Source organism: Phaenicophaeus curvirostris, chromosome 2 (genome assembly GCF_032191515.1).
Source record: "Phaenicophaeus curvirostris isolate KB17595 chromosome 2, BPBGC_Pcur_1.0, whole genome shotgun sequence".
Classification (NCBI taxonomy): Eukaryota; Metazoa; Chordata; class Aves; order Cuculiformes; family Cuculidae; genus Phaenicophaeus; species Phaenicophaeus curvirostris.
Genome location: NC_091393.1, coordinates 10,474,834 through 10,546,922, shown reverse-complemented (window position 1 = coordinate 10,546,922; position 72,089 = coordinate 10,474,834). Strand labels below are relative to the sequence as shown.

Below are 72,089 nucleotides of genomic sequence, written 5' to 3'. Positions count from 1 at the left end.
TAATTGTAATTTCCATTCATTCTTGGGTTCCTATTTATACCTTTTCAGTAAAGTTCTGTAGCATCCAAAATGTGCAATGCTCTTTGGAACATTTCCATGTATAACAGTCTTGGAAGAGGAGCTTGATTTGACTACTTGGTTTGCTTGCTTTTTTATTATTTTTTGCTTTACACAGAACTTCTAGGACTGGGGCTGTGTTTCAAGCTTCTGACAACATGACCTGAAATTTCAGAAAGCCACCTTCTTAAATATACTAGGCTGCCTGTCACATTGTTTATTGTGTCTTCTAATTATGATAAATTTTTATTCTAGTCAATTGGTACCTTGCTGTCTAGCTGAAATTAGCCCACAGATGGGAATAAGTTATCACCACAAAAAATTATTGCATTGTACTGAAACAAACTCTCCTGTTTACAATCCAACATCTAGTTTGCTGTAGTTATCATCCAGGTGGTATGGATAGGAACAGTGATGAAGAAATAAATTTCAACATTTTATACTGAGAATGCCTTGTAGACTTGTTTTAGCATGGCTGGCACGGTCTGAAGAGTCTTCTTGGCATAACTTAATTGCTGTTAATTAATTGAGAGAAAACTTGACACAATCAACAGCAGTGAGAAGGGGAGACCTCCCTTAAGAAATGAGTTTGCAAACAAGGAAGCTGAAGGAGGGAAGTGGCCTATTAGACAAGTTCATGCTTTCTAAATTCTGATTTCCCCTGGAACCTTAGCATCATAAAGAGAGCTATGGAGAGCTAAGACAAAGCAAAGCACTGAGGCTGTCTTGTGAGCTAAGGACTACCCTGAATATCATAAAATATCTCCATCCAGACTGCATTTCACTCATCAGTATCATATTCCGATACCATCCTTTGTGAATGGATCTTCAGACAGTTGACTTCTGGTGGCCTTTAGGGCTTCTCTCTCTCACATCTTGGAAAGAGAGCTTTTAAGGTATGCTGTGTGTATGAAGGATGAGAGGAGTAGCAACTGTCTTACCCCTTGTTTTTAAGCTATTGACTGAAGGGGACCCAATAGATCTCAATGACTGAATGACTTCTGTATGCACTATTCAAACTTCATACTGTTGGAGTCAGATCTGCAAATCAATTCATGATCAAATAGGTAGCCCATCCCATTTACCAATCTGAACGCAAAATGGTACTTCTGTAGTAACTAATGTATCTACACAAAGTATTTATATTGAGTTCTATAGATAATAGCTTAGACTCAGATAGACAGATTTCATGGTATTTGTTAGTGCTTTCATCTCAAGAACATGGTCCCTTGACACAGCTCAAGTAAGCAAGGTGAGATCATGGATGCTCCATGGGATTTGGCGGTGAGTGAACTGACAAAACTTGTGGACTCTCCCAGATCAGCTCACACCTTACACATTGCTTCATTCTGTTGCAAATAAAACCCATGATGCACACTATCCCAAATAGATTTTGTATATTCTGATCAGTTTGGGCAGCAGATCTGCCTCAGTTCTCACTCGTAAAGAGGTGATAGAAGCCTGCATTCCCTCTGCATCAGAATAGTTGACTCCACATGGAAAACAGACTCCCCCATCTCCCTCAGCAACATAAGCCAGAAACTAACCTGATGAGAAGCAAAGATATATCTAAGGTGCACTGGAAGTATATTTTGTTTGCTGCACAGACTAGAGTTGCTCAAAACATTAGCAAAAATCCAGTTGTGGAAAACTTGCTACGTTCATTTTTCATCATAAATTTCCAGGCCAGGTCTGTAAGATTTACTTATATGTGAAAGTTTTCAGGCCAATCCATTCGGCATAGTTATATGTAACTGAAAAAACAAGTGGGTTTGAGCTTTTTTAACATAAGGCAATATTAAACTCATTTACAACAGTGAAATCTTACTTTTCAGCTGAAAGCAAAGCCTGGTGAAAACTGGTGCATAAGTAAGCCAAACAAGGTGTTTAAACACATCTAAATAGTAAAACCAATAAATTCTATGCATATCTAGACTGTATCAACTTGAATATTCACTTTGGTAAGGACAACATAAACTGTTTTGATAAACCTAGTTGATTTCTCTGGGTTTGATTTGTTTGTTGTTGAAACCATGTTAATCTGATTTATTACCACAGAAGAAGGTGACTCTGTATTTGGGAGAGGTCCTTACATACTTCAGAGGTTTTTGGAAGTGTCATGTGAGTGACGTAAACTGCTGCCTCAGAGTTTGTCAAAAGTCAGAAAACAAATGCAATAAAATAAAGCAATACAAAAGAAAACCCTACAGAAAGGGGGCTTGGAACACACCTCTTTGAAACTTTGCAAGTATAGTGAAATAGTTTAAGAAGGTACACTAGCTGAAGAAAAAAAGAACAGTGAAATTAGCTATTAGGGCTGCAACAATCGCTCGTATTTCCCTTTGGCATTTTCAAGATCATGAATCTATCTATGGCATGGAGAACGTCTGGCCTTGAAATATGTCTTGTTTTTCTGTGTCTAGTCCATGCTTTTTGCCCGAAAATTATGCATTGTCTTTGTAAGTGTGGAGTAGCAATGGAAAGACAAATCAGAGGGAGGTAAAATGGCAAATGAGAGTTATGGGAGGTTTTGTTGGTGGGATTTTTTTTTTAAATTACCGCTTGTTTTTCTACCAAGTCTCACTGACTTGTTAACTGCTTAGGTTGCCTCAAGGGTGTCATCAATTAATTGAACTCTGGCCTTCAGGAATTTGATTGATAGTCAGGTGATTGAAACACAGACTGTCTCACCATTAATGGCCCTTCCTAGAAAGCTGGCATTAGTCAGTGCCCCAGAAAAACTGCAGTGATGATAGAAGGGTGGGTTTGATGTCTGGAGGTGTTGGTGTCATGCTTCCACTATGCTCTGAAAGCTTTATATTTAAGAACTTTGGGAAGAGTAGTAAGTCACACAGAAGGTTCTCTTAGAAGAGAGTCTGTCTCTCCCTGAAGAGACAGCAGCTGCGTAGCTTATAAGAGCCTGGATGCAGAGTTACTAAAAGACACTGTGAAAAGTACAGGTTCCTCAGAACCCACCTTTCTATCATCTAACTAAACTACCTGAAATTGTATTGTCAAATATTTTGTCACCTCTGGAGACAGAGCAAAATATCTTAAGTCAAGTAGAAACTTTTTATGAGTAACAGTTGTACATAAAATTAATTCTTTATCATCTCATATTTTCCTCAATAGCTTTACAAGCCATAAAAAAAGGTTGACTAGTGAAGCAGAAAGAGCTGAAGAAAAGAAAGAGAACAGAAAGAGCTGTTCTTTCTTTAGTTAGTCATGGTTTCTTTGGAAATTTAGTATCTATGGCTTTAAAAAAGCCATCTCCAGTAAATATTTGTACTTTGCATTACTTCATGTTACCTACAAATGCCAAGTGGCCTGCTGTGGAAGGTCAAACTCTACACAGCTCTGCAAGCCCTGGGGATCCTGAGCAAGAAAATACTGTTCCACCCACTTCCAGCTGTGGCTGTTCCTGTTACTCTCCGTATACCAATCACTTGCCTTACCTGTCATGCACCTCAAGAAGATTATGGAGATGCATATAAAACAAATTTTCCTTTTCTTCAGTGTGCATGCAACTTTCTCTACATCTATACTCATAAATTAGATATCCATTGATTAGCTATTAAAATAAATACAATAGATTCCATAGTCTATATTTTAAAGGGTTAGAATGGTCCTCGGCATGGCTTCAGCCTGTGCTCTGCAGCCGTGGGAGTCAGCATAAGCCAGAAGTCATTCCCAGTAAGATGTTAACAACGTGGCTGAAGGTGCTTTGTGCCAACTGGCCTCACAGTCAGGGAATGGTCTCAGGCACATTTAAGCTGCTAGTGTAGCCACAGCCAGTGAGGGTAGTTTTGACACAAGGCCCACCATGACCAGAGGTGGGTGGGGCAGAATGTATTACTCTAAAAAAATATGGTTTTTTCTAACCAAGAAAACCATGAAGATGCCTATGTGTAATCCCATCTAAATAAGCCCTTTCCTGCCCTATACACCGCTGTGCATTGGCAGGCTTTACCACTCCTGTTCTTCCTGTTCTAGTCCTGGACAAACAGCAGGTATGCAAAATTATTTTAAAATGGGAATATTGTGACATAGCATATTTCTTTAAAAAACAAAGGTTTTCGTTACTTCAGGCATTTTTATGGTTGGCTGTATGGGACTAAGAAGACTGTAAAGTCGCATTACTTCTTAACTCCCTACACTTTATTAATATAATTCTTCACATCCAGAATCCATCGCTTTGATTCCTGTGGACACAGTGGGGCTATTATCACATTGCTGTTCTTAAATCAGGACTGGATGATGGTACCGCAAAAGTACTTTTCTGCTTTCTATTTTTTTGTTTTCTGCTCCAAGAAGTAAAGCATTACATACTCTAAAACAACAAAAGCAAAAAAATGTTACTTGTAAGCATTAGACCTGTGGTTTTAATGATTTAAGTATCTAGTCATGAGCCAAAAGCAACCAGGAAGAATGTTTTTTCCCCTACAAGAAAGCATTTTTATAACCGATAAACACTGCCTTGAGCTCAAATTTTCACACACTGAGCAGTAAATTGAATTGTATTGTGCTAGAGAGCTGACTGGATTTCTTAATTATTTCCAGACTTGCTAAGTTGGGAAAAAATAGGAGAAAGAGAAGAGTGTATGGGGAAGTAGCGGGGCAGGTCATTCCTGGGGAATAGTAGAAGGGGCCCACACATACACATAACGTTGTTGAATTTCCCAGAGAAAGATAACATACATTTTTTGCTACTGCTACTGTAACCATGAACTAAAGGGTTAAGGCCCTTGATTTCTCACTATTCCTGGGCTACAACAAATTACACAACCTGCCTTTCTGAAGGGCAGAAAATAAGTTGCCTGTTTTCTTACCTATTTGGAACAATTCTGGAAGAAAATCTATTTTCTTCTTTCCTTTCTCTTTCCCTAATTTTTACTGAGAGGACTATTTATAATAGCATCAAATCACAAATCCCCAAAACTGAAAGGGATGTTGACAGTCAAACTCCTTATCTCCTAGACAGGAAAAATGCTTTTCTCATTATAGATTCACCACATAAGGAAACTTCTAACTTGCAAAAATTACTGATACCAACCTTTGATTTTATGGTTGAGTGTTCTTGATGTGAATGAAAGGTCAGCAGTCTTCTCCCCCTCATTGTTTTTTCTGTATACAAGGCCTTTCTGAAGGTTTATGATGTCACCTTTAACCCAAGTTATAAATACACAATACTAAGATCATAGGACACATTAATTTTCTGCTTTGACACTACACATTTTTAAAAATCTGGGTAAGACATAAACATATAAACTAAAATTCATCACCAATTTAAAACCATTTTCTTCTGAGTTAGTCCTACTGTGCTAGCAAACACAGAACATTTATTATAAATTAACACAGTAAAACTGGGAGTCAATGTTCATGTAAAATTCTCCTCTTAATATCCATGCCACTATTCACAACCAAAAGGATGCTAAATTCTCAATATAGGTTACAACACACATGCAAAGGCTGCATACTGCAAAGACCTGGCATTTTTTAGGTAGGAACAGCCCCACTGAATTCAAGTAAACTGTCTGTATATGCAAAGTTAGGCCCAAGGACTGGAGGAAAAAAAACATTCAGGGTAACCCAGAACATGTGGCTTTGGTCATCCCAAGTCTGTTTGAGAAGTTTGGGTGGGGAATGTTGAATAACTTTTAAAGTGATAATATTTTTCCTGGCTTGAATTTTGTAGAAAAGAAAGAGATAATAGTTTTTCTGAATTTTACCCAATTTGTTTCATATAGTTTACTTGCTTCCAATAGCTTACTTGCACGTACCTGAGATTTTGTTTGGTTTAAACTAAAAGTTTTATTCGGGGTGGGGGGGAGTGGGGTGTGTGTTCAGCTTCTCTTCGAGGAGGAAGGATTAAATAATAGCAAAGGTATAATTTTCCATTTGTTTACACAACCCTAATCATCACATCCTAAGTGCTTGCCAGATTGGAGCCCACCTAAGTGAATTAAATGATCCAAGTGTCATTAGGTTTTGAGTTCGCACTTCCCACTGAGGGTGCCCAGCAGGTCTGAGAGTCTCTTGAATGTTCATATGTTCTGAGACTGAGAAAGAGTAGTCTTCGTCCAAATTTTACACTAATGACAGTTTCCTGAATACAATTAAGAAGCTTTGTACTTTCTGAAAACCAGCCCTAGAAATTATGTGCTTTAAGGATACCCATATCTGCTCCAGATGCAAAGTTTAAGACAGTCTGTTTTCTTTTCCTGCTCTGAAATTCTTCCTGCTTACAAAATTACTTTACAAAATATGAAAGATACACAGTCACTACTAAATTCTCAGCTTGTTTTTTACCTTTCCATATTTTACAGTTTCCTTGTCTCCTTACCTGCTTTTCTAGTCCGTGCATATTTTTCTCATCTTGAGAGATTGTTGAGCCTGATTTAAAACACAAAATAGAAATGGACTTTGATTTTTGTTACGTATTCACTCCTTAGCCTGTCAGCAATCTCCTCTGACCTAAGAGCTTTATTTTGCATCAGTAACCACTTCATGCTGGTGATGAACATCTTGTAGCGGCAACAGAGAACTTGTGAGATACCAAGAGAGCAGATTGTCAAGTATATTTAAAGGTAAGAAGTCATGTAAAGCAGTCCTAAGTTTAGTCTTCTGTTTTGAAGATAATGTCTTACATTAGATTGATTACATACAGCCAGAAAAGCATGGCTCATGCACCCACTCTTGCTGTGTGCTGAAAGATAAAAATCCCATTTGCTCTATTTTATATTGGTGGTCTTTGACACTAGTAATGCAGATCTGTATGTTCCTTGTAAATCACAGATATAATGACTGCCAGATAACAACTCACTTAACTGCAGAATGAAGTGTTTCTTAGCTGTAAACTGAGCAATGCCACGTTCATGGTCTAGTGACTTAAAACACAGACCATTGGGTGTGTCACCCATTTGTATCCCTATTAAAACACACACATGCAAAACTCTGTAGTATGATGTTGTAGTCATGAGCCAACATGACTTGTTAGCCGACCCTCTGTCCTGTACTTTAGCTGAATTTGGTGGTTTGTTCGTTCATATTCCTCTATTACTATCCTCAGCATGGTATCCAAGTATGCTATGTACAACCAAGACAAGTGGTAGTCCCTGCCTGGAACTCTGAGAACAGCACAAGATCCCTTTCACTCGCAAAGTTTCCCATGCAGCAGGTAGGGTTGCTATCAAAGCAAAAGTACAGTCACTTCTGACCCCACAGTTGTTACAACTCATCCTTGTAGGTCATCCTACAGCAGTAACAGGGCTACCAGGGTTTGTCTAAAACACCTCCTCCTGCCAGCTTCCCTCTGCCCTCCTTTATAAACCCTTTTGATATCTAAAGACTCTATAAGACCTAAATATTGCCATCAGGTATGTCTGTACCAGTGACAAACACCTTCACAATACTCAGAATTTTTCTTTCTGAGGTATGATTTATTAATTATTTTGATCAAGAGACACTCAATCCTGCCACTTCTGCAGTGCTTACACCAAAGCACTTTGCTGAAGCCCGCACACCACTCTTGCTGGTCAGGGAGCTGGTATTCCCTGGTGGATAGATAGCTCTTGTTACGCAGGTTGCTGCATCTGACTTTCCAGGCGAACATGTGAAGCAATACTGATTTTCTGTCCTTCCCTAGAGAGCTCCATATCCCTTTCACAGTAGACAAGGAGTGCCCCTCAAGAAAATCCCCATTCCTGCACTGCCATCCTCTTTTCCCTCCGGTTGCCCTGGGGGCCCATTCCTTCACCAAGTCATATCACAGCCACACATGGCTTCTCCTCAGCTTCTCCACAAACCAGCTAGTCCCAGGAAGAGGTCTAAACACATCCAACTTCTCAGTGACCCACATACGGACATCTCCTCATAGAGTCTCGCAGGCAGCTATATCCCTAGGTGGCTCAAATCACAGAATCACAGAATCATAGGTTGGAAAAGACCCACTGGACCATCAAGTCCAAGATGTGGCTGTTGTGGCAGCAAGACCCACGTGTGGCCACCTCCTCAGGGAGGCTCATACAAAACTGCCTCCCCAGGGAGACCTGGGGTGGCTTTGCAGCTGTGCTCTCGGGGTAGGGCACAGCAACCATCTGGCAAAATTTACAGCCAGACCCAAATCTGCAAGCGTGCACATTTCGTGAGCTTGTTTGAAACTTTGCTTAAAGCGACACACATGGAAGAGCACAGGACTTGGCAGTGGCAGGTTATGTAATACACAGCCATCCATCTGCTGCCTCCTCGAAAAGCACTTACTCAGATGTCTGCTGGGTGGCGAGTGGAGGCTGCACTACCCAGAGACTGGCTATTAAAAACAGAGCTGTTACTTATTGACAATGACAACAAACCAGTAAATCCTTTGCAAAACTCCTTTTTTTTTCTGGCTGTCAAGCCTATCGCGATCAAGGGGAGGACAGCGCGCCAGATGATGTCGGTAATAAAGCCTGTCTAAATGGGTTTCTTTGCACCCCTTCATCTGCCTACAGTGTTGCTCAACATGAAAGCAGGACCCCGAGCACACCAAGCCTGTCCATGACCACTCACAAAGTGGATTCCAAACAGGAGCTCTCATCTGAGGTTCTAGGGAACAGCTCTCCCGAATGGCACGGCCACATCGAGAGAGGCTGTGGCAGGTTGGGGCAGTTGGCTCTACCCTTTGCTGCTCCTCTCTGCTCCCCATCTCACCCGGCCCCTTACACAAAATGGACAAATATTTATTTGCCTTAGATCCTAAAGGGAGAGCGTTTAGGCCAAGAAGGTGACAGACGTGCAAGTTTGTTTTTTAAAACACCGAGACGTTTACAGAACAAATACAGCTCCTTATCTTAAGCTGAATATTTTTAAACTTAGTTGTCATAATGTCACGTTTGCCAGTGTTTTACTGGGGAAGCCGCACTGGGGAAAATGCCTATATCACTATCCCAATAATGGGAACAGCCTAAAGTAAACAGAGTTTTTCATCAGTGCTACACCAAGAACTGGAATAATAAATAGAGATAGGAGGTAGCCCCACACTTCAAATAATTTGTGGAAACCTACTTCCACAAACTCAGCCCATTTCGTATTTGTGCAGTTGCTGACCATAAGGATGGCCATAACCCTTGCTGTGTCTTGGACAAGTGCCGTGATAATCACTCCTCACATCATCTCCAGCCTCAGAAACTGAGATCACTTGACACTGCAAAAATGTCCAAACTGTAATGAATTTCCTCAGCTTTCAGGGCAGTGTGTTCAGTTGGACTGGAAGGCCAGCACAGCAAACGTCTGCCTGGGTGGCAAGAAGAACTGTTTTTCTATACCTTCTGGGAGTACCACCTCCTGGAGAAAACAAGATCATTTAAGATTTCTATGTAAAAATAAAATGCAATAAAATACACCAAACTGGAGCTCTGCTCAGCAGAATTTAAAGATGACAAGCTTCACAGTTGACAATGGATATCTAAAGAACAGAAAATCAACAGTTCTTCAAAAAACAGGCTCTTGCTGCTAAAATTACTAATATTTTCTTCTGAAGATGTCTGATTACCAATTTAATTTCTTATCTTGGCAATAGGAGTCAGCATTCACTCTAAAATTACAAGTATGACTGTGATGGTTAAAAAAAAACAAACCCACAAGCAGCAGTGCTTTCTGTAGAAAGAATCTACATTTTCAGCAGATTTTCTCTACCTCTATTTCTTTATGATTTCCACCTTGGGTATCGTTTCACAAGGTTGTATGCGAATTTCCTTTCCACATAACTGCCATTCTTGAAAATACCATAAGCCCAATTAATTCCTGGTGAAATTTGGCTTACTTTAATTGCAGCTGGGAAAAGCTGCTTTGGTAGCTTTGGCGTCAGTCACTGACTAAATTAAAGTTATGTTGCAAAATCCACAGGAAGGATTTTTTCCGAGTCCTCACTCCAAGAGGATTTCCTTGTTAAGATTTCTTGTCTTTGACAAGGGTAATGCATTTATTCTCTGCTTTTCCTGCCCAGAAAAGTATGCAAAAGCAAGCCAGGTTTCAAGGATTTCTTGTAAGGTCACATCCATACACATGAAGTTCATGTGTGGCTTTGCAACAACCCACATCCCTGTATCCACTTCTCATTCCTGGCAATGCCATCCACACTGCCAAAAATACTAACTCTCAGAGTCTCCTCTTGTTTCACAGTGAATCTAGGCAGCAAAGCCCAGATTTATTTTACAAGGAAACTACATAACTTATAACTATATAAGTTATTTACAAAGAATAAAAAAGATGTGATGAACGGTCACAGCCCAGAAGGCCAACTGCATCCTTGGCTGTGTCAAAAGAAGAGTAGCCAGCAGGCTGGGGGAGGGGATTCTGCTCTTGTGAGACCCCCACGCGGAGTATTGTGTCTAGTTCTGGAATCCTCGACATAAGAAGTATATGGAGCTGTTGGAATGGGTCTAGAGGGTGGCTACAAAGATGAACAGAGGGCTGGAGCATCTCCCATGCAAGGACAAGCTGAGAGAGTTGAGGTTGTTCAACCTGGAGGAAACTCCAAGGAGACCTTATAGTGACCTTCCAGTACCTGCAAGGGGTGCACAAGAAAGCCTGGGAGGGACTTTTTACAAAGACCTGTAGTGACAGGACTAGGGCAAATGGCTATAAATTGGAGAGGGAAGATTTAGACTAGACAGTAGGAGGAAATCCTTCACAGTGAGGGTGATGAGGCACTGGCACAGGTTGCCCAGGGAAGCTGTGGCTGCCCCATCCCTGGAGGGGTTCAAGGCCAGGTTGGATGGGCCTTGGGCAGTTGGGTCTGGTGGGAGGTATCCCTGCCCATTCTTTGATTTTATAATGATTCTGTGATGTTCTCCAAGGTGTGCATTTACTTCTGACCCCACATCCACCTGCTTTTCCCCTACTTCTATTATGTGCTAAAGACCTGTTTAAACAGTGGCAATAAGTAGCAGTATCTAATAGAAACAATAGTGACTAACAAGCTTTTGGCACATCCCCGAGACAGTCTCAAAGGCCTGGGGAATGCAAACCCATTTGAGCCCCAAGCCCAGGCACAAAAACTCTTGGAAGGTAATATTATCTTGCCATGTGTCACTTAGGAACTAAAAATGAATATCCCAAGGATTTTGATTCCTGGCACTCAGGGATGGTAAATATTATTATTATTTTAAAGCCAATGTTATTATTGGAAACACTTTAATAATTTGAAAATAAGATTAGCATTGAAAAGACTTCTTTGGTTTTGGCTTTTTGTAACCTTTAAATCTGTGTGGACTATTCCTGGACAAACTGGAATTTTATTTTCATTTTTCCTCTGTTTACACTGTGATCTATTCCAGTATACACAGTGCAGCATTGACTTTGCCTTGGGATATCATTTACATTTTTTTTAAATTTAAAGGATTTCAAGGAAAGAAATTTAAATACTTCTACCAGAGAAATACACTAGGCTCTTACACTATTCCTTGAGAAGCTCTCACGTTTTCCAGTGGCTGCAGCCATCATATCCAAGAAAACTATGAAGCAGGTATAATAAATACATGGATAATTCTATCGACTACTCTTTGTTTCTTGGAAGTAAATATTTTAAAAACCTTATTTACCTTTTCTTCTAGAGTGAGTTTAAGATACTATTTCAACACTCCATAGAAATATCCCCATGCAACTTTATAATTAGCTCCTAGTCCCTTACTTGAGAAGTGGCTAATTCTTGATGAACTGCACAAATAACAATCAACTACACAGAAATAAGAACTAATTTGAGTGTTTTTCATTAGCTTTCCTCTTCACACAATAATCTATTATATGTAACATATCCCAGATCTGCATGGTAAAAATAGATCAGATACCTGCATTGCTACCGAAAAAAAAAAATATTAGAACAAAACCAAGCAGACACATACACACATATACATACATACACACAGATTTACATATTTTAGAACACCAGTGTAAGGGATATTAAATGAGATAAAAATAAAAAGGAATGTAATCCTGAGACCAGTGCATTTAAATCAGGTGCACTATTTACTCATCCAAATAAAGATTTTTGTATCTTCTTATGAAGTGTGAAGAGAAACACAGCAAATAAAGCCACAGGGGTAGATATCACAAATGAAACTTCAGAAAAGAAATGTCTATGTCAAAGATTTATAAATACAATTTAATATTATTTTTTGGAATTTTTTTCCTTTGATTTCTAAGAGAGACTTACAATAGGAAAGAAAATTGGAGGTACACATTTGTGTCTTACAGACTTCAGAGAATAATGTCCTTGAGAGGTGTAAACAGCAATTCTATTTTTCTCTCCTCTTCTAGATAGATAGTAGTCCCTGCTAACTGGAAAGCCTCCAGGTCTGTAAATCTCTTCTGGCACAAACAAGTAGATCAGAAATTAGAAGTGTTCTTGCTAGAAGTTCTTGCATCTTTTTCAAAATGTCACAGGTATGCTTTCAGCAATTGATCTAAGCACACAATAGAAAACATTTTTTTGTGTGATAAGTTCACAAGGGAGACCAGGAAGAGATCATTAATAGTCTTTTATATTACGAACACTCAGAGCTGTGTCTCGAAACATTTTCAGTACACAGAAAATCAATATGTCTAACACACATATTGATAGATAGAATTGGCAGAATCTTAGTGAAAAGAGCTCACTGAAATAAATAAGCATATGTATTTTCTTAATTAGAGATGGTTCGCATTACTTTAAAATGAGTTTGTTGAAGAAAGGAAAGGGTTTGTGCCATCATCAAGGAATTTCAGAAGGAACTGAACTTGTGAAGCCGTTTTTGAAGTAACTTCCCACAAAAAGTGTCATTAACCAGAGGTAGTGATCCCTTTAGTTCCAGCATTAGGGAGATGGGAGCAGATAAATTCTCTGCTGAAGTTTCACAGACTTGAAGTCATGTAGCAAGTGTCTTTAGTGGACTGGCCACCCTCCTAGCTATTGAAATGTGGAAGGAGGGATTTGGGCAGGAGGCGGTAACTCCGCTGTGTACCATCCACCAGCAGTCCCCACAGCCTGCTTGGCAACCTCAGAAGTGCATCGCTCTTAACAACAACCTTTTTCCATTACTGACTTATAATAACATATTTGGCTTGCATCAGGCCTATAATATGCTGGATAAGTTCTAAAAATAGGATCACATGGGCCATGCCCAAGCGGCTCAATATCTAAGATGTCAACCACTAGATTAAGGGAGGGGAAGAGGGATAAAACCTTTTAAAAAATAGTGTCAGCTACTTTGACGTGTTATCTAACTACTATTATCTGGGAATTTCTTGCTCAGAGGCATGTTCAGTGTGAGAGAGAGCCAAGCTCCAAGCACCCAGAGGACAGTGTAATCGTAGTTTGAACAGCTGCACAATCTACTGCTAGCGGCAATTCATTCTGACATCTCACAGGGACAGAATTTTGTGGGAGGGCCCTAAAGAGTCGCATCGTCTTTCCTTCCTGCTCCAGTCTGGCTCCAGATACTCAAGCAGATCACCCACATATGGCCAGCGATGTGCACAGGTCCTTGATGGCTAGGGACTTTCTCCCCCTCTCCCTCAATGATATATGGATCACGGCCAGAGTCAAGCAGATTAAAGTTCAAAATCTCCATTCCTTTCACTCAGAAGCTGTTCACATTTACATGGCACCTCCCTGTTTGTGATTAGGGTGCTTTCCTGGGAGATGGAAATTTGAGCTCATGAAGACTCAGCAGGGCACATTAAATTTTCTACTTCGCATACAAGGGCTATAACACTTGAATGCTGCTGAAAGAGGGGCAGGGCTGGCAGATGATGCCTGTTTTTTTCAGGTGTTAGATTTGAGGAACTGTCTTTGTGAGAGGATGCGAGGTATGCAGGTGACTCCTCGCATCTCCCAGCCTGGCACCTACTTTCTGAAGGGAGGGAATTGTAACTACTGAGCATTGCACACCACTCTCCCACTGGATAATATCAGAAACATCTTTACTTCACTATGGGGACTTGATTCCTCTCTAAAGTCTGCCACTTGATTTATAAGCACCTAAATATTTTATCATACCTAGACCTTAATTAGAAGCCTTTCAGATCTGACTGAAGTAACTGGAAATTGCACGCACATGTTGCAGGAAAAAAAATCATTCTATTTATCCCTTGAGTATATTCAGGACTACTTTTTCTTCACCTGTGCTACTTCCAGAAAGTTTTCCTGTTTTCCTTTAGCAAACTATATCTTCTAGAATGTGTCTCTCAGATGTTGTTCCTAACAATGTCTCAGAGTGGAAGACACTAGTGTGCCTGTAACAAGTGGCCAGTGGTGAGTCTTGGTGAATAACACCCACTCAGGTTGGGTACCTGGAATTGCAAACTGAAAGCACATGTTCCTGCCAGTGCGCCAAAGTATCAACCATACAATCACAAGTTTAAGAGGCATGGATGACATTGTGCAAAACCAGAAAAGTTCTGAGGCACCTACAGGAAGTAGGAAACTTCATACCTTAATTCTGAATATATCTAACTCATCTTCAGATATGTCTTAATGGGCAAATCTTACTTTACACTATAGGTCGTGCTGCTATTTTTAAGGCTAGCCATTTCCAGCTTTTCAATCTGAAGCATATGGGGAACATTTTGAGGTTTTAAAAGTTATTTTTCTCAGGAACCCAATGAAAAATTGTCTTTTCAACAAGATTACATGGAAATGATCTGACAGTAGCTAGGGTTGGTTTTGTTATTACAATTATTATTACTGAAAATCTGAGCAAATAAAGAAAATGAAAATGAGGTTGTGCTTAGTAACTTGCAATGGTTTCTGGAGAAAGCTATAATATGTACCTATACTCCAAGTTTTCAAATTTCTGGAATCCTCTTTTCTTCAGAAATAGCAAATGAACTTGAAGTATAAAACTATGGAGTTTTCAGAAGAATGAATAAAACTACAAAATGATGCCTCATAAATAAGCCATTAGATTAATTCTGTCAGTCTTTGAGTATATTTTTTCTTTTGCTTGGCCGGTAGCATGAATGTCAATGAAATGCATTGTAAATTGACGGTCTATAGATTTAGTTGGTAGGCATGCCTGGGTCATTTTTTCTTACCCTTTCCTCAGTTTCCATTCTCATGGGCATAGGTGTTAAACGTTTCAGATGTTATGAATTTTTACACAGACTGATGTTTAATGTGCTCTGGAAGTTGTGAAGCTGAACAGTGGTGTGTTCCTAGATTCTCTTAGAAGTCTCATTTACCTCCTACAGTCAGTGATGTTGTGGAAGGGACTTGAAGAAAAACAATATGAGTTCTGATATGTGCTACTTAAAAAGAGTGTGTCCATACCAGCATATTAACATGCAAATTCTGTGTGGACTTGCCAAAAATTATAAGCCTTCCATCCAAAACATATAAATACAGCCTACTTCTCTGAAGAAGCATCATTTTAATCAAATGTACATTTTGAGCACTGCTTACTAAGAATTTATATTCATCTTCTCGGTGTTTATATTAATATGAAACAGATCGCCAAGTTTTAATGAAAAGGCAGTTATCTTCTTCTGCTAATGGATTAAACATAGGCCACTTTATTCCAGTGCTGCATCCAAGAGTATAGGTGGCCCAAGTATATTTTGTCCTATTTCAATGTCTAGTTATGACATCATATAGATAGAAACTATAAATAAAGCAGCTGGTGTTCACAGACGGGATCAGAAGGATGTAAGGAGTTTGTCAACTTCTGTCTACATTGCAACGTGGCATCTCTTCAGAGTACCTCTAAAGGAATAAATCTACCTCTCAGAAAAGATAGTTCCTTATGACTTCAGGGAGGTCTGAGGGGTTCGCAGTAAGGCAAAATGTAACTTGAGGCTAGTTTTTATCAAATTTGTATTTTGATTGACACAAAACTAATTTTGTAATTGAATGTCTCTACTTTTCTAACTGGGATTCATAGAAGAGGTGATATGATTCAATTATTTTTTTGCTTTTAGCATCCTAATTTATCCATGCAGTTTGCTTTGCTGACTAAAGAAACCACATGGCCCTGTGTGAGGTGGAATACTGACATGTGGAAAAAATCTGAGATAAGTATGATGAGTGGATCTTAGCATTGTCTTCATGTTAGGATTTGTGCAGATTTAAGAGTCTTACCCAAATCTACTGTAAGAGTTTCAAGAGAAGGCTTCTGTTGTGCTGTTGGTACTTGTTCTTTTTTATTTAGCATCGGAGAATTGGTGAAACTTCATTAGATGCAGAAAAGGAAAAAAACATCTAGGAGTAAGAATCAGAACAAACTGGGATTCTGGCTGCTCCATGGACTAGCTGATTTCAAATAGCCCCCTGCATCTATTGTCTTGCCTTTTATTGGTACTCTTTTGGAGTTTAAGTGACAAAGCACTGCCCTACTACCTCAGGATGTGCCCAGTTAAAGGGCAAAAACTGAAATCTTCCTTCATGTGATCTGAGAAGCTTGCTTTCTCACTCTCAGCTTTTCCAAGCCTAGTACAAACCAGTACATACTGGAAAAGATGCATGACCCGCCTTAAAGGTGTTGGACCTGCCAGCTGAGCTGACATGAATGAACCACCATTCATCAGAGAGGGTTGTTGGGGAAAGCTTAGCTCCCTGCTGATGCACAAGAAAGCCCATATTGTTTAATGGTTTAAATAGCTGTTTAACACATTCTAGCTTGGTTTTGCTGTTGTTATTGTGATTTGTGTGTTCTCTTCAAGAAAGCTAGGGATAAATTCGGACCTGTTGTAAGCAGATACAACTTTATTTACTTGTGAAGAGTTGCAGTGAAACCCAGCAGGACTGCATTCAGTCTGTATTTGGAAGCATGTTCAGGCAGTTTTCCTTGATGGGGGGACCATGCTGTACTTTGAAAACAATTCTTTGCATGCATGTGAAAGAGTATTTATTTGTATCAAAGGGGTTTATGACATGGAGCAAACTGAATCACTTGAAATGGGAACCTGACGGCAATTCCTGCTTGTATTTCTTTTTGAAAAGCTGAAAATTGGCGAATGAACTAAAAACATGCTTAGACAGTAATGAGGGAACTGTAGCAAATAACTACATGTGAAAAAGATCCCCAGTCATGCAGTGTGTACACAAAATGAAAGCTGGGATTTATGTATATATGTAGCCATTACATGACAAAACTCTAAGTGCTGTGGAATTGTAATGCCAGTTATTAAATTATTTGAATGTCTGGTAGCAAAAGGCGAAGTAAGTGCTACTGTATTTCACAACATTTTAGGATAAGAGCTGATGACCTCAAGAGGATAAAACCTGAATGGCATACAGGCTCAAACATTATATCCACAAAGTTAGCTGTAAAAAGTAGATTTTTATCATCCAACCTTTGAATTTCCTTCTTAGGAAGCAAGACTGATTCTGAGACTAGGCCCATACCCAGAAGCAATTTTAGCAAACGAAGCCACTAAAGAGATGCAAATAAGTTCAGGCTGTTTCAGTCATTTTCCTTTATTCACCAGCAGATACTTACAGAGGACTCCTGGCCCTATCCATCCTCTGATACATGGTGCTCTCAGGCCAGTCTGAGCTGCTTTTCTCTCTATTCATCAATAGATGTCAATAGCAAGCTTCCTACTCCCAGAGACTTCAGCCATTTCAGGGCTCACACCAGAACAGTAAGGAGGAAATAGTGACTCCCTTCCCAGCAAGAGTTTGGCTTGTTCTGTTCTTTCAGTTTGTCCTTAGAAGCTTGTTCCCAGTATGATTAGGCATACTTCTGTATTTCATGTTCTGAGACACTGAAACTCAGCCAATGTTTGTGAGCTTCAGTCACCTTATGACACATAAAATCCCCAAATTTGACTCAGATTCGGTGAATTCAAGAGCGTTTTGTGAATTTGTAGGAACATGACTCAAAGTCTCCTCTTCATCTTGATGAGTGCTAAAGAAAAGACAAGCAATGAGCTGGTCAGATTATGTGTTAAGTTCTTTTTGTGTTTCTTCTGGCTTTCGTTGGTTTTGGTTTTTGATTTCCATGCATGCAAAGTTCTGGCCAATGATGGAGATTACATGCAAAATAACGTTGCTGATAATTAATTACAAGATTCTCCAGTTATATATACTGAATGGGAATGATACATAAATACACTTTGCTTATACATTAGCGTAACAGTGCAGAGAATCAGACCTGGATCTGAAAAGTAATATTTGGTGACATTGCTTCTAATATCCTCTGTGTTTTCTTCATTTCTCACATTACAAGATAGCAATTCACAGGTGATATTGAGCATGACAAACTTCAAGAACAGTCTGGCAGCAAGCTATATGTGAAGCCGCTGGGCAACTTGCTTTGCCACTTTACTTTCCGTCCCAGCTAAAAATAAATAACTAAGAAGGTGGTGGTATCCACAGCCAAGAGAGGAGAAATGGTGATACATGGGATCTCTTATATCAGCCAGGGATTTGGATTGCCAGGACAGGCGCCCACCCGCTAAGTGCCTGCATTCGCCTGCCATTCACCTGCCCAAAGAGCAGATCACAAATCATGCCAGTTGTTCGCAGAGGCATCAGCAAATGTCAGCGTGCTTTAAATGCAACAGTCAGCAGCCCTGCTGAAGCTAGCACATAGTTGTGATGGTAGGAAGCCTGCCTCATAACCTTCTTCTAAACAGATTTTTCTTATCATTCATTTTTTTTTTAATGGGAAGTGGAAAAGTGAACTCCTCAGAGTTATGACGGATTCAACTGCAGATAAATGCTGAAGTAAAGAGTTGTCTGGAAATCCAAAGAGCTCACATCACAAGATGTGCCCTCTCCCAGTGCCCTCTTCAGACGAATATGCTTTAAATGCTTTGGTTTTCAAGGCAAGAATTTTGCAATATATTCTTGATTTCCCTACCTTCAGGACTTCTTTAAAGAGAGGCAGGGAGATGAGATATCTAAAACCACTTGTGGCAGTTTATTTTAATGAGGTATTCTTCTAGTACAGAACAGACCATAACTTAGTAAATTCACTTTGCACAGGTCACTGAACAAAACAGACACAATTTAAGACTATATTTTAGCTACCATTATTCCATTTTTGGTCTTGCAATGCAGAATTTGGAATTTTCATTGCAAACGTATTACTGTTATTCCCTGATGTTGCTAGTGGCCAAAGTATGTTCTTGGAAATAGTAAATCAGAGGCTGTCAGCGAGGGCAGGGAGAGGAGGACAGGACACGACACTACTACAGGGACATTGTCATTTCTCTGCTAGAATAAAGAGAAGCCTTCAAGGAGAACAGACTCAGACTTGTTACCAGTCCTATCTCATCTGCCTGATTGTCTGAAGGAGGTCCTGTCTTTTGCAAGGAGGATCAGAAGTCACATTTCCTGTGTTTTCAGAAAGCTCTTCATTTCAGTTTGATTGAGTTGATATGTAGATGTGCACAGAAGGTTGCCCTTGTGGTTTCTGAAAAAGACTAGACCAAGTATTACCAAAGTGAGCTGTTCTTGAAAGAGAAAGGATTAGCCCCAAGCTTAAGCTCCTTATTTGGAACTAGATTTGTGGCTTGACAAGCACTCAGTCCACCACCAAGGGAGTTTGAAAATGTGGGCTTCAGATCGCTTTTTGCACTGCTTCAGATGCCGAGCACTAACTCAAGATAGGGCCTTCCCAAAATCTCATCTGACAGCTGATTCTGCCAGGCTGGGTGCTTATTCTCAGTCACAAGTGTGACTCATTTTAGGGGTTCTGCTTTTCTCTACCTGTAAAAGGAACACATTGCTTTTCAGGTCCTCAATGATGCAGGACTTCCCTGACTTTCAGTTCTTGATTGAAGCTCAAGAGCTTGCATTGAATCAAATGTGTGTTCTAGGTAAACACTCAGCCTTGGCTTAAAATTCCTGGAAGAAAACCTTCCTTATATAGGTTATTTCAATGGCCAATTAGGTTTCTGTCTTACACATTGTTTTTCTGAAGTTTCCAGCCATTGAAGGATGTTCTGTATATGTACCTTCCTCTTACCAGATTTATGCTCCCTATAAATTGTAAGTGACCCTATAATTTCTTTCTGATAAGCTAGAGAGACAGAACTCTACGGGAATCCCGCAGTTAACACGTTTTCTAGGTTGTTGGAACTGAGAAGGAAGTAGTTGCTGGTGGTAGAGTCTTTTTTTTCCTTCTCTCACTCTCTCTTCCTTTATTATGTTGAAAGATACAGAGATCTTCGAATTACTTTCTCATTTTAAGACAGAAGGAAAAAGTGAAATACCCTATTTTTTTCTCCAAGAACAACACAAAGAAAATGGTATTGGATTATGTTTAGCTTCAATAAAAGGCATTTGCAACTGAAAAAATAGCTAAGTGTGAATGTCTCCCATTGATGAGAGTGGAATTCAAACCAGTGGAGTGGAGCTTCATAACCCAGGATTTCTTAACAATTTCTGAGTTTTTCTATGACTGATGACACAGTTAGCATAAACATGAAACATCATAAATGTCAGGAAAGGATTCCGCTGCCGTAGACAACTTTAGCTAGCAAAAATTCAAGTACAGACTTCACAGTGGCACAAGGCAGTGTTACTTCCAAAAATTTCCGTCCTTGATGATGTTTTCTGCCACATGAATTTTATCTGTCACTCCTGCTTTGCATCACACTATTCCTTTGCGTGCATTTTGGCTAACAGGCATCCCCTGACTTAAAGATGTTCTGCAGGGATGCGTTCTGTCTGCCTGCCAGCTGAGAACCCCTTATCATCACAGCCTGTCAAAAATCCCCTTGTGTTTAGCAACAGTTGCTCTTGCTGCTCTTTCTGGTTGGTAGTGCTGTTATCTCTTCTTCAAGAACAGTGTTCATGTCTGTCATTTCAACCACTCTGAATTTCTTATTTTTGTCAGGATTAATGGCAGTGCTGCTATTCCTGTTTGTTGTACACTCTCCAGGACTGAGTCATTCCTGTGTGCTCTGAGATTGCCAGGTCAAGTTCTTTTCATACAAAGGAGAGGCCTGGATAAGGAACGTTGCCCAACTAATGCCTTAATGTAGCTTTCTATGATGTGACTAAACAGTGCCTCTCAAACTAGTTTGACATGTAAGATTATTTTATTTTAGTAAAAATGCAAATGGAATGAAACAAAGGCTTTTACAGAGATCCATAGGAGTATTCCTGTGGCTTTTCCAAGAGAGGGATTAAAAACACTGAAGCGATTTGATGAAGCAGAGAAATATGAAAGTGAGTTTACTGAGCACGGAGAGGAGTCACAGCAGTTATCTTTGTTTTTCTATGTAAAATTTAAATGCTCAAGGAAACAACTGTAACCATTGAAGTATTTTCTGATTGTAAATCATAACTTAGCTGAACTTCTACAAGAATTACACCAGAAACACTTGCTGGATTTTTTTTTGGTTTGGGGAGGGGCAGATATTTTTTACTTTTACTAGTTAAAGGTTCGCTTGTCCACTGAGGTGTGACCAAGATAACATAGATCATGAGCTGTGAATGCAAATGTGTAAGCTACATCAGAGGTCTATACAGCTGAGAGTCAGTAGCAGACATCTAGTGAAGGCAGCAAGAACTGGGCAAATCTGCAGATATATTTTCCCAAAATATAATCTAAATCCCCAGTTATTTTTAGTTTAGGGACTACTCTAGTCTAGAACTGCTTTTTTTTTTTTTTGGTGTTTATATGCCTTCGGTAGGTTTTTGTTTCTTTTCTTTTTTTCCACTAAGTTTTTTTTCAACTGCGGTGACTGTTTACCATTGATTTATGAAGGGAAGATCATCTCTGTTTCTTTCACACTTGCCACGCGTTAGTTTCATAGAAGGTCTCATTGTTCTGTTTTGACTGGCTTTGTGTTAGAAGAGACAGTGGGTCCCTATTTCCTGTTTGCCTTGTAGGAGGAGGAGGATTTTAGAGAGCAGTAGCCTATCTCATCAGGTGTCTCCTGCCAACCTTAGTCACTCCCCACAGAAACTGTGCTCTGCATTGACAGCTCTTCTTCACCAGAATTTTCCTGCTCTGATACATCCTTGTAGTGACAGAGGCCAAAACTGCATGCACTATTTCAGACACCACCAGTGCAGGCTGTATGACGGCATGGGCTGAGTCCAATGGCATGAGGTTTAACAAGGCCAAATGCCGGGTCCTGCACTTGGGGCACAACAACCCTGTGCAGCTACAGACTAGGAGAAGTCTGTCTAGAAAGCTGCCTGGAGGAGAGGGACCTGGGGGTGTTGGTTGACAGCGACTGAACATGAGCCAGCAGTGTGCCCAGGTGGCCAAGAAGGCCAATGGCATCTTGGCTTGGATCAGAAACAGCGTGACCAGCAGGTCGAGGGAGGTTATCCTCCCTCTGTACTCGGCACCGGTGAGACCGCTACTCGAATCCTGTGTTCAGTTATGGGCCCCTCACCACAAGAAGGATGTTGAGGCTCTGGAGCGAGTCCAGAGAAGAGCAACAAAGCTGGTGAAGGGGCTGGAGAAGAGGCCTTATGAGGAACGGCTGAGAGAGCTGGGGTTGTTTAGCTTGGAGAAGAGGAGGCTGAGGGGAGACCTCATTGCTCTCTACAGCTACCTGAAAGGAGGTTGTAGAAAGGAGGGTGCTGGCCTCTTCTCCCAAGTGACAGGGGACAGGACAAGAGGGAATGGCCTCAAGCTCCACCAGGGGAGATTTAGGCTGGACATTAGGAAAAAATTTTTCACAGAAAGGGTCATTGGGCACTGGAACAGGCTGCCCAGGGAGGTGGTTGATTCACCTTCCCTGGAGGTGTTTAAGGCACGGGTGGACGAGGTGCTGAGGGGCATGGTTTAGTGTTTGATAGGAACGGTTGGACTCGATGATCTGGTGGGTCTCTTCCAACCTGGTTATTCTATGATTCTATGATTCTATGATTCTATGATAATCATATATACTTTTTGTCCTCTGTTTCCAACCAGTGTTTCCAATCAGTGCTTAACATCTGATTCATTTTGTTCTCTGCTTCTGCTCATTGAGATGGTGTCTCCATGGAAGTGCATATTGTAGCACCAAGGTCTGATTCATGAAAGATAATGGCAACAGACCTTGGGGCCACCGCTAAGTAGATAATTGTTTTTTTTCTTTTATGTGTTATTTTAAATTAGCCTCTTCATTTACATAAAGTATCTTTCATTTGCTCAGTTACTTAATTTTGTCAGGTCCTTCTTCAACCTTGAAGAGGCCCTTGTACTTACCACCCTAAATAACTTGCTATCATCAGTGTACCTTGTCACCTCATTACTCACTCCATTATCCATATCACTTATGAACATGTTGAACAGCACAGGCCAGAACACAGATCCTGCAGGATTTCATTCGTGGCTTCCCTCCACCTTTCATTCCTGAACCATTCTTTCCTATCTTTTAATCAGTTATTCAGTCATGTCAGAGTTTTGGTTCTCATCCTGTGGTAGCTTAGTTCTTCTAGCATTGGCAAGGAAACATTGCTGAGAACCTTCTGGATTTTCAAGGACAAAACTGTTGAACTTTCCTGATCTGTGTGCTTTAAAGAACTAATATGGAGGCTCATATCTATAATCACTGCATATATTAAACAACATAAAGAAATATTTTTTAAAAATAGAGATCATTTCACATGTAATTCTCCTTCCAGCAATCAGCTCTGCCATGTCTACTTAGCCGACAGTAATCAGTGATACTTACACAGCTTCAGCAATATCCTTTCTGCTAATTTAAATGTTATCACAAGCTTGACTGTTGTTTTAAGCTGTGACTCTCTTTTGCTCCAGAGTTTGATTTTGTATAAAGCAATTGATAGCAATTGTCCTGAGGCCAAGAAGTGTGCGGTTTGGTTGCTTGAATGATACATCTTGGCAAATAATCATCTTTTCTGCTTGTTATTTTGGCCATAAAACACACCCTGCATAAAAATCCTCACTGAATTTGGCTTCGAAAATACACATACCACGTTGTAAACATGTACAAGGCTAAAATATTTTTGACATGTATATCCATGCAGAAAGTTATTAAGAAATATTCAACTTGATATTATTTGAAATGAGGAAAACACTGAAGTATGAATATCAGGAGTTTTAATCAAAACTCCGTGGGGATTTCAATTTGGGATTGAAACTATACAAAATATTTGCATCTGAAGCAAAATCCACAAATATTTGGATTTTCATCAGTTCTGCTTGGATGAAAAACTGTCAGACACTGCAGTTTTGGCAGTGAAAAATTGCTTTTCCTAAATGTTAACTGCGCTTCCCACCCATTGGAAAAATTGCAGAAAACCCAGGGGGGCTTCTAACTTGTATAAAGCCAAGTGCCAAAGAAAAGAACTTCTCCAGGGGTTCTTTGTTTCTCCTCAGGGGTAGTCTGTCACCTCCAAACCTATGCTTCATTTTCACGGAGGAATAATTCCTTATGGCAACTTTCCATGATTCTGCCTTGGAACAGGGCAATTCCCAGCAGCTATGGATGCTGCAGTCTTACAACTTTGTTTAAACATCTGCTTAGATTAAGAAAATATTAGCACAACACTGGACACAATAATCTTTCCATAAAAGGACTTTAAAAAGTCTCTGCTCATGAGGTATTGTTTTCCTCGGCACATAGGGGAGAGAACTGATGACAGGTGTAAAATTTCAATGTGTTTATATATTTTTCAAAAGTAAGGTAAGGTATTTTTCGAAAGTGAGGTAAATGTCACAGGTTTGTCTGTCCTGTGTAATAGATTCAGAGATGTAAGATTCCTCTTGATGAATGTTTTGAAACCTTATTACATGAGATACTGACTCATTCTACCTTCTCCATTTTTCTCATATATAAGATCTATCAGCAAAGTCATCAACTTTTACATAGCTTTATTAGCTTGATGCACCTTTTTTATAACAGTAAATTGTGTAATGAAGACTGTTAAACAATCATCACAAGAAACCCACCTGCTTTTGCTCTGTCTGTTTTTCACCTTTCCAAGACCTACTTTGTTTATACCCACTTTATGTTTCTAGATATCTAGGAAATACATCCCACTTACAAATAAAGTTTAGAAATTAATTTGTTATTCAGAGTTGATCCCTTCAGCAAATGATTGGGTAAATGTACACTGGTTGTGAGATTTGCTCATATTAACTGTGTGCTGTGACTACTATTTTTTCTCTTCATTCACACCTTATGCCAAGTGGCTGGATAGATTAGGAAGCATTTGTGTCTCCTGCCTGAGGAGATGGGTCCTGAAGCTGTGGAGGTGTTTGCAAGATGATTATTCAGGAACTTGGTGCACCTGTGTGTGCATTGACATCCTTTCTTCTCTGGAAACCTCATTGGCACAAAGGCACTCACATGGGAAAGGAAGGAGGATGCTGAATCTAACCACACCAACAGCTGTATCTGGAGAAATACTTGTGGCTAGTGCATGGATGAGCTATTTCACACCCACCTTTTCCCCTGCAATGTCACTAGAAGAACAAGATAGTGGTATTGTGCAGTGAAAGAAATAATATGAAGAAGCAAACATATAGATCCTTTCCATATACACAGCAGATCAAGGCAAATCCGAAGCTGTTGCACTGAACTTAGCAATGTTACAGTCTAAACACACCTTATTCTTTATTTTGTTTTGTTTTGTTTTCTTGTATTTTAATTACAAGACCATCCTTCCTGCTAAAAATAAATTGATCCTGGCCTGAGCAAAGTGTTGGACTGAGTTCTGTGTTAGTAATGAAACCTTACAGCCAGTAAAGTTTTAAGTTTCATTGTGAATGTTTCACTGTTCTAACTTTATAATTTCTTGAAAGCCCAGTGCTGAAGTATTATTCTTTATCAGTGTATATGTTTGTGTATGTGTTTGTGTATGTATGTATAAATGTGTATGTATATTTATATAAAATAATAACAAGTTATATATGTAAAGGCTATATATATAACATGAAGACAAGATTCTATGGATATAGTTCTGAAGTAGAAATGACTATATTCCTCAGCACTGATTAAATCAGGGATGCTTTTCTCAAATGAGTGCAAATATGATGTTTCAACCAAGCAAAGTTTTTATGAGATTATTATAATCAGATGTAAAAAAAGGGAGTTGTAATGGGAAGTTTTACTTCAGTCATAACTATAACAGTCACAACTTCTGCAATGTGTTTATTTCAGCGTGGATAAGTAAATATACGAGGCTGATTTACTACTAATGAATGAAGTGCCAAGTGAAATAACAACTTTCCACTTAATGTTAACTATCATGATATTGATAACAACCCAACTTTGTGCCAGTATGGAGAACTGGCCTGTGCTTAATTCTTAGTTATAGTAAAGGTTTTTTGAGGTCTGACAAAGGAAAAGGATTTTAACTTTGTTGAAATTATGGATCTCCTCTGCTCTCAGGTCTGTAGAAAGGTGTGGAGTATCAGCAAGAGTCAAGGCTTGTTTTAAAAACAGAAGCAGCTAAGTTGTGTTGTCAGTATTATTTTACTGTGCCGGAAGAATTAGATCTCAGCTGATGTTCAAAACACTGAGGTTTTAGATTTCTGAACAGAGAGTTTTTGCCTCTAGCACTGAGAACAATACATTCCTAAGTATCCTTTCAGGATGAGAAATAGAAAGGGTTTCTGTTCAGTCCAGACAGTTGTAGAAGGTGTTCCAGGTACAGGTATAAATGTCACTGTCTGAAGGATAGCCTTGTGAAGCCATTGTAGAAAAGCACTTCCTTTTCCAAAGAAACCACGGGGCTGGAAGGAGCAGATCTTGGACAAATGACAAGCAGTTACAGCATACAAGGGCTGCCAAGTGTTGGATACGATGACTGTGCATATCCAAGGAGATCCAGGAGAGGTCAGAATCATTAGCACAGTGATTTTAGGTAAGATTCATCCCACCTAATTAGAGACATCTTACTAACATCTGAGCTAGGTTCCCTAGGCACCCTTTGTAATTGAAGTAGAGTTAGCAGTGCTTGTAGAAAGTAATGTATTTGACCAGATAGACCAGAAAGTAATGTATTTGGCCTTCTTTGGGAAAAAGATGAATGGAAACTCAGAAGTCTCAATTTTCTGCCATTAACTATAAATTAGTAACTAGATAACCAGCTCATGAGTTGTAGATGTCTATGAGAAATATCTATAAAGCCTGTGCACACGCACAGACTTCACTCTTTGACTATTGGTGGCTGCTCAATTAGTGGTTCCCAGGCTGCCTTCTTGGTCAAACTTCTGTCATACAAAATGACAGGACCAAGTCCTGTTATATTCATGCATGCGCAACATATTCACAGTTTACTCTGTTTCTACATTGTTCCGTCCTCATTCCTGCTTTCTCCTCCCAGAATCCTGCCCCTGGTAGTATTGTAGAAGGTGCTGGAAAGATAAAAACAGTGGAGCAGCTAAGCCTTAGCCTTTGTTGTTCAGAGAATCACTTCTGCGTGGCACTTTGATCTCCAGTTTAGGCATCTAGTTAATTAAAAAGGGCAGAAGCAGGAGCAGGAGCAAAGGTGGTTTCTGCTCAAGAATTTTACATGAGAAAAACGTTCCTTTCTACCTCTATTTTTCCATTAAAGTTTGCCTCTTATATCACTTTCTAGTTAAACATGGGATCCTGAATATATGGTTTTGAACTTTAAATCTGTACTTCTGCAAGCATCGTAATAGACAATCACATCCTTATGCAAAATTCAGCGTGGTTCTAATTAATTTCTTCAAACATCAATAATTCAAGGCCTCAAAATATTTCTCTTTAGCAATATTAATGAACAAAATAAGAAAAACCCTCTGTGATCACCGAAGCCTAATTGTTTGCAAGGATTGTAGATCACTACCAGTTTGAAATTTGTCTGTGAGTAGGGTTTTTTGAAATTCCTTTGTTTCCTTTTTTTGCCACTTTTTATTTGTGGGGGGAGGTATATGGAAGTAATGAACAGCATGTTAAAGTAAAAAAAAGATACAAGGCTGACAGTTTTTTGGGCAAGTTTCAGTTCAACGGGATTTCAAGTGGCCAAGATTTAGAAACCCTCCCAAATCAGGGGTGACAGGGGAGAGGCAAACCAGTATCTGCCGAGAAGCATTAACTCTCCTATGTCCTAGATGTTTCACATTGCAAAAGATTGCAAAGTGCAGTGCTGTGCAAAAAATTTCCATTTTACCTCTCTAGGGTAAGAAAGCATCACTGCTGGCTAAAAATATACCACATCAAATATACCTTTTTAATGTGAAACTCCTGTAACATAACTTGGTCTTAACACCTGGTGCATAGAAACAGCAAACTCAGGAACAACAAGATCTTAAGAACATGTGGACAAAATCTGCTCATGTGCTGGCATTTTAATTATGTTTGCCCTGACCCTTTTCCCATGTTCTATAAAACAGACTAACAGTATAGAGGGGGTGAAAAAAAGCTGCACCTCAGTAGCACCACCTCAGCTAAACCAGATGAGTGTCATGCTCAGGATACTATTACCAAATTAAAATCAAAACAAAACCAAAATACACTGGAAATTAAAAAGGAAGCTGAAGCTGGTACTTAAAATAATAGTGCAAAGAGCTGTCACATAGTTCCTCTTAATAGCTTCAAGGACACCTTCCTCTGGCTTTTAAACAGGGTCACCGGCACCGTTACGTGCTTTTATGGAGTCAGACCTTTCCTCCTCCCACCCTCCATACAAAAGGCAAGCGAGGTGAAATGGATTACAGGGATTACAGATGCTTGTGATCGAACACACTGCTGAATCGGGGAGAAGCAGCCTCCAAGGCGATGAATTCCAGCCTCTAAATTCAAACCTGAAAACAACCCAGGTGGAATTATTGCACATGGAGCTTGAGTGAAAGAGCCAATGTTCAGTGTAGTCTTGGCTCTGAAGATGGCCAGGGCACCTCCCCAGGCATGAGCACTATGCGAAGAACCCTGCTAGTAACATGGCATCATATTTTTGATGAGGAAATTGTACTCTATGCAAAATGATACTGCATTGCAGATTCTCTGAGGAGCCAGACAAAGTTGCCAGAATGATGGTGCTTTTGTCTTAGTGTTCGAGTACTTTAACAGCCAAAGCTTAACCTTATCACTGATAGCACTGCTGTCTTCTGTTGGCAATATTTATTTTCAAGAACCAATTAAAACAAGCTGGTGGTAAGTCCACCTGAGTCCTATCATTTAACATCTGAATGAGGTTATACAGATTGCATCTATGAATATGAAAATCAAGAATCAAACCAACAGCGCAGGGAAGGCTTGTTTCCTCTGATGGTAACGTTTGAACTAGACACAATGAAGGGGCTGAGCAGAGCACGGATTTGCTGCTTTGAGAGTCCCAACAGCAAGAGAAGGTTAGCTGCACTCCATGACACCTTGTTCATTGCACCAGAGACAAAGTGGGTAAATGCCTAAGCAGGGCTGGGAGGTGTTTTGGGTATCTGTAGGCTCCTCAAGGACCTAACTCTCTTCCACAAGGACAGGCTCTTGCAGACCGCTATAATAACCATTTGCTCCCAGGTGGATATTACTACAATATCCATGCTCTTTCTGCTCCCTACCCTATGTCAGAAGCAACACCTCATGGTCTGATCCTCAGAGAAAGCGGTTACCTGCCCTCACCACTCTGCTGCACCTCGCCCAGAACATGAAGCCACAGCTGCTCCAGTATTAACATAAAACACATAAGCCTGGAAGGAGGAAGGAAGCTGAAGTGGCAGGGACTATGACAGATGTTGCGAAATGTTGACTTATTCATAACAGAAAGTCAGGCAAACCTTTTGAAAGCTTTTCTTTTTTCCTCCCCCCCACCCCCTTTTTTTTTTTTAATGTGCAGACTTCAAAGCAATGAATTGTGGCATCTGTAACAGCTACCAAACCATGCCAGCTGAAGCCAGTGGAGCACAGTCTACAGTGATAGAATGCAAGTCATGCAATTATTCTAGTTTGCAGTCCTGGTTTTTGAAACAACATATGGTCTGCAGCAAGGAAGCCAGGATATTTTAAAAGAGCTCCTACAGGGTTTCAAACTTTGATTTTACAGAGGTGTGGGAAAAGAAGCAGACTCCATACAGGCTCTGATATTTAAATACATGTGTTGTCGTTTTGCTTATTGAAGAGAGCTGTGCTGGGCTTTTACATATGCAGAGTGTATTCTGGATTTCTAAGAAGCAGGCGGTAACATGTAGGTATTTCACACACTTCCTCCTGTTTGTTGGCATTTAGGGAAACAAGGTGCAGCACTGGACCCTTAGTGACAGCAAGTGGCCTGAACAGTTTTAAAAAGATCTAACATATCAGTATGAGAAAATTCCTGTTAATTGTTGCAATGAAACTGTCCATCAGAGTATTCTCAGCCACCGATTATTTTACACTGAAACACTGTTGTCGTACAAAGTGAGGATCTATGAGGTCCCACTAGGACCTAGGGGCATAAATCCCTATAGCACCTGTAGGTGTGAAACACTCTGGTTGAAAAGGTCAAAATAGATGATGAGGACCTGTGCTATGTCCTTAGCTGTTCACTCTGCACTAAGGGCAGCCACAGACAACAGTCAAGCCTAGCACAGTTGTGATACCATAAGTTTCACTTTGCACATATCAGTGATACATATGTGTAAATGTCCCTTTGGTCTACTTATTCCCTCTCAGCCATGAAGGCTTCTTAGCCCGAAGCCCACCTTTTAAAAGATGTGGGTATCCAAATCAAGCTTCCGTGTCACTATTTCTCTCCAGGACTCTGTCTTTCTCAGGTTTGGTAGCTATGTTTGCTTTAATGAAAAGAAATCTAGTAGCTGTTCTGTGCCTTTATCTTGCGGCTAGCTACCTACATCACTTCAAAAGCTCTTATCACTGCCTGGATGTTGAAAAGCTAATCCAGAACATAAAGTAAGCTTTAGAGAAAGCATAAAAAAATCAACACTAGGCACAACCACAATTATGGTATAGGATGTTTCAGTTTATTAGATGAATTATAACTCAGTTTCCAATGTAAGTTTTATATTGTCTGCCTTTTAAATCTATTTTCTTCAGTATATACTGTCCAAGGCTAAGCTCCCAGGAAGTGTGGGATGCCTTCCCTAGCTTTCAACACCAGAAAGTATCCCTGTCACATCTGGTTTGAGCCTACACCTGACACAAATCAGAGCTCTGACTAGAAACTCCTGCAACAGGTCCAGGTTATTTGGTTAAGCTGCAGCTGCAGCAAAGCCCTTTGACCTCAGATACAATGAAATATATTAAATCTATTCTGAAAAGTTGTCTGGGTTAGCTTCAGAGTGTGAGATCTTAAGAATATATTCTTCACGAAGAAGAAAGAATCATCAGTCAGCTCCAAAAACTGGATTTCTTCTCATCAGTAACCACACATTATGCTTTATGTGGCTATCTAAACTCTTTATCCCGAAGTTGTGTAGGCTTTCATCAAGACTCCCTACTTGCTACTCTCCATCTCCACACAGTCAGTCTCCTCTTACATGTGTCACGTTGGTCTCTGAACATGCTTCAATTCAGCAGAAGTCATCTTCCATGAAGCTTGAGCAATCTTCTACACCACACCCACAGTTTGAATAATCCAGAAAGAGTCATGCAAGAAGAGAGGAGCAAGCAGAGCAGTTTTCTCTACAGCTCTTCTTTTGAGAGGCTGAGAGGGCCCAGCCACTCTGCTTTCTGTTACATCCTTACTCAGAGATTCAGATGCTGTCTCAGCTTTTCTTCTCGTCTCCCTGCTGTCATTTCCCATGGAAAGGCTGAAGAAATTAAATACATATGGCTTGGCTACTGGATCACTGAGAAGGGCTATGACAATGCTTTCTAATATCTGAAGTACATAAAAATCTATGAAACAGTGGAATTATTTAGACTCGTAGAGAATATGTAACTATCAATATTGGGAAGGTAATTATTGAAGCACACAATGCAGGAGTGTTTCCTAACATGAAGATCTACAGCTTAAGAACTCATCCATATAAGAAAGTTATCAGCATCAAGGTCCCAATCAGCCATAAAGCAGAAAGAGTATGCTATTACTGACGTAGAAATTAGTTCAATCTGATTTTGTTCAGGCCCCAATGTGCCCCTAGTGCACACAAGTTTTGTACAGAACTGTCAGGTATTTGCAAGGTCACTCCCCTACTTACACTGAATCACTACTTTTTAAATTGTGCCTGCATTCTTACAATTTCATGCCTGTTTCTGAACCATCAAAGTTTTAATTCCTACTCCTGTGAAAAGAGCCCTGTTGTGTAATGGACTATATTAATGTGTATTTGATCAATCTTATCTTCTGCAAATTGCTGCAGAGAAGGAATGGAAAAGTATGCACTCAGAAGTAGTTTAAGTTAAAACAAGTTCCCAACTATTTTGAAAACTGTTTGGATTCTTGAATCTGGTTTTAAGGCTGCTTTTTGCCCCTATAGAATAGAAGCTGAAGCTCTCCACTTTGCAGCCTAGGAGAAGACCTGTTAAGGATTCATTTATGATCGACTTGTTTTTATGTAGCTAATAGCGATAAGTATAGAACCTGCTTCATCAGTCATTATGTACTTGGGAGAGATTTTCATCTCCTAGGAGAATGAGGTCACTTGGATGAAGTATTCAAGTGCATTCTTTTTTTCTAAAGGCATGTATGCAATGTGTAGTGTACAGTTAGTTTTGCACAACAGAAATAAGCTATTTGCTCCTATGTGTAGACAATCTGAATGAAGCAGATCTTGTGCTTATACAAACTCTCAAGTAGCAAAAACTTCAACAAATACAGCAACAAAAACCAACTAAAACACAGTTCTTCCAGATGCAAATTTGGTGTGCAGAAGCCCACATGCAGTAGTGGAAATCAACCCCTCATGGCTCCTTTCAACTTCCTTTGAAGTCAGCAGCAAAATTCCCATTGAGTTCAATAAGAACAAGAGGCAGCCCTTGATCTAGTAAAAAGTCCTTATGAGGTTTTATAAGCTCTTTATACAAACTTTATTCCAGTTGTCTATGAAATACATTTTTTACCTTTTTTACACAAGATTTTGTGGCTGGTTTTGAACAATGTGATACCTCAGTCACTCAAAGCCCTGTCTGTTCAGACATAGAAGAGATTCTAGGATACCTGAGCAAGTTTTAGTTTTCAGAGAAGAGCCACTAAAGAGAGAATGACAGCTCAGCTTGCACCCAGCTATTAAGGACCAGTTTAGGTCAAGGCCATTTCTGGCCACTGATTCAGTCTCCCTCATAACAACGGACACATGACAGATGTCCCTGCTAATTCTGCTCAGTCTTTTGGTAACCTTGGACACAGCTCATCGCAGGGGATTAATACCAAGACTGGAGAGCCTGGCATGAGGAGATGGAACTGCATTAGACCAGCTCTGATTCACTCCTTTCTGATCAAGTCCAGAGAGTGGTGATGGGCAGCTATTCCCTCTGCCCGAGGACACTCAGCTGTGAATTCCCTAAGGGACTGCTCATGTTGCTTCAGCTGTTCTACATTTATGTGAAGTCTCTGGAAACTTGTGAGACAGTTTAGGAAAATCATTACAGTTGGTACTTTGTCTGCTCTCCAACTGACTCAGAAACCACGGTCACTGGGCTTAACCAGTACTGACAAGTCATGTTTTAGGCAAGAGCCGGTTGGGTGAAAGTCTACCCAGAAAATATGGAAAAGATGGTGATCAGCAAACACAAACACTGGTGGATCTGGCAGCAGCAGGAACCTCAAGATGGTGATTTACAACTCTGTTATCTCTCAGTTTTGTGGCACCCATATCCCACTTCAGGCCAATGAGGAGAAGCTCCAAAGCTGCCAGGCAGCTCCATAAAACTGCGGCTCACAACCTGAGTAGACTGCTCCAGAGGAAGGAGCCCTATTCTGCACGAATGCTGGTGACAGAAAGATGCAATATGCAAGCAAGTCAACTCAGTCAAGATTATGCAGCCCTGCACCTCAGCCCTGCTCAAACTCTGATCCACAGTTCATATTTTAGGCTTGAAAATATTATCTTTTTTACCTGTTGGAAATTTCAATACACAGTATACAGAAAGATAGAGACCAGCAAGAAACTTCTGTTTACAGTTGATTCAGCTACAAAAAGATAGATTAAAATATTTATAAAAAAAATAAGTTTTCCTGGGTGTTTGAAGACTTCTCCATTAAATTGTACTCAAATACTAAACAACATACTACAGGAAGGCAGGTACCACCATGTTAGACATTGAGGTCTTTTGAACATCTGGGACAAAGGCAAACTTCTTGTGGAAAAGTGCACATTGGTAGGCTGGATTCATTAAATGTTAGTGATTTTAGCTCAGATTAAAATGTCTGAGCCCTTAAAGAGTTCAAAGACACAGTATTCATCAACAAAGTTTCTAATTGAATTTGGTCTTGGGAAATTCTCTTATATATTCTTTCTGAGTGATATTATTGTTTTTTGGGAACTTATCTACTATCTTGCTGGGAACAATTAGCCACTTTAATAAAGTGCCTAAAATATTGTAATAAACACACAGCTTATATCAATAGCATCATATTTCCCCATGTAGTATTTGTGTGTGGTTTCATTAGATGGAAGGATTACAGGAAAAGTTTTTGTCATAATGATTCGTTAAATCCAAACCATAGATCAAAGTTCAGAGCTGCAAATATACAACTTTCAAAACAAGCTCAAGTGCTGCTATTAATCATGGCTGCTGGGGGATTTGATGACAAAGATTAAACTGCTGTAAAGGATACTGCTGTGCATCAGATTCTTGCAACTGTCATCAAATAGCCTGCCAACTATTAACAGGTCAGAAGAGTTGTCCAGCATTTACCATGGGTGGCTCTGTCACTGCAGTTGGTGAGGCCGTCTGTGCCACGGTGACAACCAGTGACACCCTCCCAGATAGTCATTTGTGGCTTGTAATTTTTTTAAGTGTGGCTGAAGCCTTAAGGTCTGCCTGTAAGAGCAAATAAGAGAGGGAAACTGCAGGACCCCAGCCTCACAGCACTGTATCCTCATGGGAACATCACTAGTGTAGAGTATTTTCTCTTTTATTTTCCGTATAGAATACCTTCCCCTTGCTTACTGCATGTTAAGAGTGCCCACCTGTGGAGCTGAGGTGTTGTAAATTCACGTCCTCATTTATTTCTCAGCAACCACTCTGTAGATAAGCCCTCAGAGAGTGCCTCAAGGACCAGCTTTCATCCCATTTGCAATTACACCAACTCTCTCACCTTCCACACAGGATCATGTAATATCCCTGTGGGAACCTATAGCATTCACTTACACAGAAATATAATATGAAGGAAGTATATAAAGCATACTTTGCAAGGCAGGAGCCAACAACCTGTGACCCACCAACCAGTGCTCTGAGGTGGGTCACCGATGGCCATTAGATGGCATGTAGAGAGTTGTTAACCTACAGACCTGCAATATGCTGCTGTCACTGCTCATATAAAACAGTGTGCTTGAGAAGTGGCCTTTCTGAGGATCAGCATTGCAGAGTCTGAAACTGGTATCAGAGTCTGCACTGAGCTGTTGGTGTGACAGATGTGAATGACAAGCCTGGTGCAACAAACAATTGGAGATTCAAATCCAAAACCACAGATTTGACTACAGTCTTCAAAGTTTGGGGGAGTTACAGATCTGAATCCAAACTTCACAGCTGTGGCCAGCTATAAAACAAACTTATCTATATAATGAGTTGAATCCAAACTACATTTAAATATCCTACAGCTCTGGGAAAGTTTGGAGACACATGTGGCTGGTGGCTGGAAATCTTTAAGCATCATAGCATCATCCCATCTTTGCTAATAGTACCTCTCTCAAAAAAAAAAAAGAAACAAAGAAAGAAAAAACAGACTATTAAAGACTTAAAATGGCAGACATTCAACCTGAGATTATTTTAAACGTCTGCATTCTACCCAAAACTTCATAAGTTAAAGTTATCACAGATCACTCCTTAATGTAACAGTTCTGTCCTCTGCTGAATGTAAAGATGTGACAGCAGAGAGACCATTTTTAGACTTTGTGATGGGATATTTTGATGTCTAAAGGCTCCTTGCTTACCTAGCAGCCTTCATTTGCCTCCTATTGGTTTAAATTTTGTTTTCCAAGGCTCCCCTATTTCCACAAAAAGAAATTCCTATGGGGCTGAAACATTCAATATTATAGCTATCAGATGTTCAGTCCCCTTCCCCTCCCAAAACACTGAGGAAATTAATACATCCTTTTCAGTTATAGTAACGTGAAATAAAGACCCACTCAGATTAATTACCTTTATATTAATTGTAAGATACTATTTAGATACCACCAGGAGGATGACTGGATGGCATGGGCTTGACACATAACTAGTTGTCCCTGAGAATTGATCTCTTAATATAGTTTTGCAGGCCTTAACACTTGTGAAGATACATTTCTATGTAGGATTACTAGAAACACATAAATTACATTTGCTCACATGACTTTTTGCAGCACTCACAATGCCCCAGCTGAGTATGGGGCAGGTAACCTGTAGTGCACACTACAGCGCACACTACAGTGTCAACAAGGCATTTATCATCCGCAAACCACTATCTACTTGGTGATATATCAACGGGTCTTTATGGATGTCTCTGGAAACATTAGTGTCCACATTGCACTTCAAAGAATACAAAGACTATTTGGGAACATTTCCGTGAATTGGGATCCGTTTTTCTGCTTTTCTAGTTTCTGCCATCTTACGTTTAAATATGGCATCTGGTTTTCTTCATACTGAGAACCATATACCGAGCATAGTAACCAGAAAAGGGTGGGGAGGTCTTTTCCTTTGGGTTAGCGAAAAATATGGCCTGAGGAATGGAAACACAGCTTAGACTGTGATGCCGCCTCTCTTTTTATTACTTTTCTCTGTAAAATACAATAAAAACATTGTGGGAAATAGTCAATTATCTGCAGTGGAAGGGAATACACCATCCATCGTCGAGATTTCTGGGGGAGGGAGAACAGAGTTCCAGGCTTGTCTTGTCTTTCAGTGCGAGACAGACTGTGTCTCAAAAACTGCAGAAGCAAAACTTTAAAAACAAAATACGAGCATGTGAAATGCAAAAATTTCGTTCTCCACCTAAAAAACACCACAAAGGGCAAGAAGAATATCCCTGAAAATACTATAACTACAACTGCTGCATGGGTAAAGCACACAGCAACAGAAAGAGGGATGGCATATGGTCTGAAAATGTGTTATCCATAAAGCTCAAGTCAACGGCAGCATTACCAACGGCCACAGTGGAGTCCAAGTTTCCTCTAATATGCTCTAAATTTACTCTTGGTTCTATGTTATAGCATCCAAATATAACCCAATGGTGTGCAAATGATCACAAGGGCATGGCACAGTCCTAGTAGCTGCAGGGCTGACATGGGCTAAGCCTGAGCTGGGTCTACACTGCCCGAGTTTGCTGCAACATCCCAGCTTTTGGGTAGCACAAGTATTTTCACAGCAAGATTTATTTATCCTTCTTTGATGTCAGTTCTTGTTTTAGGCTACAGACTCCCTTAAGGGGTGCACTGAGACATATTTAGGTAGACCTATAGATTATGGGTGTCACCACAGTACCTGAGAGATTTCAAAACTGTATGGCGGTGTTGCAGGGTTCATTTGTGCTACCTCTACTTCTCCTGTCATTACCTGTGGCAGAATTGGAGCCCAAATGCTTGCCTTGAAACTGAAGCGTTACCTCCAACATGTAGAAAAGCCACAAAGGAAAATATGTTTTGTCAGCAGAAGCGAAAAGGCAACCCACAAAGACTAACCATTATGATAAATTGCAGCTGTGATATCAAAACTTGGACTTCAGAGGTAAACATAAACACTAACATCACAGGAGTTTAACAGTGCATTCAGAAGGGTGCAATAAAATAGTAATTTCATATATGAAGTTGGAACAAAAACCTCTAAAAGTAGCTTCTCTTCAGACTTTTTAAACATACTTCTTTGAGGTAATATTTAGATGTATTACCTTTACTAGAAAAATATACCCATGGAACCTGTGAGCCACTTCTGATGATGACTTCTGCTCCTTCTGTTGAACTGCTCACGGCAGAGATCTACTAGCGTTAATGGTAACACTATGTGTGATTTTAAAGTGTACCCTGTTGTCCTCTGCTGGAGCAAAAATGAGCACTCTTAGAGTCCAATTGTGCTATTCCAAGAAAGGCTCTTCTCTTATTAAAACCAGAAGTTTTCATTCTCTCTTGAGGCCTGATACTTATGATCAAGCATTTCATGCCTACTTCTTTTGCCCTAATTCTGGTCATTTGCAACAATGCTGGTGTTAAGTGACTATGAAACCCTGGTCTCTAAAGTAATCAGATTTTTAGGCTGTGTGCCCTATGTCACATGGAATCATTTATTGCAGTACAATGAGAAATAAGACCACTAGGCAAAACAGTATTTCTGGGGAATAAATGCTGCTTATTTCTGAATAACAGTATCTTAGGAATTGATGAATTTTTGCATTCCGAATAAGCTAAGCAGAGAGGGAATGACCAAAGTAAAAGCACAAAGAGAAAAATACAAAGGGTACCGAGCTCCTGCGCAAGCACGCAGTCACATGCAAGTGCTAACTTCCACAGTCTGGTCGATATGAGGCAGCTGAGCTGGCCTTGGCAGCTGGAATAAATTGGACTATGAGTAACCAGCTAGGCTCTGTCACTGGCTAATGAGCCCAGCAAGATGCTCAGTCCTGTCTTTCCACATAAAAACCTCACAGCGCTATCAGCCTCAGGATCTCCTTGTGCTCAACATCTGTCATGACCACTGCATACAAAAAACAGAGAGGTTCAACAGCAGATGGTTAAACCAAAACATGTAAGAGTTGTGGACTAGTTGGATTGCTCTAGCTTGTCATATCAAGTCTTCGATTTTCAGAGCTTACCTTAGAGTAACTTCCTTTGATTTTGCTGAAGTTGTAGAGAAAAAAAAAAGAAGGCCCAAGCCCCTCAATTTTCCAAATGTAGTAAAAAGTGTTTGCATACACGCTTTAATATATTTTTCTGTGGCATTTTTGTAAAATACAGGTATATAATTATAGATATAATGCATATATAGCATTTACTATATTGATAAAAAGCTAGTCTTTTCACAATGACACACCAGTAAATATTTACAATATGATTCAAATTTTAAGGAACAGATGTTTCAAACAATATTGTGTGGTTATATGATAAGAATAATTTGAGGAAAAATAAGAGACCGGTTTGAAAGAATTCCCAGAAAATAAAGTACATAACCTTGCCAGGAGCACCTCCATCAATATCTATGCACAACCCTTTTTTTACCCTTGTAGGAACATGCATGATTTAGTTCTTCCACACTTTTATCTAGGTACAGCCCTTAAGATGACATGGATAATTAACCTTTTTAAAGTACAGATTAATTGCATCCTTCTTCCCATTCAAAGATTTGTCCAACTGCAACATTTCAAAGTTTTGGTTAGAGCAGGAATTACTATCCACAATTTCTTTTTAATTTAAACTAACAGTGCTATAACAATTTATGTAACTGAAAATTTGCCCATCTTATACGCATCTTGGGACCATTTCATGAATCATTACTGTGAGATTTTTGAACACTGTTTTTAAGCCTTTGCTAGGAGGTCTGCCTCAAAGGACACTGCAATGTTGAAACTAGTAACAGACCTGAAACACATGGATGGTCTTTTTATCCTCGTATATGAACACAACCTAGCCATTCACCTGTAATGTCCTGTCCACATTACATTAGATGTAAAGATTATATTCATCTTTAATGTACTATCCACATTTGCTGTGAGGCAGAGAAGTGCTATTATATTTTACAGAAGAAAAAAGATATAGTAAGGCTAAGTGATTTGCCCAAGACCACTTGGGAAGTTTGTGACAGCAAAGAAGCAAACCTACATCTCCTCAACTGCAGGCTCATCCTCTTGTCTTTCCATCTTTGAATAAGAACTTTTTATGTATGTTTTTTAACATGAACAAATATGTAACTAATAAAAACAAAGCCTTCTCCAGGCACAGGCTTAGACTGCTGTGGTTTCTCTTCTATTCCCGAGGTAAGAAGAAGAGAGAGAGGGTTGTTTCTGCATGCATTATCTCCATCTCACTGATGAAATACTAGCTGCAACGAGACCTTCTTGAAGTGGGAGCAGTGAAGCCCCGCGTTTGCCAGAAAAGATGCAGGAACTCTTGAGAAACATGATAACGCACCTTCACCAAGAAATCCAACAGAGAAAACTATAAAATCTGAAAGCCCTTATTCTCCTTCAATTCTGACCAGGGATGCATTTTCAACTACGTTTGTACCCACTTTATAATGCCTTTGCATCACTTGCACAATATAAAGGAGGCTTTGCATATTGTTGAAGATGACCTATTATCTCAAGTATTAAAATCTGTTCTGCAGCCTCCATGGTTAAGCTCTGACAGGCAGCTGAGAGGCAGCTTTCACAATAGGACTGATGTGCACCAGAGCTGTGCAGATGCAGATGAGGGCAGAAATTTTGCCATGACAAGTGTCTCCCTGTGTTCTTGTCACCCTGGAGAAGCCTGGTCAGGAGCAGTCTGTGTTCTTACAAGTGTCGATTAAAAAATAGCTGAGAAGGGAAGGAAAGGAACCTCTGCACTTCTAGGGCAAAAACTGACTGAGAAAGAGAGAAGTAGTAACCTCATGACAGAAAGGAATAAGAGGAAGACAGATGGCTCCCTGTAGGGAGGGACATAGCCTGTAGGTGTCATGCTGGAATATTCAAAGTAAACTATTAAAGGAATTCTGCCTGTTGTAATCCTGGTCCCAGTTTGGCTGTGTTACAGGGAGGCAGCTACGACAAAGTACTGCTTCTGTAACACTTGCAAGCAAACTGCATCATCTGCCTAACTGCTACAGGCAAACTATTTATAAGATACTGAGGATGGAGGAAGCCCTTATTAAAAACAAACAAAAAAATGCACTTAAAACACACACACACAAAAGGGTAAAACCAATAATGGAATTTCTCATCCTGCTCGCTTTTTATTTCCCTAAATCAAACCTGCATTTTCCTTTAAAAAATAAAAATACAAAACCAAACATACATTAGAATATCCTACTGTCCATTAAATTACTTATAGGTAATATTTATGGAGGAAAAAATGCATTAAGCCCTTCCTTTGACAAAAATGAAGTTCATTATGCACTAACGAATGCCACTTCTTCTGCTGTTGGTTTAAATTATTCCTACCACCACAATCTGGGTACACATTATTCGTTTTCAAATACCTAGTCATAAATCTAGACTAAAGCTGAAAAAAAATATTCCTAGTAAGAATGCTGTGCCATTGATAAGCTAAAACCAGCATATCATGAGAAGGCAAATGAATCTTTCTGTTTACTTTGTAAATAATCCATTAGCCAAACTCCTACTTTAGGCTGGATGCTGGATGCTTAACACTTAAAAGTCCAAATAACTTTCATATCCCTTATAACAGAGAAGAAACTTGTAAAATGCCTTTGGTGCATCAGCTTATCACTGTATGAATGTTTTAAAGAAACTCACTAGTACTATAGGAAATGTAAGTGGGCTTGTTTGTTGTTTAATACTCCAAGTGTCATTTCATTCTTTAAAGGGTTTAGAACAGAGAAGGGGGAAAGGGGAGGAAGTCTTACTTAATTTGTTGCATATGTCCCAACGTGTTAGACAACTAAGCGTATTATACCAGAAAACTAAAGCAGTCTGTGCCGCAACAAACTCCACGTAACTCAAAATAGAAGAATAATCTGGCCACAATCAAGTAAAAAATTCAGAGAAACTTCCTCTCGTATTATATATACACACACTTTACAAGCTACATTGAATGTCCCTTCATATTCCAAAAGAAATACATTGTAGACACTAAACATACTGTACTTTTACTTAAAGGCTTCATCAAACCATATGTGCAGACACTTGAGAAGATGAGAGTGTTAAGCTTCCTAGGGTCCTAGAGTCAAAGAAATTCTGCTGCCCCCCACTGCTAAGTAAGTGCACTCCTTCCACGGGGGGCAACATCTGCCGATCCGTCATGGTTCCACTTGGCGAGGACCCCAAGAAACTTCCTTGGGAAGAAACAATTTTCTCAGGACTGGCAGCCAGTTTAGGGGATGTGGAAAAGTTATATCCATAGAGCGCACAGGGACTGTGCAATCTAAAAGTGTTGTAGGAGCCTTGGTGGGTTTGATTAGTGGTAAAGGCATTGCTGGATGGGGATGGCATGATGTACTGGAGCTGTGGAGACATCCCTGAAATCTGCATGGATAAGCCAGTCTGCGGGCAGCTGAACGCGTCCCCGTCGCTGCCACTCATAGACATATTCACAGTCGTGCTACTCGACACACCAACGTAGGAGGGAGTCCTCGGAGGTGCAAATGTCTCACTGCTTTGGTTTGTGAGCCTGTTGTAGGTTTCAGCCAAAGAAGTGCTGTATCTGTTCAGGGCCAAGCCTGAGCGGGCACAAGCTGTGTAGTCAGCTGGAGCAAGGCTACAGAGCTGGCTAGTGTTGGGGCTGAGGTGGAAGGCTGGAGATGAGCAAGGGGAACCTGGTAAGAGGTGAGGGTGGGTAGATGGCACTCCACTGCCAGATCCCTGGAGTAAAGTAGAAGAACCTGCATTTCCTGGAAAAGAATATTACCATGTAAGAAGCATGTTAGGCAAGGTTCACTTCCTAGGTGACAGATCAGGACCACTGTCTTTTATAATAACCCTTGACATGAAACACAACACAAATTCATTCAAAACACATTCTACATACATGTGAAAGAGGGGAATGTGCCTGTATGTGTGTGTGTCACACATGTATATTTTTAAAGAAATAACCTGTCCAAGAAAAAGAACATAACACTTTTATAACCATCACTCAATAATTAGAGCTCCTGCCCAAAAGGTTAACTACTCTTTATTCAACACAGGAAGCAAGCTGCCTGGCAGCTAAGATGTAGTCAGTCTGAGTACCACATCACAAGAAGCTTTCTTCAAAATAATTAATTTTGTGTTGCCTATCCTGTTGCTACACCCCAGACTGTGTTTCAAGCTCTCTGTGCCCAATTGTCACTGTCAGAGCACCAGCTAAGGAACCAGCTCCTTAGCTCAGATGAAAAAGGCTTCAACAAGTTCAACAGCTTCAGGAAATTTCACAACTTCAGAGCAAAACTTCAAAGCAAAAAACTTCCGACTTCAAAACAAAAAAATTTGAGAACAAAATTTCAGAACAACGTCAGTTGAAGTGTAGGCTGAGCACTATGTGCAGCTGCTTCATTTCTTGAATGGGTAGGTGGAAGTTTAGGTTTGCAAGAAACTGTTTGCAGACTGTTCATTTACTGATATCAGAACTTCTTACATGACAAATATGAGTGCTGAACGCTCCTAAAAATGTACTGCTTGCTACAGGTGGAGACTTTCCTCAGGACTGAAAGTTTCCCAGCTGCAAGAAACGCTTCTTTTTCTTACAGACTGTATCTCCCTGAACAAGGGAGATAGAATAAAACAGCTTGATGCTGCAGAGGTGTATGCTGTCAAACAGTTAAGGGGTTTTCATAATAGGGGAGGTAGTAAAACCAAAATTACATTATCAGTGAACTCTGCCTGCTTCTTCTTACTCTGTTGACAGGCCACAACAGGCACAATGCAGCACGAGACACTGCCACATACCAGAAATCCTGGTGTATTTTTCTTCCTATCTACATCAACACCTCCACTACCTGAAGATGGGCACTTCCAACATTAACAATCAGGGCAAATCCTTTTAATAAGGCTCTAAACTACCTTACTGTCCAAGGGGTAGACCACCAAATATTTTGCAAGGATCCCAGATCCCATTCTATGAACATCAACAAGCTCCTTAACCTCAGGCAACAGCAGAAAAGGAAGTGGGAAGTCCATGGCAGCAGTTCCTCTGCTCTCAAACAGTGGAATATATACAAATAGGGCAATATAGCAGTGCGTTGCCTGATATTGGCTTGTCATTACAGGCCTTTTATAAGGACCATCTCCCACTCCCATCTTCCACCTTTGCCAGCCCTCATCCAACTTATCTGTTATTTGGCACAAAACCTCCTTTTTAATTGCCAATGTCGGGCACTGATGCTCAAGATTTCTCAAAGGACTTGGCCAAGGAGAAGTTGATAAAAGTTATTTCTGAGTATTTCCATATTTTCTGGAGTTTTGGTCTGAAGAGGCATGGTTCAATCTGGAACATAGTATCAAGAAAGCAGGAAATGTGAAGTATCAGGAGCAAGCTGATTTCATTGCGAAATAGCTGAGGGGTTTTCTGTATGCCTAGGGATGCTTTAGAAATAAAGGAACTCAGAAAGAAACTACAGAGACTCCCCTCTCTATCAAAACGGATCATTTAAATAATCCTCCCTCCCTCACAGCACTACCTGTATGATTGGGAAAGTGGAAGCTAAGAAGTTATGGACTGGGAAGCAGGAAAAAGAAAAATGGAGAGGAGGTCCATTTTTTTCAAGCTCCAGGAGGCAGATAAAGTTTCTTGGGACTTTTAATGAAAAGTATTTAGGTCTTTAAGGAGGCTTTCCAAGGCAGAAACTCAATTAAGCTTGCCACTATTGATTCACTACTTAGCGGACATTTCTTCTTTCATTCCTTTGCCTTCTTTAAATACAGACATTAGAGACTGTATATATTAGTTTTCTAACTTAGAATAGCTCTGATGAGAGGTGATGGCCTGCATTGGGATTGATTGCTTTTCCTCTGCAAGTGACAAACATACCTACATTTTTGTAAAGAACAACGGGCAAAGCTTTATCTCAATGCATTTTTTATTTGAAAGAACACAAAGATGACTGTTACCTTGTTTGGGTATCCCAGGTATATCTTCAAATGTAAGTGTTCTCAGTGAAGGTCTCCAGAAGGCATAAGACTCTACCAGAGCTTCCAGTCCCATTCTATTTAGAACAAAACCAACACAGCATCATGAAAGAGAGCTGTATTTTGTCATTCTTCTCTGGATACTTTACTTCAGAAGAATATAGAAATTAGTAACATTTCAGAAATATTCTTAAGTTCATTTTGCTTTCTAAAAAAAAAAAGCCTTGCATCCTCATCCACCAGACTGCCGTGATCTGAAGGCACTGGGCTAGCAGCACGCAAAGAGTGTTCTAGTATCACAGATCTGGCACTCTATTTCAGTTTTGGCTTTTTCAGGGTTCGGGGGTTGGGCGTGGACTTGATTAAAATGATATTAAATGCTTTCCTAGTACAACATTTTCTTAACAGCAACTACCCTAACTGCCAGAGGCATGATCTCCTATTTCTGCCTAAAACAAAGGTGATACATGGACAATTCCTATCAAAACAGGATTTCCTGTCATTACAGATGAGTTGGAATATCACGCTTAAGACATGAGCAAGACATGGGTGTACAGCTTTTTTGCCGCTAGAATGTATGAAGCAATCTTCTGTCTCTATTATTATGGGCTGAGCAAAATGCCTTTAGAAACTAAAAATCTTGTATCATTTTCTTTCAATGGTCCCATGCAAAAGAGAAATACCCAGGTAGACAATCAAGGCAGAAAATATCTAGAAGAATCTCTGTTTCCTGAAGGTAAAGGCTCATTTGTTTTGCAACAGAATTTTCTTAATAATGCACTTCAGAGGTAGAATTTCCCTGTTATTTTTGGCTGCTGGTCCTCAAAGGCCTGTTAAGTGTCAGCATCAGCACACACCAAATACAAGCGCTTGCCTTTGAGCAGCAGCACTCTGTAAACTTGAGTTATGCAAACAGCCCAATTTGAAGCTACCAGCATGTTCCTCTGACGCTGCTTCTTCCCCATAGCATTTCTAGTGGAGTCACAAACGTATTTCAGGAAACAGTTACAAAGCATTTACTAGCTGAACCTGGATAAAAAGATAGCCTTCATTTTCTGCAGTAATGGTGAATTTTCAGTTCAAGTTAAAGTGGAGATAAAAGCCACCTCCTGGAGGAGTGTAGCCAAGGCAATAATTTATACAAGATGCCTTTGAACAATTTCCACATTTTATCACCACCCTAATTTACGCTATCAAATGGCCAAGTTTATTTAACAAACAGTTATGTTTTTTTCCTGAAGTATTTAAAGGGAGAAATTCTGGTCCTTTCCTGAGCAGAAGTTTTTATAGGGTCAAACTTAAGGCCTAGCTGAAGAATGAGACTATTCTCAGCATATAAATTCTGTTGCACTTTGCAAATTCACAGGGAATGTTTTTAAAAGGTGAAGCTACTGATTTTTGTAAAATAGCCTTTGGGACTGAATGGGAACGACCTGAGAGGGAATATTTTTAATTAAACAGAATTATTGCACGCAGCAGTGCATGGTAAGACAGCTGAAATAACTAAAGCAACTGTGAAAAGCTGGATAAAATTGTTTGTTGCAGACTAAAAGGGCTACGTGAGAGGCATACCCACGAGAACAACAAAGATAACCAAATCTTTAAATTTAATTTCAACATTCAGCAACAGAGTAAAACAATAATCAACTGAGTAGGTCAGCAATATAAATCAAAAAAAGGAATTTTCCTTGACAACTGAGCTGCATTCCCAAACACATTTATTCAGTACCAGGGAGCCCATCAAAGTAAACAGCAATACTGGCTTCGGTAAACCCACATCAATTTCCAGTGGACAAGAGTTTGCAGAGTCACTTCTGTAACGAGTAGCAGTACAGTAAAGTCCTTCAGACCTCATAGAAAGGCAATTCCAAAACATCTATGCGGAGACTGGCCCTTTCTGTAGGACTGGCCTCCTAATCCTCTTCTGTAAACTACAACTGTCTTTCAATTCAAATATCCTGCTTTTTTTTCTAATGCCAATACCAAACTTGTTCCTAGCAGCCAAACAAAAAAAAAACCAACCCTCTGAATAGCCCCAGTTCTACAAATGGATCTGTAAGGCCGCAGATGCTCTGCTCTTACTGCACCTACATTCTCCTTGGGTAACAGCCAGGCTGTCCAACTACCTTAAATCCTGTTCAAAACTGGTTTCCAAATGATCCTTTCCTCTCTGTTTTCAAGGGCGTCTTCTCAAACCCCACTTAAAGTCAGAAATTTCAGAGAGGTCAAGGTTTCACACTTCTCTCCTTAGTACTTAGTACTTGCACAGCTCCGCGAAAAGCATATATAGCAAAGACAGTTTCTACAGAGAGCTGTCAGATAGGGCACATATGGCAACTGTTTTCTTCCCTGAGTACACACAGTTTCTTCAGTCACTGCATTTATCTGGAAGTTACCATTCACTTAATTTCAAAGGCTACAAAGGAGGACAAAACTATTCACAATGGTAGTTCTTGGGGCATCCTTTCCAGATCCCAGGACAGAGTATGGCCAATTGTTTCTTACTAGAAGACAAAAATCTTGAGAGCAGCAAATATAGAGTGCAAACCGACAAAATACTGTGAATTCCTGCACATCTTTACAACTACTTGACCCCTTCAATAACTGTTGGTCCTCAAAAAAATACTCTCATTTTCTGTCTAGTCTCAGCATTTCTGGAACTTGGGTGGAAACATAAAACAAGCTTAAATACTGTAGCCTCTGCTAAAAGAGAAGCTCAGTAAAGCAGCTACCAAAAGATACTCTTTGACCATTCATGCCAGCACACAGTCTGCTCCCTTCTCTGCAAGGCTGGGTCATAAATATAGCAGCTGTAGACACCAAATGCAATGTGGTCACTGGAACTGACGTGTAATATGCACCACAATTAAATACTGCTTTTTTTAGCTGAAATGGTTTAACATACAGTTCATAACAGGCTTAAGTATTCTGCATTAAACAGTCTTTGGACAAAATACCTCATCAGTACTGGCAACAGGGACTAGACCCAAGTCTCCACTTTGCACTGCTCAGATTCTTTATTTCTATTTTGAAAGATTCATAGATCAAGAAAGAACAAGCAATTAATCAGCCCAACTGCAACAGAAGACGTGGAAACCAGGCTCGTTTCAAGGCCATCTATACCATAGCAGGAAAGGCATTCGTCTAGGAAGTGGATTTAAAACTCCTTAGCTTAAAGGGATGCTTGGAACACAGGTCTCTCATATCCTAAGCAAGTGTACTAAACATAAGGTTGGTTAGTATAAGAGGCAACTCAGTTTCTTCCACTTTACCAGAAGACAGCAAGCCATTCATCCATAACAAATGTCACTTTTGTGCATAAATGCCATATCAGGCTTATAGTTTAACACTAGTATCTGCAATTTGTGTCTCCAGACAGGAGAAAGGAGATTTCAGAAGTTGCCTGAAATCAGACTTGTGCATGCATTCACTCCATCTGCAGCCATCACTTCTACCAAAAGGAAACCTGAGTACATGAGTCAAGTACCTGTGTGCCAACAACCCATTCTTGACTGAGATGGTTACAGGAGTAGGAACGGGAGCCCATCAGAGAGCATTACTGGGAAACCTAAGTGCTCCATCAGGAAGTCTGAGTCGTCAGACTAATTTGTCTGTAAATATGGGTACTCCCCTCTACTAGACTTCAGAAACTAATTCTGTCAGCAGTAACAAGCCCATCTCCTTCCCCAACACCTACCTGTTACGTCCCGAATCTCTAAAACCTTTGGCGAATGGATTCCTATCAATCTTAAGACGAGTTATCTGTGAAGATGATTAGAGAAATTATTACTTGCAAATTCAGCTATGCAGCACACAAAATTACTATCCTGACAGAATTAAGCCAACAGTGGAGTAGAAACTTCTTCACATTTGCAAGGTTTAAGATGGTTGTCCTGAAACACAGTAAAATAAGGGCCAGCCTTCTGATCCTTATTTTTGCCCATCCCCAGAGAAGCTAGTAGGCACGTAATGCTACCAAATGGTAGGTTGGAATTCTTGAGAAAAATCTTCTGGCATATGTCATTCTTTACCTAAGAGAGTGTACTGCCTAACCGCAATAAAATTTAAATTAAATTTTATTTCTGTACATGTCAAGAAAGAAATGCAAAAGGCAAGATTATCTCTAGGTTATTATCCACTAAAAAAAGCAGCAAATACCCCCCAAATACTAGTAATTTATTTAAATAAGTGGCATAGGCACCAAATAATTATATCTCTGTATTTACACGGCTGTCCTGCTCTTCTCTTTGTAAAGATAGCAAGGTATACAAAATTTCCCAAAATGCAGCTACAAAGACTTAGGTGGAATTAATAAAATGTCACAACTATGGTGTCACTATGTACATGAGTACTTCAAAAAGCAATAAGCCAAACACTGGAGTCATGCAACCTGCAATCTATTTTTGACTTCAAACCTGTGTAGACGCAGACAATTTGCAGTTAATAAACACTGAATGCAGTTAATGAAAACAACTGCAACTTTCTTCAGATCCCAGCTTCTCTGTTAAGGCCCTGGCATATTTGAAATCACTGGGGTCAGGATCAACAATGCTTTAAAAATTCTATCCAGACATGTATCCACACTTACGGGCACTAAAACACCTTTAAGAATTATACTGCTCTTTGCTTTGTGCTTCAATACCATATTTATAATTAAGGCACTATTAACTGTGCTCATTAGACTGTGTGAACTCCATAAGAGCAATGACTTTTTACATGCTGTACTTTGTCCACGTGACCTGAAGCCTCAACTCTAGCCTCCAGGCACTGCTGCAATACTACTCGTGAAAGCTACTTGTAAAAGAGTTTAGACAACGCTTCTTAGTGTCTGCTTTTCTCCTATCTCTGACTTCCCTGGTTTACTCTGTAAAACCTGTAAAATGCTAAGCAGAAAGCCCAAATTACCTGTTGATTTTGGTAGGCTGTGACAGTAGTGAAGACTGTCTCTGGAAAGGAGAAGGCTTTCACCCCTTCTCCCGACGGGATGGGCTTGATGGGGGACAGATCATCTCCACAGTCTTTCCGGATGACGTGGACACGAGGCTGATATTTATGCATAGAGTGAAGGATAATCTATGCAGTCATGAAAGGAAAACAGATAACATTTATTAGAAAGGACACCCTGCTGTTTCAGGACTAATAGCTTTTTGGAACAGATGATGGTGTGTGTTTACCATGCCACTTACTGGAAATCAAATGTTTTCTTTAACCTCTGAAGGTTCTTATTACAGTAGCCTAATCCCTGTGCATTTATGTTATTGCCAGCCCTAAGCATTTAAAAATTACAACTCAGGAGCTCCAAATTCAGAGACTGGCTCGATTGAGACTGGCTGAAAAAGAAAATTAGGAGTGATGTCCGGGTCCCACTGGAATTAGGGAAGTTTTATCACCTTTTTCCACTGGAGCTTAGACTTGATCTAACGGGATTAACAGTAGTAACATTTGCCTTTTGTTTTGGAACCTTCCAAGATATGCTTGGAGTAATTTTTTTCCTGATATTCCAAAGGCTGGAAATATATCTTGGTTTGAACACAACCTGAGTCTCTTGCACTTTTAAGAAGCAGAAACTTAGAGTAAAATAACACCAAAATCTCAAACTCTAAAATGTTAATACCCCTAGATTTATAATACATATAAATAATATCAATGCACAAACCCCTACCAGTATGCAAAAGTACAATTAAGGATAAAGTATAGGGAAAAAGTATTCATGCGCTATAGTACATAAAAATAAATACAAATATGCTCCGAAATTTTAGAGGGGTTTTTAAATACAGAATTTTCCCTCTATTCTACTCCACTTCAGCTAATCACTACTAAAAGAGAAGATTTAAAGAAAAAAAATTAGAAGCTCAACTATTATTGTTGGAAGGCCTAAGAAATTAGTAACTGAATAAATAAATAGTCCTATGGCTTTTGGGCTATGGAACCCCAAATCAACATTCAGGGGAAGCTTTTTAATTTCCTGCTCCTTGGAGTAGCCTCAGAATGTGCATGTGGTGAAGCACTTGACAGAGCCCCAGACACCATGAAAGTTCATCCATCCAAATGACATAGAGGACACTACATTCCTTTAGAATAACCAGGGTTTGGATATTTTAATACACTTGGTCTTGGCCAGATGACATGACCCCATTTTGTATAAGCCAAGTTTCTAGGAGGTAGGTGATCAGAAAGTTTTATTAGCCTGTAAGTAAGTTTTTGACAATGACATGACAGGCTCCAATGAATTTGCTAAGGGAGTGCCCTATGGATGTTCTTATATAGAGCCTTTTCCCAGGGTCTGAAGTTTTGCTCAGACCAAGATTTTTATCATGAAAATGTGTATTCTCTTCTACAACACTCCATTCAGTTCCCCATTGGCAAAGACGTACAAAATGTAAATGTAGAGAGGATAGTATATGCCTGACCCTGCTTTTTTGTGAATGCTCAGCGATACCAGGGGAGGTACTGTTGCAACAGAAAAAAAATAAATAATAATCAAGGAAAGCTCTGCTCCCCTGTTCAAACCCACCACTATTCTGTGCCTTGCCGTTTGCCTGGGTGCCACTGAGTGTGCCGCATTCTGCTCCAATTACTTCATCCATCAGCTCTGCAGTGCAAACTACTGCTTGCTCACATGGAGAAGAGGACTGAGTGCCGTGATAACTCCGGCAGCCATGAACAGCTCTGCTCATGTAGCAGAACAAGCAAACCCACTGCAGCATGGAGACAAACACCTCCCACTCCTTATCTGAATGGATACTACAGCTAAACTGATCCTTGTCAACTCTTAAGAGTAACCTGGCTTGGCTCTGTGCTACACTAAAGTTTCCTGTGCTGACACAGTGAGATGACTGGCAAATACATAGCAAGAAATTTGTTTTTCCTGATTTTGTACTGTGTTTTGTACAATGGGATCTTTGTTAATGATCAGGATGCTGAATTCTAAATAATACATATTTGAAGAGCCCTGGTGAATTAAAGAGCAACACTATGAAGGCCGGACACAAAAGGAAAGGCAGATGCAACATTTACTCTAAAAATCATTTAGCTTTATTATTCTAAGTATCACCTAAACTTATTTTGAAGAAAAAGGCTAAGGAAAAGGAGATTCCAGCTTTTCATTCCACAATGCTTGCACATTTAACAGCGCAAACAGGATATAACAGTTTATCTGCAGAAGCAGCAACTTTCCCTTTGTACTCTTAAAAGCCAGCAAGAAAATCCCCAACCAGAACAAGTCCCACCAAACACCAAGCACAAACTGGCACTGCTTTCAACTCAGACTGGAAGAGTCTACCTTTCTCTATAAATCCCTCACAGGACAAGACTAAAACACTACACAGGGGAATAAACCTCTCCTGCCACATGTAGAATTGCATTCTGACCACAGCCGCTGTCAAGACACCATTACCAGATGGAAGATACCACAGGAGGGAACCTACAGGTAGGCAGCAGGGCAAGACAACAGCCTCACAGAGCAAAGACACCTGCTACACACAAAGCTGGTATTGTCTTTGGGATTAACTTTGCAACATGGCTTTTGAGCTTGATGCTAATGTGATGAGGCCTCAGCGCTGACCTAGAGCTTGGGTACCACCACGGCACAAATCACAGAATCACACAGAATCACAGAATCACTAGTTTGGAAAAGACCCACCGGCTTATTGAGTCCAACCATTCCCATCAATCACTAACCCATGCCCCTCAGCACCTCATCCACCTGTCTTTTAAACATCTCCAGGGAAGGTGATTCAACCACCTCCCCGGGCAGCCTCTGCCAGGGCCCAATGACCCTTTACATGAAAAATTATTTTCTGATGTCCAGCCTGAACCTTCCCTGGTGCAGCTTGAGGCCATTCCCCCTTGTCCTGTCCCCGGTCACTTGGGAGAAGAGGCCAGCTCCTTCCTCTCCACAACCTCCTTTCAGGTAGTTGTAGAGAGCAATAAGGTCTCCCCTCAGCCTCCTCTTCTCCAGGCTAAACAACCCCAGCTCCCTCAGCCGCTCCCTGTAGGACTTGTTCTCCAGCCCCTTTGCCAGCTTCGTCACTCACCAGCACAAGTGAGAGCCCTCATCTCTTTTGAGGGACAGCGGGCAGCTCGGTGGTGCTCAGATTACCCAGCCACCAAACCACCAATGGCACAAGCTTCACCTTGATGCCATTCTCACCAAAAATCCTCCTTTATTCTCCCTACAAAGTCCAGGCTTTCTGCAGTCAGGGAAGTGTCCCGGAGCATGGATTCCCTGTTCACAAAGGCAAAAATTGCAAGCGCAAATGCTGATGTTTCCCAGCTTTTCATTGTGACAAGAACTTATAACTTCCCATTGACTGTAAGCAGAGCTTGCTACTTGGAGCCAAGTCTGGGCTTCCAGCCTCACCCCACTTTCAAAAGGGAAAAAAGAAAAAACAACCACTAAGGAACAATTAACACGCTAACAGCCCCATTTTCACTGAAACTTAAAAGATGTTCCTCTGCATCAAAAAATACTCAGTTGAAAATCATGGAAAAAAGCATCAAAAATATTGACTTTTCACCCTCTACTGAAATTTAAATTAAAAACTGCATCAAATAGAAAAATCAGCCAGCTCTAACCAGCCGGCGGGAAAGACTGCTTTTACAATGCTGCATGCACTCCACAGATGAGAGAAGGATGAGAATCATTAACAAAAGGAGCCCAGACCACGCACTTCTCCATGTCAACTGCAAAACGCAGACTTTTCCTTACCATCACAAGTCAGATGAAAGACACAAATGCCACAGTACGTGTCTTAACGATGCCATCAGGCCTTCACGCCTCTGTAAGAACGTAATCTTTCTGAAGAAGGGAATTCACCCTGGGACTCCCTTTTGAGATCAAAAACACACAAGGAAAACATATCCTTACAAATTCTGCTTGATCTCCTCATCCTGCAAGCGGGACCCATGTATCAGAGAGAGTCCTACACCCAGATGCACTTCAAAATGTCTGGGCAGAACAAAAATTACTTCACCACAAGCTCCCACTCAAAATATTGATGAAAACAGCAGCAGGCAGATAGGAGCCTGGAAAGCATCTGAGCACCAAAGCAAGTCATCTTCGAGATGGCTGATGTCCTTTCACAAGAAGGTAATCCCAGGCCAGTGCAATGCAAGGGGAGCTGACTGCTATGAGCTATACCGCAATATAAATACTGCACAGGGATACTGCCTTAGCATCTGTTTGCAAATATTGTCCCCATTCCCACGGACATGGCTTGCTTCTCCCACTGATTCGGAGAGTTACTGCTCTAGAATAGGTAAAAGGGCTCTGGGTTAATCTCACAGGAGCAAGCTCCCTCACCACCTGCAAGATCAAACCCTAGCCCTGGGATTTTAACACAAAACTCAGCAAAGGCTCACACCTTTGAGGAAGAATAAAAGAACAGTTTCGGCATGGATTAAAGCCCTGGAACCAGACAGCATGGAAAGCACACCCAAAGAACAACAGCTAAAGCCTGACACTGCTTGAACTGCTGGAGGAGCGATGGCAGAGTTTAGAGACCCCATCAAGGTTTCTCTAAGCCATTCTGCCTCAGCAAGAGAGAGGGGAAAATAAGCCCCAATTCTAATAATCTAAAATACACCCCACCTCTCACGCAGGGCTAGAAGGGTCAGAACAGTTGATGTAAAAAAAAATACTTGAGGAACACTATAGCCTTGACCCCTAGCTCTTCTAATCCCCTATCCCTCCCCTAGCACCCTCTTGAGAAAAATGGTTCCTTCCTGCTTATGAGAAACAATTGCTTTTTATATTCATCACAAAATATGATTATTCGTTTTCCATTATTGCTGGAGGTCTTCGGAGGCTACACAGCTTTTTCAATACAGCATTCCACACTACCATAGCTTTAAAAGAAAAAATGTACCCATTGGAAGGGACACTTTTCTGCTTTCTGGTTTTGCCTTTTCTGGTAATTATGAATGACATGTTTGCAATTTCCCAGATTTGAGAAATATGAAATTATTTTACAGTCATCCTTCTTTTGTCCTTTTATTTTAATACTTAAATTTCCATTTTGGGGAGGAGGGGCGCTGCTGTAATTCTGAATCAGTTCAATGTGTCTCAAATCACTGTACCACAGCTCCGCTTCACTAGTTTCAAAACGAAACACTTAACTAAGGACCAGAAAATTTATATCCCCCCCACCCCCGGCCACATTATGAATGTGTACACTACGCAGGTTTCAGTTCAGAGTATAAACAAAGCTAAGATCTGGGATGGAAAAATACAGTAATACAATTCTCTACGTAGCTGAAATTTTATCACAGGGCAGTTCACAACTGCAAGTGCCCAGGGAGACCGTGGTACCCATGTATCACTCGTGTGAAACAAGTGAGTACAAAACCCAGTTGTCTTGCTCTCTGTTGGAAAGGTGACATTTTATCCACTTGCATCTGCTTCACTTTTTAAAGTCTTTACCATAGACTCAGGTCTCAGAGAAAGCAACTCTCACTTAAGAATCATCACAAATACACGAATACCGAAGAAACTAAGTGAACTACATTTGCTGCCCTTAACTCTTTTAAGGAAGAGCACTATAAAATTATGAACAGCATTAAATGCAAGTGAGGCTTTTTATCCTTGTTATCACATTCAGTACCTCAGTCCAGACAGTCTCCTGTATTTGACCAGAGCCTCATGTTAATCTCCATTACAAACAAAAGTGAGGAGGGAAAAAAAATTCTCGAACTTGGACAACTTATTGACAGAATACCTGGCTTAGTGTCACAGAATTACAGCTGTACTGAAAGATGCATGCAGTATCTTTGTTCTCTCTGCCAGGTACATTTTCTTTCACTCCTTTCCATGAAGGAGAAAGTATCCTGCTTAATAAATCCAGCTACGCTAACGACAATGGAATCCACATCCTGTCTCAAAACTTGCCTCCAACATTTTAAAAATCTACCACTTGGAACTCTGTGTTCCTTCTGAAAGGAAGCCAACACTTGCCATTTACTACAGGATTTTGCAAAGTTAAAGACTTCACCCTGACTTGAAACAATTCTCATTTTTTAATTATTTCCTAAGGTGTCGAGTAAAACTATTTTAAGTATTGCTGGAAAGATACTGGCTTACATATGTCATGTTTCAACAGTTTTGAAGAGAAAAGGAAATATTAACACAACACATTTTGTCACATTAGATAATGTCATAACTAAACAATTTAGAACTTGCAAACAGAACACTCATACTGCATACGTCTTCGCCAGTTTTTTCAGAAGTAATGAGCCTCAGCTGTGAAAAGGTCTTGCTTCATAAGGTATGTAATAAATCATTATCGGAGCGAACCCAGCTCCCATGTTGTTCGTTTTTGACTGCAATTATTAACACCTCATGGGATTTCACACGAATGTTTGGGTTAAGAAAATAATTAAGTGTATTTTTATTCACGTGAAGTTATTACACACTATTAATGTTTCTTCTAGCCACTTGTGAATTTTAGCGTCCTTTTTGATCGGAGCAGAAGTTTTGAGTAACACACTCAGTGGGAAAACACGAGAGCAATTCTGCCCCTTCATACAAGGCAATTTAGCCTTGTAAAGTCTTACATTGCAGAAGGAGTTCTATTTTTGAGGGTGGAGTAAAACAGCAGGCTCTAATAAGCAGTTAATTTTCAGAGCAGAAAGCGAGCAGATTTTAGATCTGGACAGTAAAGTTCCAAAACAGCTTTGAAAAGTCAAGCCTATTTCTGGCACCCTGAAGCTGTACGTCAGAGTCTTTCAGGGCTGAGCAATGTGCCTACATGTAATACTGCAGAAGAGAAAGTACTCACATGCCCTTGATCGTCCAGCTCGTTATTGGTAAGCTTCAGTTTGTCGAAGCTGATCACTTGTCTCATCCACGTCTCCCCAGAGGCAGGGGAATCGGGGTGAATGTAAACACGAGGTGGTACTGGGGAGTCAGCATTACCAGCCACCATCCACTTGGAGCTATGATAAACATACCTATAAAAAGAAAACAAGGATCTATAAACACAAACCCCAAAATAATTTATCAGATCAATTCTTTATTAACAAATTAGAGCAAATACATATAGCAAGAACCCACCAATTAACAAAACATGAAAAGAAAATAAATTAAAGGGGTGTTTAGTTTCAAAACCATAGTTTTGTTATCTGCAAAAGTAAGGTTAAAAATTGTGCTCTGATCTGAGCTTAGCCATCTTAAAATCAGTAACAGTCCTAACACTGGGCTCCACACTGAGCTTTAAGCTCTTATCTGAGTAGGCATCAACAAACCAGGAATACTCTAGTCCTTCATTTATCAAATCAAGTAGTAATTTCATATTTGGAAGATTTAACATCTTGAGTCCAATATAACAGTCTACAAATAAAGCTATTGAAGGGAAAAAACATCATGATTGAGAAAAATAATGAAACTATGTCAAACTATGTTCTTACTATTTCTGCAAGACCATATTAATTTTCTTGAATAGCACTGCAGAAAGGCTTAAAAATAAAAAAACACAGCCCATATTTCATTCGATAGGCCAATGCTGACAAAGTCCTAGTGCCTGCTTTGGCAGAAAATTTATTTTGAAGGCAGACACTTCACAGAGCGATTTAAAATGCACTAATCAGGTACAGTATAGTCTTAGTAATTCAACTATATTTTTCAATAGAACCAAAAACTACTTTATCAAATAATTTGTTTATGCAGTTCAGTTCCTTACTGGTAGTAGGCAAACAACATAATCAGAAATGAAAACAAAATGGTCCAATACACGCATCACTCCGTACAATCCACATGAAGCTGTAAAACCAAGATTTAGAATGGTGGTGAAATTCTCTCCTGGAGACAAATTCTTAACCCCAGATCATACGGTCACCTGTTGTAACATTTTTCATTTATTTTACATTTTTTGGCTTCTACTAAAAAGATGCTTTCCCTACAGAAGGAAGTAAGTAAAGTTATAAATATGCATGAAGTATTTTCAGCTACAGCTTCAGCTCCCAAATATTTACAATAAGGTCCAACTTTGCTAGAAATCTAGAAGTAATTTCCTTCATTTCCATTTAGTTTTACTATCTGCTCTGTCGGCTAAAGACCAGACTCTATATGTGACTGCCATTGTATCTTTCAAATCTAAAGATCTGCAAGACAGTTTGTAAAGCCACATGAACAGCAAATGTTAAAATAACAGTCAGCAATAAGAAAAAAAAAAAAAAAACTTAGCAAAGCACAGCAAAGAATGAGAAGTGGCATCAAGTAAAACACGTAAAGCATTAATTTTTAGCAGGAAAGTTAAAGGTGTGGTACTAATACACGACTACAGAAACAGAAGCTTGCCAGCTAGGAAAATATTCATCCCTTCAAGCCACTTTTGTAAAGTTATTTCAGTTATCTGGGCACCATGTAACACACTATGCAGACAGTGCAGTTCAGTATGACTGTATTTTAAATGAAAGGAGGTTTAGCAACTCATATTTGATATACCTGGTTCTAATTTTTAATATCAACATTTTTATTCAATTTGGAATAATTACCTCACTTTTTCTGTGAATTAAGGAATTGCCCAGACTCTCTAGGAATGCTATGCTTATGTTGCTAAGTAAATGCACACGTGCGACGCAAAGCAAGAAAAGGGCTTTCATTTGAGCTGCACTGCACTGGTACAGAGAAGAAAGCACTTTTTCTCTATGGCACAGTCAGAAAAGGCTCCCCTAACAGTTTGTACTGGGCATTCTCAGCACTGATATCTGCAACTCGTTAAAAAGCACAAAATCTGAAATGACCCTACAAAGCTTTTTATAAACCATATGAGAAAAGGAAAAAATTGCAGTCAATGAGCTAAGGACAGCAAAAAACAGAAGGTAGTGTTTGCTGAGGAAACAAGGCAGCATTCCTGCAGCCATCCTTTTAGCCTGGATATTCCTATTTCTACAATTAAATCCGCGGCGGTTTTCCCTGCATTATACTAAGTATAGGGTTGAAACAATCAAACCAGCGATTAGTAAAGACCTGATCCTGAATCTACTGAACTACTTGGCCAGGCTTCTTGTGGCTACTACGACACATGGGATCATGTCTGTAAAGTAAGACCTACAAAACATCTACAACTCAAAATAATAACTGCTGTGGGCCCAATCCTGCAAATATTTCTTCAGGACTAGTGGTTTCATCTGAGTCCAACTAGCTCCCTCAAAATACCTCTGCCCTAGCAAGAGTGAGAACTTCAGCACATAATTCCTTCTCCTAAATGTTCAAAGAACAACTGCTTTTATTCCTCACATTTTTCTTCAGACAATACTGCCATTAATTCTTTAAAAAACAGCAATCAGAAATATTAGCCTTTGTGAATCTAAGCAACTAAATATCTGAATGATAAACAGTTTTTAAATTAACTGAAATAATCAATTTGAAGCATGACCAAGGAAACTTATATGCCATCAAATCAGACATCTGTGCTGTTAATTAAGGTTAATGCCACTCAGCAGTAGAAAAAAACTGTACCTTCATTTTTTTAATAATATGAAATTTTTCCCACCGACAAGATGAGGAATAAAATATTATAAGATCTCCTGATTGCACTAGAATTGCACTCTCCAAAAGTCAAAGCTTGAGCATCTGCCCACAGCAATACACAACACAAGTCAAATGTATAAAGAGACATTTTAGTTGGTATCACATACTTGGAACAACTATTTTTTTAAATGCACTGGGATGAAAATAGGAATCTGAAGGAGAGCTAAATGCAACCTGCTGCTAATTTGTATAGTGTTAATGTTTTCTTCCAGCAGCCAAGCTCCCCATGGCTTGCATCGTATGGGGTTTTTTGCCTTAAATTCACCGTACCTGTATCTTTTGTTATCCACTGGCACAATATCCATAGCAATATAATACTGCTGGTGTGGGTCTAAACCTGAGATCTTCACTCTCATTGCGGGAAACATCCGCCTGAACATGGAAAGAGAGAGGTCATTTTTAATACGAAACAGACTCTGCGATGGTTGTTTAAGAAAAGCAACCGGTTGGTGGGATTTTTCTCGTTCTTCCTTACAGCCTACAGAGCCTTTCGGACGATTATAGTTACACAGCCATGAAATGGCCCATTCGATATGTCAAAACAGATTTCTAAAGTGCATTTACTCGAACAATGCTTCGTATGTTTTGGGGATCCGCTTTGGGAGTACGGCTATTACCACATCGTTTCGACTTTATTGTTGGACAGTAAATCATTCGGGTTTGAGGCTTCGCTTTTGCCGTACGAGCATTTAAAGCCCGTTTGAGAGATTAGCTGGAAATATATTTCTGGGGATGCGCAGAGGCTACCTGCACCCAGGAAGAGCGACAAGCAAATTGCCACAGAGGTTTCAACTGACAGCAACAAATGGTGTATCCGTTCTCCAGCAGCGAATTAGAGAGCTAAATCCGCGGTGATACAATTATAACACCGCAAGGATGCAGCTATAAAAGCCAACGTGCCACGCTGTAACCCAGCAATATGGTCTTTATTGAGAGGGGGCTTCCTGTCTGCAACTTACTAAAGGTGAAGTGCAAGAGCTCGCTCTGTCTTTGAAAGGTATAGTAAAACTTCTTTATTGAAAGCAGAAACGAAGCTGCGAGGTAATTTCTTTGACCCAAAAAAAAAAAAAAGGTAAAAAATAAAAAATAAAAAAAATAAACCCATCACCATACAAAAACGAACAAAAAAAAAAAGTCAAGATTTAGATCCTTCTGCGGAGAGAACGGAGTAATTAATAGATGCGATGGTTTCAGCATAAAAATGCATTTCTCAGCTGACGTTTGGCACGCCTTTTAGCAAGAAAGTTCATTCTCGAAGCAAAAAAATAACACACGAGACGTCCTAGCGACGAGCTGGCTGCAGGGTAATGAAAGGTACTTTTCTGGATTTTGGAAACCTAAAGCCACTCCGGTTTATTCGGTCTTTGCTGCTTTTCTTATTGAAATCAATTAAAAGTCGTTACTGGAGAAAAAAATCAGATCTCCGCTACTTCGGAACAAGCAGGAGGGTTAAGCCTAACCGCGATGAACTATTTTTCTCTGTTTTTTCAATGCACCTGTAAGATAAAACAGGAATTGCCCGACTGGGCTCTCCCTTAAGGCAAATGATGCTTTGTGCCGTTTAGGGGCCGCGTTTCGATCGCTAATGAAAACGCGGGGGGCAGCATATGGATTCCATAGAATCTGGGCTTGTAATTTCTAATAAGATCGGATGCTTTTATGCTGCCCGGGTCTGCACCGCTCGTACTCGGCATCTCGTCAGCCCGGGGCTCTCCCCACCCCGTTCCGCTCCCCGTTTACCTCCCCGCCTTGGTGATGATCATCTCGGTGCCGATCTCGTGGAAGCGCTTCCAGAGCTCGGCCCCCTGCAGCTCCACGCGGGGCGCGGGCAGCGGCGACCCGGCCCGGGAGCCGCCGGGGGAGCCGCGGGGGGAGCCGGGGCCAGCGCCCTCCTCGCAGCCGCCGCCTGCGGAGAGAACGGAGGAAGCCAGGGGGGCCGGGGCTGCCGGGACGCGTGTCCGTCTGTCCGTGCGCGCGGCCGTGTGTCTGTACGCGCGTCCCTCTGTCTGTACGCGCGGCCCCGTGGGTGCCGGAGAGGTGCGCACGCTGCGCGCCCGGCGATGTGTGTGCGCGCAGCACACGGGTCTGTTACATGTGTCTGCTATACATCCACACACAGCACACGTGTCTATACATGCACGCTATGTTATGCATACACAGCGCGTGTATCTATAGACGCCGGCTGTATCATCTGTGTTGTGGTTGGACTGATGATCCCGGAGGTCTTTTCCAACCTAGGGATTGTGTGATTCTGTATACACACAGCATGCACATCTATATATGCGTGCTATGTATGTACACACGCAGCACACGCATCTGTGGGCTTTGCATGTATGCACACAGCGCGCACATCTGTATGTGTGCTGTATATGTACACACACAGCGCGCACATCTGTATGTGTGCTGTATATGTATATACACAGCGCGCACATCTGTGTGTGCCCTATATGTACACACACACCACGCACATCTATATGTGTGCCGTATATGTACACACAAAGCACACATCATCTATGTGTGCCGTATATGTACACACACAGCACACATTTCTATATATGTGTGCTATACATGTACACACACAGCATGCACAGCTATGTAGATGTGCTGTTTATGTATACACACAGCACATGCATCTGTGCTGTATACGTACACACACAGCACAGACGTAGAATCTACGTGTGCTATTCATGTGCACACACGCACGTATACCTATATGTGTGCTATTTGTGTACACACACTGCATGCATATCTATATATGCGTGCTATGCATGTATACACACAGCATGCACATCTACATAGGCATGCTGTGTATGTATACACACAGCACACACATCTGTGTGCTCTACATATACACACATAGCATGTGTGTCTATATGTGTGCTATACATGTACACACAGAGCTGGCATATCTATATATGTGCTATATATGTATACACACAGCGCATGCATTTGTGTCTATACATGTACACACAAAGCACAGACAGAATCTGTGTGTGCTGTATATGTACACACAGCACGCACATCTATATGTGTGCTATATATGCATACACACAGCACATTTATCTATATGTGTGTGCTATACATGCATACACACAACTGGCATATCTATATATGTGCTATACATGTATACATGCAGCACACGCATCTGTGTGCTATGCATGTAAACACACAGCACGCACATCTATATATGTGTGCTATACATACACAGCTGGCATATCTATATATGTGCTATAGATGTACACACACAGCATGTCTATCTATGTGTGCTATACATGTACACACACAGCACAGACACAGAATCTATGTGTGTGCTACACATACACACAGCACGCGTATCTATGTGTTACATATGCATACGCACAGCATGTGTATCTATGTGTGCTATATACGCACAAACACAGCACGCATATCTATATGTGTGCTGTATATACAGAAACACAGCATGAGTATCTATATGTGTGCTGCATATGCAGACTCACAACATGCGTATCTATATATGTGGTCAGTGTATACACACACAGCACGCGTATCTATGTGTGCTGTATATGCACACAGAGTACGCGTAACTATATATGCGCTATATACGCATAAAAACAGTGCATGTATCTATGTGTGCTGTATATGCAGACACACAGCACGCGTATATGTGTGTGCTGTATATACACACGCACAACACATTTCTATAGGTGCGTGCTGTATATACAGATGCACAACATGCGCATTTATATTTGTGCTGTATATACAGACACAGCACGTGTATCTATATGTGAGCTATATATGCATACGCACAGCATGCGTATATGTGTGTACTGTATATACATACGCACAGCATGCGTATCTATCTCTATATGTGCTGCATATACACATACATAGCATGTGTATCTATATGTGTGCTGTATATACAGACACAGCACGCATATCTATAGTTGTGTCCTGTAAATACAGACACAGCATGCGTATCTATAGGTGTGTGCTGTATACACAGACGCACAGCATGCGTATCTATAGTTGTGTGCTGTGTATACAGATGCAGCACGCGTATCTATAGGTGTGTACTGTATGTACAGATGCAGCACGCGTATCTATAGTTGTGTGCTGTATATACAGACACAGCACGCGTATCTATAGGTGTGTGCTGTACATACAGACACAGAGCACGCGTATCTATAGGTGTGTGCTGTACATACAGACACACAGCACGCGTATCTATAGGTGTGTGCTGTACGTACAGACACACAGCTCGTGTATCTATAGATGTGCTGTACATACACCCCCGATCACCGCGTCTCCGCGCTGTCCGTCCCCCCCCCCGCCCCGCATCCCTCTCCCCGCGGCGCTCCCCGCACTCGGGGCACCCGCAGCCCCCGGGGCGCCGTCCCCTCCGCCCGGGCAGCCCGGGGCCGCGGGCGGGCACTCACCGGCGGGGCCGCGGGCGGCGCATCCCGGCTCCGTGTCGCCGCCGGTCCTGCCGGTGGCCGCGGGGGCGGCGGGGGAGCTCCCGGGGCAGCAGCCGCCGCCGCCTCCCGCTTCGTCCTCGGCCGCCTCGTCCTCGCCGCCCAGCTTCCTCCGCTTGGGCCGCGGCGGCTGCTGCTGCTGCTGCTGCTTCTCGGCGCCGATGAGCGCCTCCACCGAGAAGGCGTGAGCCTTGAGGCTCATGGTGGTGCCGGGCGAGGGCCGCCGCTTGTCGGCCATGCCCCCCCCTACCGCCCGGGCATCCAGGCGCGGCTCCGCGCCGCCCGGCCTCCCGACTGCGCCTTTTCTTTTTAAATCCCAGTTATCAGCCAAGTTGCGCCTTTTTTTTTTTTTTGTTTGCTTGTTTTTTTTTTTTTCTTTTGGGGGTGGGTTTTTTTAAAGAGGAAAAAAAAAAATCTATTCCTTTTCGCAGATGCGCTCCTTCTTTCCCCCTCCTCCTCCTCCTCCTCCTCCTCCTCCGCGTTCTGCCCCGTCTGATGGGCCAGGCAGGACTGACACGGGTAACAAACGCTCTGCGGACACAAATTAGGGCTTGTAATTGAAATTTGTTGCCTTGATCTGTCAGCACTTCCAGGCAGGAGAGCGGTGGGAAGGACTCGCTCATTAGTGCCGCGGCGGCGGGGCCGGGCGGGGCCGCGGGGCGGGGGAGGCGGCGGCCCCGCAGCCCAATCAGCGCCGCCCCGGCCCCGGCCCCGGCCCCGCCGCCCTGCCCGGGGGCCCGGCCGCCGAAAGGGGGGGCTGGGGGGCGTCCAGCCCCCGTCCCCGACGAAACACCCCGCGGCAGATGCGTCCCGCTAATGAGAGACGCGCACCCCCCCCCCCCTCTTCCCGCACTCTCCCTCCGAACAGCAGAGGGGAAGGGGGCCCTCTCCGCTCGGGAAAAACCATTCCGAGCGTTTTGGTTTTTTTTTTAAAAAATGACGTTGTGCCCTTTCTCGCTGTTAGGGGTCGGTAATCGTTAGCGCTACTCGGCTGCTGCGCTCGGGGATTCACCGCGTTGGGCTGCGAGGCATCCGCAGCCCCCTCTAGACCAGCCCGTGGGGCGCTGAAGCCGCAATAAAAAGAGAACTAAACCGAGCCTTGTACCGACTTCGACGCGTTCGGCCGCGGCAACGTTAATAATAAGCATGTTCATAGAATAGTTACGAAGAAAATCCTTTTGTATCTTTCCAGTGAGTAAAACTATTAAAAGTTCGGAGTTGGAACCAGATATTCTTTTATTTGCATGCCCAGGGAAATGAAAAAGCTATCAAAGTTTTGTGTTGTCTATTTTTCTTTTATTTTTCTTCTCTCGTTGGGCGATTTTTTCCTTTAGGTTTTTTTTTTCGTGTTTTTTCTTTTTTTTTTTTTTTTTTTTGTGTGTGTGTTGGGTTATTTTCCCCTTTCTTTTCGCAGAACTAAATAGGGTGACACGCTCCGTTGGAGGAAACAGAATACAATTCCTCCTTCTGTAAAAAGTCACCAAATCTCACGGTTTCGGGAAACAGGATCTCGGCTTCACTTCACTGTTTTGGTCAACAGAGAGAGAGAGAGAGAAATTCGTGGTGTGGTTCGTGTGTTACAGCCTCGGAGGTCCCGTTCGAGTGGCACAGCTGAGATTTCTGATCGTAATCTAAGAAGGAAATAGCTGCCTTTTAGGAGACGTAACCGTTTCCACCACAGCATTTTACCTATCCCTAAAATGCAAATTAATCCCTAATTTCAATAGCCGCTTCGTCAGGGAGCCTGAGGAAGGGGCTGATTAATAAGTATACTCCAGAGACAAATTATCCCTTCGAATAAGGTTATCAGTTCAAATTGTAGAAGTGCTTCCCAGACGTGAAAATAGTTAGGTTCGTGACAAAGAGATAATTGATTAAAGGGAAAAAAAAAAAAATGAAACCACCGCAGAAGTACTAAATCTCTGCACATTGGAAGGGGTGACAATTTGTCTGAGAAAAAAAAAATCGTCACTACGAAAATATTCCCCGCAGCGGCTGTCGCTCTGAATCGATAGGAGAGCAGAAAACGCTTAATGCCTGTCACCGACGAGCAGGGCTGCGGAGCTGGTTTATCTTTACATTAAATCTGGGACATATTAGCCGTTCCGTGATCTAGAGTCTCCCCGCTCTGCCTCTTGCAGCCGCGATTGACTCTGAAGGGAATCAGATGTGCGAGAGCGGCCGAAACGCGCTAAGCCCGAGGATCCCGCACGAGTCCCAGCGCCGTCGCGGTGGGGATGAGATCGATAGGGAGAGCAAGGAAGGGAGGAAAATGGATGTTAAAGCTGTCGGAGGGCGCTCCCGCAGCCTCCTCGCCCGTCCCGGCTCCGACGGCTCCTTCCGCCGCTCCGCAGCAGGTACCGACCTGCCCGGGGGGACCCGCGGCTTCGGGGGGCACCGGGGGGGCCGGGGGGGAGCCTCGGGGCTTTCTGATCCTGCCCTGTTTCTGTTCCTTTCCCTCCCCCTAGATCCCGTTTTCCCGCAGAGCCTCAACCCCTCGCTCCGCTCCGCGGGGCTGCGCGCCCTGCCCGTCCCACACAGCTCAGGATGGTTTTTTTTTTTTTTTGTTTTCCGAGGGAATGGGTGCTTCTTCTTGTCGATTTCCCCCCGTCTTCTCAGATTTCTGTAGCTTTCTTGTAGGCATGTTGTTTTCATTTCTCGACTTTTTCGAATAACTTTAAATCTATCGAACAACCTGTGACCCATATGTCTGTCCGATTAATTCTTTTTATAGGATGATGATGAAAGAGAGATGAATCTCTCTATATAGCGATCTGTTAATGAAATTATATATATATATATATTCAAAACACCTCTCTGGGGTCACTTTTATTTCCGGACTTTAAAATGCAGTCCGGGTTTTTAGGCAGTTTGGATGAGGCGCTGATTATTTGATGTCGGAGAATCGCATATTCAGACTTCCTGAAGAAATAAATAAAAAAAAAAAGAAAAAAAAAGAAAGGGGATGGGGGAGAAAGGACATTTAAACCGTTTTCCACCAGAAAGATATTTTTCCTGCGCTCCCTTCGAAAATCTCAATGGACATTTAAGGCGTTGGATATGGCCGTGTTTTGCCATTCGCACGTTTCGAACATTGAAGCCGGGTGCCATCAGAGAGTAAAATATCTACAGCATCTTTTTCTCTTCAAAGGCAGGGTTTTCTGTGACTTCTCAGCAGGGGACCACAGGAGTGGTCACTAAGGAAAACATATTTATTCCATTACCCGCTTCCCCCCACCACCCCCGGTGAGCCTAATCGCTTCACCCCAAGAGACGTGGCGTGTAAAACCGACAGCAGGTAGCCGACGGGGGCTAGTCAGTCAGAGAAAAATTATAGACGACGGCGAGAAAATGGCAAAGCAAGCCCTGTTTCTGTGCATCCCCAGTGCCCCTTCGCCCAGCCTCTCTTCCTTGCTCTCCGGGATTGGGGCTGGATGGGAGGACTAGGGGTGTTAGGGGTGAATTAGCACTTGCAGCTTTCCCAGCGCAGGGTGCGCGGCGGGACCGCAGCGGCTCTCCCCGAGATGCAGGTCCCCTCCAAAACAGGCTTGGGAGAAGGTTAAGGGTGGCTTAATTTTCGACTGGGCTGGAGCAGGAGGGAGAGGCATCGGCTCCCCCTGCACCTGAGACCCCTCGGGATGCTCCCAAAACCTGGGGCCAACGTGGCCCCAGCCTCCAGGACCAGAGTACAGCATCTTCTAGCTCAGAAGCCAAGAGATGGGAACTCAAACATCTCTGATCAGGGAGGTGGTGGAGTCCCTGTCCCTGGAGGTGTTTAAAAGACGGGTGGATGAGGTGCTTAGGGATACGGTTTAGTAGCGGACAGGTACGGTTGGGCTCGAGGATCTCTAAAGACTTTTCCAACGCAGTGATTCTATGCTTCTACGATTCTATGAACTGGACCGGAGCGCACACAGAGTGCCCCAGGGTTCAACCTGGACCGCAGGGAGCCTCGCTGCGGCCTCGTCTGTTATAGAATCGTACAAGCGTAGAAGCATAGACTCGTAGAACGGTTTGGGTCGGAAGGGACCTTAAAGATGCCCCAGTACCAACCCTCCTGCCATGGGCAGGGACACCTCCCACCAGACCAGGCTCACCCTGCCAGGAGCAGGGGCACCGGCGGCCCTCAAGCAGCCACCGTGAGCGGGGTTAGAGGGGCGCTTGTCGGGGCGGGGGTCGCATTTCTGCTCCCGCTCCAGCGGCGCTGGGCGGCCGCACACGGAGGAGGCGAAGGGCTCAGGACTCCGTTCAGTGCTCGCTGGAGAGGCCCGAGATCCGGGGGCCGTCGCGAGTCCTGCCCCGGCGCGGCGCTCCCGGCCTTTTCCCGGCCTGTTCCGTCGGCCCCGCAGCCTCGGGGCTCGGTTAGAAACTGCGGAAAATTAAAAAAAACCCCAAATATTCTTTTCCCTGCTGCGGAATATAAGTGAGATCAGCGCACGGGAATAAGCGCGAGGCTTCCCAGGCTGGTGGAAACGCCGAAGAATTGTATTAAAAGAACGCAAAGCACGGATAGAAGACGCTCGTGTTAAAAATATAAATATTCCGATGATTGCGTTTTATAGCGCTTAAATTATTACCTTAATTTGGAACTGAGCAGTCACGAGAACGAATAACACTTTAAGACGAAGCTCCAGCTCACATTTATCGTTCGTTTCAGGCGAACGATTTTTAAAGATAATCTTTTCATTACTCCAGTCACAAAACAAACCTTTGCAAACGCTAAATGAGGGTTGAAGAAATCTCTGGCTTTGCTTTTTTTATTGCTTTTCTATAAATTTAACTCTTATTTCACTGTTGTCTGAGGAAAAAAATGTGAAAACATGTACGGAATTAAATGAAATTAGGTAGCGTTAAATCACTGCTGTTTAGGGTAGAATCACTAATTGGAAATATTTATGTTTGCGAGGCTGGGATTTCAGCAGTAAGAAGATAAGGTCTATCTCCTTTTTATTGTAACGCGGCTCTACGAGAACATTGCTACCATGGCATTGTAAGAAATTATATGTAGTTAAACAACATCTTTTAAGCAAGGCTTGCGTCTTTTTATGGTAACCCTCGGTCTTTAGACAGGGCTGGTTCTCATATTACATGAAATGTACTTTAAGAAGTACTACCTGCTCCAGCTGTCCAGGAAAAACTGAATTATGGAACTAGGAAACATATGGCAGTCGCATATTGCACGAGTAAGGTACATATGAAAGTTATAAATTTCTTTTTTAAGTAACCATTGTAAACGGATTTTTATAGGTTTCACAGTATGTATTACATCTGTAATTTTAATTTTTGCAATATACCTTTTTAAAGATACCTATGTTTTCTGTACTCCGGGGAAGGAAATGCAAAGAGACGTTTATGCGTAAAAAAACCTGCTGCGAGTAAAACAAACAAGCAAGGTAAATAAACGGGGAGCGGAGCTCCTCACAATGGAAAGGACACTATGCCATCTATTGGCAAACCAGTTATTTACAAAGCCAAGGGTACCCAACAGAGAGTTTCCGTTCTTTAAATACTGCGCAGCAAAGTGTCGCACTCATAGTTTTGGTGTATTGCAAACAAATGAATAAAGACATTTCCATGGAGATCCGGGGAGGTGAAAAAAAAAGAAAAAAATACCGAAAGAAGAAAGCAAAGACAGTTAGTGAATTTATACCTCTCAAATTAGGTCATTAACTCACAGGGGGATTTTGCAGCTAATTGCAAACTCCCTTCTTGGTGCGCCCGAGTGGGAGAGGGTTAGCTTTTCGATCGTTTTATTACTGAACCATGTCAAAGAAGACTTTTTCCGTTCGTTTTCCTTTTCTTTTTCCTTTTTTCTTTTTCTTTTTTTTGTCTTTGTCTTTTTTGTCTTTTTTTGTCTTTTTTTGTATTTTTTGTCTTTTTTTGTCTTTTTTGTCCTTTTTTGTCCTTTTTTTGTCTTTTTTCTTTTTCTTTTTTGTCTTTTTTCTTTTCCTTTTTCTTTTTGTCTTTTTTCTTTTTCTTTTTCTTTTTCTTTTTCTTTTTCTTTTTCTTTTTCTTTTTCTTTTTCTTTTATTTTCCCTTTTCTTTTTTTTTATTTTCTTTCTCACACAAGGTTACTTAAGGACTTTACGACCACGAAACAGCCCAGTAGGCAGCTTTAGAAGCTGACCTCACAGTCCCTGCTCAGTTAAGGCTTCCTCGGAACGAGCCTGAGTGCAGGATCGGGCCTCCCCTTCCACGCCTCCCCCCAGACGCGACCCTTGGAGGCTCCGTCGGGCGGAGGGCGGCGGAGCAGGAGATGCGCGGCTCTGCCTCGCGGACCCGGCGGAAAGGTTTATTCCGCAGAAGAGAGCTGCTGGTGCTTTCCCCGTTTCTACGGAGAGGGAGGAAAAGATATTTCCCCGTCAGCTATAAATAAACCTAAACAACCGGACGGATGTGAAGGGAAGAGTCAATTTTTTCCTGTTCCAAGCGCAGATCAATTTCTGAACGAAAATCCCTGCCTCTCCGCCTCGAACTGCTTTTCTTCCTCCTTCTCTCACTTGCTAAGGACTTGACTTTTCCCCTGCCATAACTAACCCGATACTGGGAAACACGAGAGCGCCTTGTTTTTAGTTTTCAACGTTGTAATCTCCCCTTCGCCGTCCCGCAGAACGCGGCTCTGCGGTTCTCGCCTTGCTGTGTGCACTGGGGCGAGGGTGGGGAGGGGGAAGAAATTCCTGGGAGCACCTGTATTTCTCAGCTTGAAAGGTTAATCTTTCCACACACACAGAAAAAGAAAAAAAAAATCCCTAAAAATAAAAAACGATTCCCTCCGTCTAAAACCAGACCCCAGAGGACAGGAAAATATAAAATCCAGACCCTACACTTATACTCTTTTACTGCTCTTCTCGGTGTGAACGTGTGAGTAGATGGTGTTTTACAAAGTTGTCTGAATTTCTTGAAAGGCCGTTCCTGTGTTTATATGCGAGGGGAATTGAAAAGTCTCTCTGACTGGAACTCACCTTCTCCGGCTGGTTTTTAGGCTGGGAGCCCGGAGGCTTCGACTCGGAGCCTCACGCCCGGATTTTCGCATCACCCCCGCGCATCCCTCGCTGGTGGAGGAGCGCAAACACCTTTTCTGCTTTTGTCCTCGCAAAAAAAACCCAAAACCAAACCCAAAACCCTCGAAGCCGAGCCGCGGTCTGTCGAGGGACCGTGCCAGGGCACCGCGCATCCCGGGATGCAACCGGGGTTCCCTGCATCCCTGCCAGAGCATCCCATCGCCTCGGCTGCTCCTCGCCTCTTTTTTGGGGGGATTCCTCGAGGGAACGGGGGCCGGGACGCTGCGCGGAGGAGCCGTCGGCAAAAGAGCCAGGAGGATAGACTTTTTTTTGGGTAGAAAAGTATTCATCGAGGACAAAGCCGAGCTCCACCTGGGCAGCGATTTTTGAAGAAGCCACCGTGCAGCCCAGCTCACCCACAGCAGCCAGGGTGCCAGCCGAGCCTCCCAGCTCCCTTCCCCCTGTCACCTCAAAGAAGGGATTTGCTCATGAAAATTAAATTCCTCTGCAATCAGCCAAACCAAAAATACTCTTAGAGTAACATCCAGGAAAGCATTTTCCCCGAGGTCACTATCAAGCTTTGCTTACATAGTATATCTTTTAAATATATGGCATTTTTGATGTGCAGAAAGGGAGACAGTTATTAAAAACTGTGCAAGGGCTCTGCTTGTAATTACCCAGGGAGCGGAGCGAGGGTGAGATGCTTGTGGGGACTTTCAGATTTGCCCATGTAAAGCCCCTTGGCACCTCCTATTTATTTATTTTTCTTATATAAACAAATGCCGGTGTGTATAAGCGCACACATCTACATAATAATAATGATCTACATGTATGTATAAACATGCATGCAAGCACACACATACCTATCTATTGAAGTCTTCCTATTAAATATAGGGCATTTTGCTGTTAGGATCCTTTCAGTGGCTGATTTCTGTAGATAAATTAAATTCTTTCCTTTATCGTGTTGTCCAGCTCCCTCCTATTTTTTCCCCTTTTTTATTTTTTTCCTCTTTTTTCCTTCCCATTTTTCTCTTTCTCTCTCTTTTCTCAATGGAAAGTGCACAGTAAGTGTGAAGTATACATCATCGCCCAAGGAATTTGTCTTGAAAAGTCCTCTCAGCCCCCTGGTGTTCAAAGGCTGAAGGATGGTTATTGATTATTGCACTAGATCAGAGCCCGCATTAAACGCCAGGGAAATGAAATGGACCATTTGGGAGGGCCCGGCTGCCTCCTCTGGTCCCCCTCAGCACCCCTGCATGCTGCGGTGGTGGGACATGGCTTCAAGCCCGCAGCGCAGCCAGTGCACGGTCCCTCTCTGGCCCTTCTTCCAAGGTTTTCTTTTGTCCTGGTCTGGTAGGAAAGTACCTGGCAAGTCC

The 72,089-nt window shown here is 41.5% G+C and overlaps 1 protein-coding gene across 1 annotated transcript; it reads right to left on the bottom strand.

The window, feature by feature from the left end:
• Window positions 1-38,166: 38,166 nt before the first annotated feature.
• TBX18 (T-box transcription factor 18) lies at window positions 38,167-64,033 on the bottom strand. Its single transcript, XM_069851198.1, has 8 exons — window positions 63,677-64,033; window positions 60,999-61,164; window positions 59,529-59,630; window positions 56,506-56,677; window positions 49,634-49,801; window positions 48,426-48,490; window positions 44,711-44,805; window positions 38,167-42,516 (listed from the first exon to the last, which is right to left on the bottom strand). The coding sequence occupies exons 1-8, from the start codon at window positions 63,948-63,950 to the stop codon at window positions 41,792-41,794; spliced, it is 1,767 nt and encodes a 588-aa protein (XP_069707299.1). The 5' UTR covers window positions 63,951-64,033; the 3' UTR covers window positions 38,167-41,791.
• Window positions 64,034-72,089: the final 8,056 nt, after the last annotated feature.

Excerpts from the sequence above, each read along its gene's own strand:
- TBX18 (XM_069851198.1), bottom strand. The coding sequence starts at position 63,950 with ATGGCCGACAAGCGGCGGCCCTCGCCCGGCACCACCATGAGCCTCAAG. Across the intron at positions 59,631-60,998 it reads ATCATCACCAAGGCGGGGAG|GCGGATGTTTCCCGCAATGA; the intron begins GTAAACGGGGAG and ends TTCCATGTTCAG. Across the intron at positions 42,517-44,710 it reads ACCTGGGATACCCAAACAAG|GAAATGCAGGTTCTTCTACT; the intron begins GTAACAGTCATC and ends ATTCTTTTCCAG.